General features: G+C 44.7%; 11 protein-coding genes across 11 annotated transcripts; all 11 read left to right on the plus strand.

The window, feature by feature from the left end:
• Positions 1-746: 746 nt before the first annotated feature.
• Positions 747-1,181, plus strand: LOC136386265 (histone H2A-Bbd type 1-like). The gene has a single exon (XM_066357760.1). The coding sequence runs from the start codon at positions 747-749 to the stop codon at positions 1,179-1,181; it is 435 nt and encodes a 144-aa protein (XP_066213857.1).
• A 6,194-nt stretch (positions 1,182-7,375) lies between these two features.
• Positions 7,376-7,807, plus strand: LOC136386267 (histone H2A-Bbd type 1-like). Its single transcript, XM_066357761.1, has one exon. The coding sequence runs from the start codon at positions 7,376-7,378 to the stop codon at positions 7,805-7,807; it is 432 nt and encodes a 143-aa protein (XP_066213858.1).
• Positions 7,808-10,802: 2,995 nt separating this feature from the next.
• Positions 10,803-11,150, plus strand: LOC136386268 (histone H2A-Bbd type 1-like). Its single transcript, XM_066357762.1, has one exon. It carries the CDS (start codon positions 10,803-10,805, stop codon positions 11,148-11,150), a length of 348 nt encoding a protein of 115 aa, XP_066213859.1.
• Positions 11,151-13,985: 2,835 nt separating this feature from the next.
• On the plus strand, positions 13,986-14,417 carry LOC136386269 (histone H2A-Bbd type 1-like). The gene has a single exon (XM_066357763.1). The coding sequence runs from the start codon at positions 13,986-13,988 to the stop codon at positions 14,415-14,417; it is 432 nt and encodes a 143-aa protein (XP_066213860.1).
• Positions 14,418-17,386: 2,969 nt separating this feature from the next.
• On the plus strand, positions 17,387-17,734 carry LOC136386270 (histone H2A-Bbd type 1-like). The gene has a single exon (XM_066357764.1). The coding sequence runs from the start codon at positions 17,387-17,389 to the stop codon at positions 17,732-17,734; it is 348 nt and encodes a 115-aa protein (XP_066213861.1).
• Positions 17,735-20,569: 2,835 nt separating this feature from the next.
• LOC136386271 (histone H2A-Bbd type 1-like) lies at positions 20,570-21,001 on the plus strand. Its single transcript, XM_066357765.1, has one exon. It carries the CDS (start codon positions 20,570-20,572, stop codon positions 20,999-21,001), a length of 432 nt encoding a protein of 143 aa, XP_066213862.1.
• Positions 21,002-23,971: 2,970 nt separating this feature from the next.
• Positions 23,972-24,319, plus strand: LOC136386272 (histone H2A-Bbd type 1-like). Its single transcript, XM_066357766.1, has one exon. The coding sequence runs from the start codon at positions 23,972-23,974 to the stop codon at positions 24,317-24,319; it is 348 nt and encodes a 115-aa protein (XP_066213863.1).
• Positions 24,320-27,155: 2,836 nt separating this feature from the next.
• Positions 27,156-27,587, plus strand: LOC136386274 (histone H2A-Bbd type 1-like). The gene has a single exon (XM_066357767.1). It carries the CDS (start codon positions 27,156-27,158, stop codon positions 27,585-27,587), a length of 432 nt encoding a protein of 143 aa, XP_066213864.1.
• A 2,970-nt stretch (positions 27,588-30,557) lies between these two features.
• On the plus strand, positions 30,558-30,905 carry LOC136386275 (histone H2A-Bbd type 1-like). The gene has a single exon (XM_066357768.1). It carries the CDS (start codon positions 30,558-30,560, stop codon positions 30,903-30,905), a length of 348 nt encoding a protein of 115 aa, XP_066213865.1.
• Positions 30,906-33,740: 2,835 nt separating this feature from the next.
• LOC136386276 (histone H2A-Bbd type 1-like) lies at positions 33,741-34,172 on the plus strand. Its single transcript, XM_066357769.1, has one exon. The coding sequence runs from the start codon at positions 33,741-33,743 to the stop codon at positions 34,170-34,172; it is 432 nt and encodes a 143-aa protein (XP_066213866.1).
• A 2,971-nt stretch (positions 34,173-37,143) lies between these two features.
• On the plus strand, positions 37,144-37,491 carry LOC136386277 (histone H2A-Bbd type 1-like). The gene has a single exon (XM_066357771.1). It carries the CDS (start codon positions 37,144-37,146, stop codon positions 37,489-37,491), a length of 348 nt encoding a protein of 115 aa, XP_066213868.1.
• Positions 37,492-69,578: the final 32,087 nt, after the last annotated feature.

The following is a 69,578-nucleotide window of genomic DNA, read 5'->3' on the forward strand; positions in this document are numbered from 1 at the left end:
GACATTGGTGCCCATAGGCCTTGACCGTCTGGGGAACTGCTCTGGCTCCTTGGTGATTTGTTCTAGAGAGCCTTCGGGCCCCCCTTATCGTAGCCAAGTTCAACTCTTCCTCTTCGACTCATGTGAGTCGGCCAGCGGGCCTCTCCCTAGCAACCGAAGGTGGCGTTCACCAGGTTCTGGTCTCTCCTAGTGTAGTTTCTTTGGGGCACATCAGCTTCTGTGGGCATACAATGGGTCAATACGATTAAATTCTTTCAAAAAGAAACAGGAATAGTGATCGCTCACGAATAGTGAGATGACTATGTAAATGGAGGCAAAATTGGTGTGATTACTGTGTTTACTGTGTGGGACGGGACAGTTGAGCTTCTACTGGAGGAGGCGCATGTCTGTCAGTGACCTGCACCTTACAGAGGGACATAAAAGGACACCAAGACAGGCGGAGGCTAGAATCAGCCAACCTGGAGGAGTTACTCATAGGCAGGGAAACATTTTCCATTGAAACATACATATTTTTCTTAGATGCTAAAGTCAGGTAGAAAGAGTGTTTTGAGAAAGTGAGTCAAGTTGCCATGGAGACCAGTGTCCTATCATGGACATTTCTAGGCCAGTCCTGGTCACCAGTGATGTCACAATGTCAGTTTGTCACAAAGGCAGCTCCCTGACCTGAGCTGGCCTTAAGCACAGAGATAGGTGGGCAGGAGTAAGGCCTGGCATCTAGAGAGGTCCAGACTGTCAGAACAACCTAGATGGGCCACTCCCAGAAAAATGCAGCAGACATCACGTCTGGGAAAAGAAGAGACCGGCACCATCCTAAGAAGCATGCCACCTCCCGCAGAGCCAGAGCCGAGCTGCAATTCCCTGTGAGTCGTGTGGACCGCCACCTGCGAGATGGTCACTATGCTGAACGCCCTGTCCTCGTTGACGCCCTGTTTTCCTCGCTGGCATCCTCGAGTACTTGGTGGCCTTACCTCCTGGAGCTGGCGAGCAAGGAGGCTGACAACCGTCACGGGGGGCGCATCACCTCACAGGACATGAAGAGAATGGTAGAAAACAACCTGCAGCCGCTCCACGGCCTTTTGAGCAGGACACCTGTACTTGAGATGACGGGATTCCTTCACCCAGGAAGAAGAAGTGATGCCCGGGTCCCAGAGCCTGCAGACCTCCACAACAGCCTCATCTAGACCCTCAGACTTCCCACAGGTGAGGGAGGCCTCCCGTTTTCAGCACTTGCCATTAAAGTGTTTTGAACACAGGAAGAGGCTTCGGACTCCTCTGTTTCTGTCGCTCTGAGTGGGAAGTGTGTGTGAGATAGACATCTAGGGGGAGATAGCTCATGGGGGGGTTGGAGCGTGGAAGGCGCGGTCAGTGCGGGATGCTGGAATCAGGGATTTAAGGCAGCGGTTTCTAATGGTGGTGGTGTGGGAAGGGGCGCTGGTGGCAGTATCTGTCCGTGACTGTAGAGCAGGGGTCGGCACCCTATGGCACGCCAGCCAGATGTGGCTCTTTTGGTGGCTGCATCTGGCTCGCAGACAAATCTTTAATTAAAAAAATAATAACGTTAAAAATATAAAACATCTCCTGTATTTACAACCCATTCATTTCCTACCACTCATGTTCATGGTTGCGGGTGGCTGGAGCCAATCACAGCTGTTCTCCGGGACAACACCAAATTTTTATTGGATAATGCGTAACGTGCACGGGTCGCTTTATGGCTCTCACGGAATTACATTTTAAAATATGAGGCGTTCATGGCTCTCTCAGCCAAAGAGGTTCCCGACCCCTGCTAGAGGTTAGACTGCCTCACTGGTTCTGAGCAACTCAAATCCTGTAAAGCTAGGAGTTTGGCTGGGTGGGGGGCGGGGTTGCTGCCTGGGGGGCCCCCTCCCTGAATGATAGTGGTAACTGGGGTGAGACTGAAGACCATGACTGAGGTACCGAAGGCTTTATTCATGGTTCAGAACATCGAAAATCGGAGGTGGTGGCAATGGGGTGTGGGCAGAGGGTGGCCTGGCCGTTGTCATGAACTTCACGGGACCGGGGGGTTTACACAAGGGACGAGGAGTGGTGGGGAAAACCTAAAGTAATGTACGTAGAAGGAATTCTAGGTGGGGTGGATTTCATTTATTTATCCCGCATCATTCCAAACAAAAGGACTTGAGACAGGGATTACTGACTAGTGTTGTAACGGGCTTTTAGAATATAATCCCTCGTCCTCTTTTGTTGGACACTTGTACATTAACCTGTGATGTATAAAAGCTACCATCTGGTGTAAGACGTGCAATCCAAGCAGTTCTTAATGATTATTAGACATTAAGTTATACACACAATTATGATACTTATTTGAAAATGAAACACCTATTTCTCTGTCTATAGCTAATAGAGTAGCAGCGTTATCAGTGGCTGAATACGTGTTTCAAGATACACAAGTATATTCTCTTTAAATTCTGTCCAAAGTGATGGACTCCAAAGCATATTTATGTCCTTACAAACACATTTATGTGCTGTGTCAAGTTAAAAAAAAATGTCCTCGCATTAAGTGTCGTAGAATACATGCCCTCTGGTATGAATGCCAACATTGGAGGTTTTCGCCACTATTCCCTTCCCCCGCCTCCGCCATTTGCACCCCTCCAGGCCTGTCAGAAAGGGCTGGACAGAGGCTGCCTAGCCGATTTCACAACGAGATCAGGGGACCTGGCTGGGCCATCCCTGCTCTGCCCTTCGGGCCAAGAGACCTTGGATATTCATCTGGTCCCTCGGAGCAGCGGCTCCCTCGTACGTAAAATGGAGTTAGAGTTTCCCTATGTTTGGGTTTTCCCGAAGATTAAGTCAATGCGTGTCAGGACCTGCTCTCTATAACACAGGGCCTGGCACAGAGACTGCCCTGTGGAACAGCTGCGTGGTGTCTCCTCTCGGTAGGCCCGCTTCTTAGCTGTGCTCCCCAAGGTCCCCACTGAGCCTGGTTCTCAGTGCCTGGGTGAGACTTGGGTCACACTGGCTGTGAAAACCATGGTCTGCTGAGCTTCGTGGACACTCGGAAGAGCGCCACGTGGAGGGAGAGGCAGAGGTACCCCTGGGGTCCCAAACATCCTCACCCCGATTTCCTCTCAGCTGCCCTCTGGCTGGTGAGTCAGCCGCTCCTGCCTCCTTCCGCCACCTCTGAGAGCTGCTGGGGACGGTTTAGCCTTTACCTGCTTCACAGGAGTGGCCTGAGCTTCAGCCCAATAGGCTTAAAGGCCATTGGGAATACCTGCTGCTACACAGCCACAGAACCTTTCTTCACACGCCATGCCAAGTCCACCAGATATTTACAGAACCAGCATTGTCAGATGTCCACTTGACAATTTTTTCAGGTTTCATACTCTTTAATTTAGTAATTCAGTGATAGTCATGGAGCGGGGTTCAAGGAGCTGCCAGAGGCAGCAATGGACTCTTTAGCAGCTCCTCTTTCTGCCAGCCTCCTCTGCCTCATCTGGTTGTCGATTTCTGGCAGGAAAAGGGGCCCTCAGAGCATGATATTGGTGCCCATAAGGCCTTGACCGTCTGGGGAACTGCTCTGGCTCCTTGGTGATTTGTTCTAGAGAGCCTTGGGGCCCTCCTTACTAGAGCCAAGTCAACTCTTCCTCTTCTACTCAGGTGAGTCGGCCAGCGGGCCTCTCCCGAGCAACCGAAGGTAGAGTTTCACCAGGTTCTGGTCGCTGCTAGTGTAGTTTATTTGGGGCACGTCAGCTTCTGTGTGTATAAAAAAGGCTAGATATGGTGAAGTTCTTTGAAAAAGAAACAGGAATAGTGATTAGGGAATAGTAAGATTAATATGTAAATGGGGGCAAATTTGGTGTGATTACTGTGTGTTTGTGTAAGATGGGAAGTTGTGTCCCACAGGCAGGGAAATATTTTTTGTTGAAACATAAATGTTTTGCTTGGATGCTCAAGTAAAGTAGAAAGAGTTCTTTAAGAGGGTCAAGTTACCAAGGAGACCAGTTTCCTATCATGGACTTTTCTAGGCCAGTCCTGGTCAAGGCCCAGGGACACTAGTGATGTCACAATGTCAGTTTGTCTCCAAGGCAGCTCCCTGACCACGTGGTGGCCTTGAGCACAGAGATAGGTGAGCAGGAGGAATAAGCCCTGGTATCTAGAGAAGTCACGACCGTCAGGACAATCTAGATGGGCCAATCCCAATCCCAGGAAAAATGCAGCAGACATCACTCCTAGGGAAAGAAGAGACCGGCACCAACGTCAGAAGCGTGCCCCTCCCGCACACCAAGAGCCGAGCTGCAAATCTCTGTGAGTCACGTGGACCGCCACCTGAGAAGTGGTCGCTATGCTAGGCGCCGGTCCTCCGTTACCCCTGTTTTCCTCGCTGGCATTCTTGAGTTCGTGGTGTCCTACATCCTGGAGCTGATGAGCAAGGAGGCTGACAACCATCACAGGGGGGCGCATCACCTCACAAGACTTGGTGAGAGTAGCAGAAAGAAACCCGTTGCTGCGCAGCAGCCTTTTCCAGCTTGACACCTAAACTTGAGATGACGGGATTCCTTCACCCAGTAAGAAACAGTGATGCCCGGGTCCCAGAGCCTGCAGATCTCTAAAAGACTCTAATCTAGTCCCCCAGACTTCCCACGGTGAGGGTGGCCTCCCGTTTTCAGCAATTGCTATTAAAGTGTTTGAATACGCGAATGAGCTTCTGACTCCTCTGTTTCTGTCGCTCTGAGTGGGAAGTGTGTGTGAGATAGACATCCAGGAGAAGATAGCTCATGGGGGCTTGGAGGGTGGAAGGTGCGGTAAGTGCGGGATGCCAGAATCAGGGATTTAAGGCATCGGTTCGGTTCCTAAGGTGATGATGTGGGAAAGGGCGCAGGTGGGAGTAAGCTGTCCGGGACTGTAGAGGTTAGACCACCTCCTTGGTTCTGAGCAAGTCAAGTCCTGTGAAGCCAGGAGGTTGGCTGGGTGGGGTTTTGGGTGCTTTCAGTGGGGGCTCCACCCTTAATGATAGTGGTAACTGAGGTGGGACAGAAACCATGACTGAGGTATCGAAGGGTTTATTCATGGTGCAGAACATCTAAAATTGGAGGTGGTGGCAATGAGTGTGGGCAGAGGATGGCATGGCCTTTGTCACGGACTTCATGGGACTGGGGCTTTACACAAGGGATGAGGAGTGGTGGGACAGACCTAAAGTAATGTATATGAAAGGCTTTATAGTCGGCTGGATTTCATTTATTTATCCCGCATCGTTCAGAACAAAAGGACTCGAGACAGGGATTATTGACTAGTGTTGTAATGGCCTTTTAGAATATAATCTCTTGTCTTCTTTTGTGGACACTGGTACATGAACCAGTACTGTATAAAAGCTAACATCTGGTGTAAGACCTGGCAAGTCAAGAAGTTGTCAATGATTAGTAAACATTACATTATAACACAATGCCAATGCTCATTTTCAAATGAAACACCTATATGTCTATCATATAGTTAATAAAGTCACAGAGTTATCATGGCTGAATACATGTTCTAAGATGTACAAGTGTATTCATCTATAAATTCTGTGTCCAAGTGCCAAACTCAAAAGCAAACATAAGTCCCATGAACACATTTATGTGCTGTATTAAGTTAAAGAAAAAAAAATGGTCGTCGCATTTAAGTGTGGCAGAAAACAAGCCCTCTCTTATGAACGTCAACATTGGAGATTTTCCCCACTATTCGCACCCACCTCCTTTGTTGCCTTCCACTCCTGTTTAAAATGGACTGGACAGAGTCTGCCTAGCCGCTTTCACAGCTGGATCAGGGGACCTGGCTGGGCCATCCCTGCTCTGCCCTTCGGGCCAAGAGACCTTGGCTATTCATCTGGTCCCTCGGAGCATCGGCTCCCTCCGTATGTAAAATGGAGTTAGAGTTCCCTATGTTGGATTTTCCCGAAGATTAAGTCAATTCGATGTCAGGACCTGCTCTCTATAACACAGGGCCTGGCACAGAGACTGCCCTGTGGAACAGCCTGCGTGGTGTCTCCTCTCGGTAGGCCCAGGCTTCTTATGCTGTGCTCCCCAGGGTACCCACTGAGCCTGGTTCTCAGTGACTGGGTGAGACTTGGGTCACACTGGCTGTGAAAACCATGGTCTGCTGAGCTTCGTGGAGACTCGGGAAGACGCCACGTGGAGGGAGAGGCAGAGGTACCCCTGGGGGTCCCAAACGACCTCACCCCGATTTCCCTCTCAGCTGCCCTCTGGCTGGTGAGTCAGCCGCTCCTGCCTCCTTCCACCACCTCTGAGAGCTGCTGGGGACGGTTTAGCCTTTACCTGCTTCACAGCAGTGGCCTGAGCTTCAGCCCAATAGGCTTAAAGGCCATTGGAAATACCTGCTGCTACACAGCCACAGAACCTTTCTTCACACGCCATGCCAAGTCCACCAGATATTTACAGAACCAGCATTGTCAGATGTCCACTTGACAATTTTTTCAGGTTTCAAACTCTTTAATTTAGTAATTCAGTGATAGTCATGGGAGCGGGGTTCAAGGAGCTGCCAGAGGCAGCTGGACTACTTTAGCAGCTCCTCTTTCTGCCAGCCTCCTCTGCCTTATCTGGCTGTCGTTTCTGGCAGGATAAGGGGCCCCTCAGAGCATGACATTGGTGCCCATAGGCCTTGACCGTTCTGGGGAACTGCTCTGGCATCCTTGGTGATTTGTTCTAGAGAGCCTTCGGGCCCCGCTGTATCGTAGCCAAGTTCAACTCTTCCTCTTCGACTCATGTGAGTCGGCAGCGGGCTCTCCCTAGCAACCGAAGGTGGAGTTCACCAGGTGTCTGGTCTCTCCTAGTGTAGTTTCTTGGCACATCAGCTCTGTGGCAACAATTGTGGTCAATACGAGTTAAATTCTTATCAAAAAGAAACAGGAAATAGTGAATCGCTCACGAATAGTGGATGACTATGTAAATGGAGGCAAAATTGGTGTGATTACTGTGTTTACTGTGTGGGACGGGACTGTTGAGCTTCACTGGATGGATGGCTGCATGTCTAGTCAGTGACCTGCACCTTACAGAGGGACATAAAAGGACACAAGACAGGCGGAGGCTAGGAATCAGTCCAACCTGGAGGAGTTCTCATGAGGCAGGGAAACCATTTTTCCATTCGAAACAATACATATTTTTCTTAGATGCTAAGTCAGGTAGAAAGAGTGTTTTGAGAAAGTGAGTCAAGTTGCCATGGAGACCAGTGTCCTATCATGGACATTTCTAGGCCAGTCCTGGTCAAGGCCCAGGGGACACCAGTGATGTCACAATGTCAGTTTGTCACAAAGGCAGCTCCCTGACCTGAGCTGGCCTTAAGCACAGAGATAGGTGGGCAGGAGTAAGGCCTGGCATCTAGAGAGGTCCAGACTGTCAGAACAACCTAGATGGGCCACTCCCAGAAAAATGCAGCAGACATCACGTCTGGGAAAAGAAGAGACCGGCACCATCCTAAGAAGCATGCCACCTCCCGCAGAGCCAGAGCCGAGCTGCAATTCCCTGTGAGTCGTGTGGACCGCCACCTGCGAGGTGGTCACTATGCTGAACGCCTGTCCTCGTTGACGCCTGTTTTCCTCGCTGGCATCCTCGAGTACTTGGTGGCCTACCTCCTGGAGCTGGCGAGCAAGGAGGCTGACAACCGTCACGGGGGGCGCATCACCTCACAGGACATGAAGAGAATGGTAGAAAACAACCTGCAGCAGCTCCACGGCCTTTTGAGCAGGACACCTGTACTTGAGATGACGGGATTCCTTCACCCAGGAAGAAGAAGTGATGCCCGGGTCCCAGAGCCTGCAGACCTCCACAACAGCCTCATCTAGTCCCTCAGACTTCCCACAGGTGAGGGAGGCCTCCCGTTTTCAGCACTTGCCATTAAAGTGTTTGAACACGGGAAGAGGCTTCGGACTCCCTGTTTCTGTCGCTCTGAGTGGGAAGTGTGTGTGAGATAGACATCTAGGGGGAGATAGCTCATGGGGGGTTGGAGAGTGGAAGGCGCGTCAGTGCGGGATGCTTGAATCAGGGATTTAAGGCAGCGGTTTCTAATGGTGGTGGTGTGGGAAGGGGCGCTGGTGGCAGTATCTGTCCGTGACTGTAGAGCAGGGGTCGGCACCCTATGGCACGCCAGCCAGATGTGGCTCTTTTGGTGGCTGCATCTGGCTCGCAGACAAATCTTTAATTAAAAAAATAATAACGTTAAAAATATAAAACATTCTCCTGTATTACAACCCATTCATTTCCTACCACTCATGTTCATGGTTGCGGGTGGCTGGAGCCAATCACAGCTGTTCTCCGGGACAACACCAAAATTTTTATTGGATAATGCGTAACGTGCACGGGTCGCTTTATGGCTCTCACGGAATTACATTTTAAAATATGAGGCGTTCATGGCTCTCTCAGCCAAAGAGGTTCCCGACCCCTGCTAGAGGTTAGACTGCCTCACTGGTTCTGAGCAACTCAAATCCTGTAAAGCTAGGTTTGGCTGGGTGGGGGGCGGGGTTGCTGCCTGGGGGGCCCCTCCCTGAATGATAGTGGTAACTGGGGTGAGACTGAAGACCATGACTGAGGTACCGAAGGCTTTATTCATGGTTCAGAACATCGAAAATCGGAGGTGGTGGCAATGGGTGTGGGCAGAGGGTGGCCTGGCCGTTGTCATGAACTTCACGGGACCGGGGGGGTTTACACAAGGGACGAGGATGTGGTGGGGGAAAACCTAAAGTAATGTACGTAGAAAGGAATTCTAGTGGGGGTGTGATTTCATTTATTTATCCCGCATCATTCCAAACAAAAGGACTATGAGACAGGGATTACTGAATAGTGTTGTAACGGGGCTTTTAGAATATAATCCCTCGTCCTCTTTTTGTGGACACTTGGTACATTAACCTGTGATGTATAAAGCTTACCATCTGGTGTAAGACGTGTCAATCCAAGCAAGGTTCTTAATGATTATTAGACATTAAGTTATACACACAATTATGATACTTATTTGAAAATGAAACACCTATTTCTCTGTCCTATAGGCTAATAGAGTAGCAGCGTTATCAGTGGCTGAATAGTGTTTCAAGATAGCACAATATATTCTCTTTAAATTCTGTCGCAAAGTGATGGACTCCAAAGCATATTTATGTCTTACAAACACATTATGTGCGGTTGTCAAGTTAAAATAAAATGTCCTCGCATTAAGTGTCGTTAGAATACATGCCCTCTGGTATGAATGCCAACATTGGTGGTTTTCGCCACTATTCCCTTCCCCCGCCTCCGGCCATTTGCACCCTCTCAGGCCTGTCAGAAAGGGCTGACACGAGGCTGCCTAGCCGATTTCACACGAGATCAGGGGACCTGGCTGGGCCATCCCTGCTCTGCCCTTCGGAGCCAAGAGACCTTGGATATTCATTCTGGTCCCTCGGAGCAGCGGCTCCCTTCGTACGTAAAATGGAAGTTAGAGTTTCCCTATGTTTGGGTTTTCGCCGAAGATTAAGTCAATGCGTGTCAGGACCTGCTCTCTATAACACAGGGCCTGGCACAGAGGACTGCCCTGTGGAACAGGCTGGCGTGGGGTCTCCTCTCGGTAGGCCCGCTTCTTAGGCTGTGCTCCCCAAGGTCCCACTGAGCCTGGTTCTCAGTGCCTGGGTGAGACTTGGGTCACACTGGCTGTGAAAACCATGGTCTGCTGAGCTTCGTGGACACTCGGAAGAGCGCCACGTGGAGGGAGAGGGCAGAGGTACCCCGGGGGTCCCAAACATCCTCACCCCGATTTCCTCTCAGCTGCCCTCTGGCTGGTGAGTCAGCCGCTCCTGCCTCCTTCCGCCACCTCTGAGAGCTGCTGGGGACGGTTTAGCCTTTACCTGCTTCACAGGATTGGCCTGAGCTTCAGCCAATAGGCTTAAAGGCCATTGGAATACCTGCTGCTACACAGCCACAGAACCTTTCTTCACACGCCATGCCAAGTCCACCAGATATTTACAGAACCAGCATTGTCAGATGTCCTCTTGACAATTTTTTCAGGTTTCATACTCTTTAATTTAGTAATTCAGTGATGTCATGGGAGCGGGGTTCAAGGAGCTGCCAGAGGCAGGCAATGGACTCTTTAGCAGCTCCTCTTTCTGCCAGCCTCCTCTGCCTCATCTGGTTGTCGATTTCTGGCAGGAAAAGGGGCCCTCAGAGCATGATATTGGTGCCCATAGGCCTTGACCGTCTGGGAACTGCTCTGGCTCCTTGGTGATTTGTTCTAGAGAGCCTTGGGGCCCTCCTTACTAGAGCCCAAGTCAACTCTTCTCTTCTACTCATGTGAGTCGGCCAGCGGGCCTCTCCCGAGCAAACCGATAGGTAGAGTCTTTCACCAGGTTCTGGTCGCTGCTAGTGTAGTTTATTTGGGGCACGTCAGCTTCTGTGTGTATAAAAAAGGCTAGATATGGTGAAGTTCTTTGAAAAAGAAACAGGAATAGTGATTAGGAATAGTAAGATTAATATGTAAATGGGGGCAAATTTGGTGTGATTACTGTGTGTTTGTGTAAGATGGGAAGTTGTGTCCCACAGGCAGGGAAATATTTTTTGTTGAAACATAAATGTTTTGCTTGGATGCTCAAGTAAAGTAGAAAGAGTTCTTTAAGAGGGTCAAGTTACCAAGGAGACCAGTTTCCTATCATGGACTTTTCTAGGCCAGTCCTGGTCAAGGCCCAGGGACACTAGTGATGTCACAATGTCAGTTTGTCTCCAAGGCAGCTCCCTGACCACGTGGTGGCCTTGAGCACAGAGATAGGTGAGCAGGAGGAATAAGCCCTGGTATCTAGAGAAGTCACGACCGTCAGGACAATCTAGATGGGCCAATCCCAATCCCAGGAAAATGCAGCAGACATCACTCCTAGGGAAAGAAGAGACCGGCACCAACGTCAGAAGCGTGCCCCCTCCCGCACACCAAGAGCCGAGCTGCAAATCTCTGTGAGTCACGTGGACCGCCACCTGCGAAGTGGTCGCTATGCTAGGCGCCGGTCCTCCGTTACCCCTGTTTTCCTCGCTGGCATTCTTGAGTTCGTGGTGTCCTACATCCTGGAGCTGATGAGCAAGGAGGCTGACAACCATCACAGGGGGCGCATCACCTCACAAGACTTGGTGAGAGTAGCAGAAAGAAACCCGTTGCTGCGCAGCCTCTTCCAGCTTGACACCTAAACTTGAGATGACGGGATTCCTTCACCCAGTAAGAAACAGTGATGCCCGGGTCCCAGAGCCTGCAGATCTCTAAAAGACTCTAATCTAGTCCCCCAGACTTCCCACGGGTGAGGGTGGCCTCCCGTTTTCAGCAATTGCTATTAAAGTGTTTGAATACGCGAATGAGCTTCTGACTCCTCTGTTTCTGTCGCTCTGAGTGGGAAGTGTGTGTGAGATAGACATCCAGGAGAAGATAGCTCATGGGGGCTTGGAGGGTGGGAGGTGCGGTAAGTGCGGGATGCCAGAATCAGGGATTTAAGGCATCGGTTCCTAAGGTGATGATGTGGGAAAGGGCGCAGGTGGGAGTAAGCTGTCCGGGACTGTAGAGGTTAGACCACCTCCTTGGTTCTGAGCAAGTCAAGTCCTGTGAAGCCAGGAGGTTGGCTGGGTGGGGGTTTTGGGTGCTTTCAGTGGGGCTCCACCCTTAATGATAGTGGTAACTGAGGTGGGACAGAAACCATGACTGAGGTATCGAAGGGTTTATTCATGGTGCAGAACATCTAAAATTGGAGGTGGTGGCAATGAGTGTGGGCAGAGGATGGCATGGCCTTTGTCACGGACTTCATGGGACTGGGGCTTTACACAAGGGATGAGGAGTGGTGGGACAGACCTAAAGTAATGTATATGAAAGGCTTTATAGTCGGCTGGATTTCATTTATTTATCCCGCATCATTCCGAACAAAAGGACTCGAGACAGGGATTATTGACTAGTGTTGTAATGGCCTTTTAGAATATAATCTCTTGTCTTCTTTTGTGGACACTGGTACATGAACCAGTACTGTATAAAAGCTAACATCTGGTGTAAGACCTGCAAGTCAAGAAGTTGTCAATGATTAGTAAACATTACATTATAAACACAATGCCAATGCTCATTTTCAAATGAAACACCTATTTGTCTATCATATAGTTAATAAAGTCACAGAGTTATCAATGGCTGAATACATGTTCTAAGATGTACAAGTGTATTCTCTATAAATTCTGTGCCAAGTGCCAAACTCAAAAGCAAACATAAGTCCCATGAACACATTTATGTGCTGTATTAAGTTAAAGAAAAAAAATGGTCGTCGCATTAAGTGTGGCAGAAAACAAGCCCTCTCTTATGAACGTCAACATTGGAGATTTTCCCCACTATTCGCCCCACCTCCTTTGTTGCCTCCACTCCTGTTTAAATGGACTGGACAGAGTCTGCCTAGCCGCTTTCACAGCTGGATCAGGGGACCTGGCTGGGCCATCCCTGCTCTGCCCTTCGGGCCAAGAGACCTTGGCTATTCATCTGGTCCCTCGGAGCAGCGGCTCCCTCGTAGGTAAAATGGAGTTAGAGTTTCCCTATGTTTGGATTTTCCCGAAGATTAAGTCAATGCGTGTCAGGACCTGCTCTCTATAACACAGGGCCTGGCACAGAGACTGCCCTGTGGAACAGCTGCGTGGTGTCTCCTCTCGGTAGGCCCGCTTCTTAGCTGTGCTCCCCAGGGTCCCACTGAGCCTGGTTCTCAGTGACTGGGTGAGACTTGGGTCACACTGGCTGTGAAAACCATGGTCTGCTGAGCTTCGTGGAGACTCGGAAGAGCGCCACGTGGAGGGAGAGGCAGAGGTACCCCTGGGGTCCCAAACGTCCTCACCCCGATTTCCTCTCAGCTGCCCTCTGGCTGGTGAGTCAGCCGCTCCTGCCTCCTTCCACCACCTCTGAGAGCTGCTGGGGACGGTTTAGCCTTTACCTGCTTCACAGCAGTGGCCTGAGCTTCAGCCCAATAGGCTTAAAGGCCATTGGAATACCTGCTGCTACACAGCCACAGAACCTTTCTTCAGACGCCATGCCAAGTCCACCAGATATTTACAGAACCAGCATTGTCAGATGTCCACTTGACAATTTTTTCAGGTTTCAAACTCTTTAATTTAGTAATTCAGTGATAGTCATGGGAGCGGGGTTCAAGGAGCTGCCAGAGGCAGCTGGACTCTTTAGCAGCTCCTCTTTCTGCCAGCCTCCTCTGCCTTATCTGGCTGTCGTTTTCTGGCAGGATAAGGGGCCCTCAGAGCATGACATTGGTGCCCATAGGACTTGACCGTCTGGGGAACTGCTCTGGCTCCTTGGTGATTTGTTCTAGAGAGCCTTCGGGCCCCCCTTATCGTAGCCAAGTTCAACTCTTCCTCTTCGACTCATGTGAGTCGGCCAGCGGGCCTCTCCCTAGCAACCGAAGGTGGAGTTCACCAGGTTCTGGTCTCTCCTAGTGTAGTTTCTTTGGGGCACATCAGCTTCTGTGGGCATACAATGGGTCAATACGATTAAATTCTTTCAAAAAGAAACAGGAATAGTGATCGCTCACGAATAGTGAGATGACTATGTAAATGGAGGCAAAATTGGTGTGATTACTGTGTTTACTGTGTGGGACGGGACAGTTGAGCTTCTACTGGAGGAGGCGCATGTCTGTCAGTGACCTGCACCTTACAGAGGGACATAAAAGGACACCAAGACAGGCGGAGGCTAGAATCAGCCAACCTGGAGGAGTTACTCATAGGCAGGGAAACATTTTCCATTGAAACATACATATTTTTCTTAGATGCTAAAGTCAGGTAGAAAGAGTGTTTTGAGAAAGTGAGTCAAGTTGCCATGGAGACCAGTGTCCTATCATGGACATTTCTAGGCCAGTCCTGGTCAAGGCCCAGGGGACACCAGTGATGTCACAATGTCAGTTTGTCACAAAGGCAGCTCCCTGACCTGAGCTGGCCTTAAGCACAGAGATAGGTGGGCAGGAGTAAGGCCTGGCATCTAGAGAGGTCCAGACTGTCAGAACAACCTAGATGGGCCACTCCCAGAAAAATGCAGCAGACATCACGTCTGGGAAAAGAAGAGACCGGCACCATCCTAAGAAGCATGCCACCTCCCGCAGAGCCAGAGCCGAGCTGCAATTCCCTGTGAGTCGTGTGGACCGCCACCTGCGAGGTGGTCACTATGCTGAACGCCTGTCCTCGTTGACGCCTGTTTTCCTCGCTGGCATCCTCGAGTACTTGGTGGCCTACCTCCTGGAGCTGGCGAGCAAGGAGGCTGACAACCGTCACGGGGGGCGCATCACCTCACAGGACATGAAGAGAATGGTAGAAAACAACCTGCAGCAGCTCCACGGCCTTTTGAGCAGGACACCTGTACTTGAGATGACGGGATTCCTTCACCCAGGAAGAAGAAGTGATGCCCGGGTCCCAGAGCCTGCAGACCTCCACAACAGCCTCATCTAGTCCCTCAGACTTTCCACAGGTGAGGGAGGCCTCCCGTTTTCAGCACTTGCCATTAAAGTGTTTGAACACGGGAAGAGGCTTCGGACTCCTCTGTTTCTGTCGCTCTGAGTGGGAAGTGTGTGTGAGATAGACATCTAGGGGGAGATAGCTCATGGGGGGTTGGAGAGTGGAAGGCGCAGTCAGTGCGGGATGCTTGAATCAGGGATTTAAGGCAGCGGTTTCTAATGGTGGTGGTGTGGGAAGGGGCGCTGGTGGCAGTATCTGTCCGTGACTGTAGAGCAGGGGTCGGCACCCTATGGCACGCCAGCCAGATGTGGCTCTTTTGGTGGCTGCATCTGGCTCGCAGACAAATCTTTAATTAAAAAAATAATAACGTTAAAAATATAAAACATTCTCCTGTATTACAACCCATTCATTTCCTACCACTCATGTTCATGGTTGCGGGTGGCTGGAGCCAATCACAGCTGTTCTCCGGGACAACACCAAATTTTTATTGGATAATGCGTAACGTGCACGGGTCGCTTTATGGCTCTCACGGAATTACATTTTAAAATATGAGGCGTTCATGGCTCTCTCAGCCAAAGAGGTTCCCGACCCCTGCTAGAGGTTAGACTGCCTCACTGGTTCTGAGCAACTCAAATCCTGTAAAGCTAGGAGTTTGGCTGGGTGGGGGGCGGGGTTGCTGCCTGGGGGGCCCCTCCCTGAATGATAGTGGTAACTGGGGTGAGACTGAAGACCATGACTGAGGTACCGAAGGCTTTATTCATGGTTCAGAACATCGAAAATCGGAGGTGGTGGCAATGGGTGTGGGCAGAGGGTGGCCTGGCCGTTGTCATGAACTTCACGGGACCGGGGGTTTACACAAGGGACGAGGAGTGGTGGGGAAAACCTAAAGTAATGTACGTAGAAGGAATTCTAGTGGGGTGGATTTCATTTATTTATCCCGCATCATTCCAAACAAAAGGACTTGAGACAGGGATTACTGACTAGTGTTGTAACGGGCTTTTAGAATATAATCCCTCGTCCTCTTTTGTGGACACTTGTACATTAACCTGTGATGTATAAAAGCTACCATCTGGTGTAAGACGTGCAATCCAAGCAGTTCTTAATGATTATTAGACATTAAGTTATACACACAATTATGATACTTATTTGAAAATGAAACACCTATTTCTCTGTCCTATAGCTAATAGAGTAGCAGCGTTATCAGTGGCTGAATACGTGTTTCAAGATACACAAGTATATTCTCTTTAAATTCTGTCCAAAGTGATGGACTCCAAAGCATATTTATGTCTTACAAACACATTTATGTGCTGTGTCAAGTTAAAAAAAAATGTCCTCGCATTAAGTGTCGTAGAATACATGCCCTCTGGTATGAATGCCAACATTGGAGGTTTTCGCCACTATTCCCTTCCCCCGCCTCCGCCATTTGCACCCTCCAGGCCTGTCAGAAAGGGCTGGACAGAGGCTGCCTAGCCGATTTCACAACGAGATCAGGGGACCTGGCTGGGCCATCCCTGCTCTGCCCTTCGGGCCAAGAGACCTTGGATATTCATCTGGTCCCTCGGAGCAGCGGCTCCCTCGTACGTAAAATGGAGTTAGAGTTTCCCTATGTTTGGGTTTTCCCGAAGATTAAGTCAATGCGTGTCAGGACCTGCTCTCTATAACACAGGGCCTGGCACAGAGACTGCCCTGTGGAACAGCTGCGTGGTGTCTCCTCTCGGTAGGCCCGCTTCTTAGCTGTGCTCCCCAAGGTCCCACTGAGCCTGGTTCTCAGTGCCTGGGTGAGACTTGGGTCACACTGGCTGTGAAAACCATGGTCTGCTGAGCTTCGTGGACACTCGGAAGAGCGCCACGTGGAGGGAGAGGCAGAGGTACCCCTGGGGTCCCAAACATCCTCACCCCGATTTCCTCTCAGCTGCCCTCTGGCTGGTGAGTCAGCCGCTCCTGCCTCCTTCCGCCACCTCTGAGAGCTGCTGGGGACGGTTTAGCCTTTACCTGCTTCACAGGAGTGGCCTGAGCTTCAGCCCAATAGGCTTAAAGGCCATTGGAATACCTGCTGCTACACAGCCACAGAACCTTTCTTCACACGCCATGCCAAGTCCACCAGATATTTACAGAACCAGCATTGTCAGATGTCCACTTGACAATTTTTTCAGGTTTCATACTCTTTAATTTAGTAATTCAGTGATAGTCATGGGAGCGGGGTTCAAGGAGCTGCCAGAGGCAGCAATGGACTCTTTAGCAGCTCCTCTTTCTGCCAGCCTCCTCTGCCTCATCTGGTTGTCGATTTCTGGCAGGAAAAGGGGCCCTCAGAGCATGATATTGGTGCCCATAGGCCTTGACCGTCTGGGGAACTGCTCTGGCTCCTTGGTGATTTGTTCTAGAGAGCCTTGGGGCCCTCCTTACTAGAGCCAAGTCAACTCTTCCTCTTCTACTCAGGTGAGTCGGCCAGCGGGCCTCTCCCGAGCAACCGAAGGTAGAGTTTCACCAGGTTCTGGTCGCTGCTAGTGTAGTTTATTTGGGGCACGTCAGCTTCTGTGTGTATAAAAAAGGCTAGATATGGTGAAGTTCTTTGAAAAAGAAACAGGAATAGTGATTAGGAATAGTAAGATTAATATGTAAATGGGGGCAAATTTGGTGTGATTACTGTGTGTTTGTGTAAGATGGGAAGTTGTGTCCCACAGGCAGGGAAATATTTTTTGTTGAAACATAAATGTTTTGCTTGGATGCTCAAGTAAAGTAGAAAGAGTTCTTTAAGAGGGTCAAGTTACCAAGGAGACCAGTTTCCTATCATGGACTTTTCTAGGCCAGTCCTGGTCAAGGCCCAGGGACACTAGTGATGTCACAATGTCAGTTTGTCTCCAAGGCAGCTCCCTGACCACGTGGTGGCCTTGAGCACAGAGATAGGTGAGCAGGAGGAATAAGCCCTGGTATCTAGAGAAGTCACGACCGTCAGGACAATCTAGATGGGCCAATCCCAATCCCAGGAAAATGCAGCAGACATCACTCCTAGGGAAAGAAGAGACCGGCACCAACGTCAGAAGCGTGCCCCCTCCCGCACACCAAGAGCCGAGCTGCAAATCTCTGTGAGTCACGTGGACCGCCACCTGAGAAGTGGTCGCTATGCTAGGCGCCGGTCCTCCGTTACCCCTGTTTTCCTCGCTGGCATTCTTGAGTTCGTGGTGTCCTACATCCTGGAGCTGATGAGCAAGGAGGCTGACAACCATCACAGGGGGCGCATCACCTCACAAGACTTGGTGAGAGTAGCAGAAAGAAACCCGTTGCTGCGCAGCCTCTTCCAGCTTGACACCTAAACTTGAGATGACGGGATTCCTTCACCCAGTAAGAAACAGTGATGCCCGGGTCCCAGAGCCTGCAGATCTCTAAAAGACTCTAATCTAGTCCCCCAGACTTCCCACGGGTGAGGGTGGCCTCCCGTTTTCAGCAATTGCTATTAAAGTGTTTGAATACGCGAATGAGCTTCTGACTCCTCTGTTTCTGTCGCTCTGAGTGGGAAGTGTGTGTGAGATAGACATCCAGGAGAAGACAGCTCATGGGGGCTAGGAGGGTGGAAGGTGCGGTAAGTGCGGGATGCCAGAATCAGGGATTTAAGGCATCGGTTCCTAAGGTGATGATGTGGGAAAGGGCGCAGGTGGGAGTAAGCTGTCCGGGACTGTAGAGGTTAGACCACCTCCTTGGTTCTGAGCAAGTCAAGTCCTGTGAAGCCAGGAGGTTGGCTGGGTGGGGGTTTTGGGTGCTTTCAGTGGGGCTCCACCCTTAATGATAGTGGTAACTGAGGTGGGACAGAAACCATGACTGAGGTATCGAAGGGTTTATTCATGGTGCAGAACATCTAAAATTGGAGGTGGTGGCAATGAGTGTGGGCAGAGGATGGCATGGCCTTTGTCACGGACTTCATGGGACTGGGGCTTTACACAAGGGATGAGGAGTGGTGGGACAGACCTAAAGTAATGTATATGAAAGGTTTTATAGTCGGCTGGATTTCATTTATTTATCCCGCATCATTCCGAACAAAAGGACTCGAGACAGGGATTATTGACTAGTGTTGTAATGGCCTTTTAGAATATAATCTCTTGTCTTCTTTTGTGGACACTGGTACATGAACCAGTACTGTATAAAAGCTAACATCTGGTGTAAGACCTGCAAGTCAAGAAGTTGTCAATGATTAGTAAACATTACATTATAAACACAATGCCAATGCTCATTTTCAAATGAAACACCTATTTGTCTATCATATAGTTAATAAAGTCACAGAGTTATCAATGGCTGAATGCGTGTTCTAAGATGTACAAGTGTATTCTCTATAAATTCTGTGCCAAGTGCCAAACTCAAAAGCAAACATAAGTCCCATGAACACATTTATGTGCTGTATTAAGTTAAAGAAAAAAAATGGTCGTCGCATTAAGTGTGGCAGAAAACAAGCCCTCTCTTATGAACGTCAACATTGGAGATTTTCCCCACTATTCGCCCCACCTCCTTTGTTGCCTCCACTCCTGTTTGAATGGACTGGACAGAGGCTGCCTAGCCGCTTTCACAACTGGATCAGGGGACCTGGCTGTGCCATCCCTGCTCTGCCCTTCGGGCCAAGAGACCTTGGATATTCATCTGGTCCCTCGGAGCAGCGGCTCCCTCGTAGGTAAAATGGAGTTAGAGTTTCCCTATGTTTGGGTTTTCCCGAAGATTAAGTCAATGCGTGTCAGGACATGCTCTCTATAACACAGGGCCTGGCACAGAGACTGCCCTGTGGAACAGCTGCGTGGTGTCTCCTCTCGGTAGGCCCGCTTTTTAGCTGTGCTCCCCAGGGTCCCACTGAGCCTGGTTCTCAGTGACTGGGAGAGACTTGGGTCACACTGGCTGTGAAAACCATGGTCTGCTGAGCTTTGTGGAGACTCAGAAGAGCACCACGTGGAGGGAGAGGCAGAGGTACCCCTGGGGTCCCAAACGTCCTCACCCCGATTTCCTCTCAGCTGCCCTCTGGCTGGTGAGTCAGCCGCTCCTGCCTCCTTCCACCGCCTCTGAGAGCTGCTGGGGACGGTTTAGCCTTTACCTGCTTCACAGGAGTGGCCTGAGCTTCAGCCCAATAGGCTTAAAGGCCATTGGAATACCTGCTGCTACACAGCCACAGAACCTTTCTTCACACGCCATGCCAAGTCCACCAGATATTTACAGAACCAGCATTGTCAGATGTCCACTTGACAATTTTTTCAGGTTTCAAACTCTTTAATTTAGTAATTCAGTGATAGTCATGGGAGCGGGGTTCAAGGAGCTGCCAGAGGCAGCTGGACTCTTTAGCAGCTCCTCTTTCTGCCAGCCTCCTCTGCCTTATCTGGCTGTCGTTTTCTGGCAGGATAAGGGGCCCTCAGAGCATGACATTGGTGCCCATAGGCCTTGACCGTCTGGGGAACTGCTCTGGCTCCTTGGTGATTTGTTCTAGAGAGCCTTCGGGCCCTCCTTATCGTAGCCAAGTTCAACTCTTCCTCTTCGACTCATGTGAGTCGGCCAGCGGGCCTCTCCCTAGCAACCGAAGGTGGAGTTCACCAGGTTCTGGTCTCTCCTAGTGTAGTTTCTTTGGGGCACATCAGCTTCTGTGGGCATACAATGGGTCAATACGATTAAATTCTTTCAAAAAGAAACAGGAATAGTGATCGCTCACGAATAGTGAGATGACTATGTAAATGGAGGCAAAATTGGTGTGATTACTGTGTTTACTGTGTGGGACGGGACAGTTGAGCTTCTACTGGAGGAGGCGCATGTCTGTCAGTGACCTGCACCTTACAGAGGGACATAAAAGGACACCCAGACAGGCGGAGGCTAGAATCAGCCAACCTGGAGGAGTTACTCATAGGCAGGGAAACATTTTCCATTGAAACATACATATTTTTCTTAGATGCTAAAGTCAGGTAGAAAGAGTGTTTTGAGAAAGTGAGTCAAGTTGCCATGGAGACCAGTGTCCTATCATGGACATTTCTAGGCCAGTCCTGGTCAAGGCCCAGGGGACACCAGTGATGTCACAATGTCAGTTTGTCACAAAGGCAGCTCCCTGACCTGAGCTGGCCTTAAGCACAGAGATAGGTGGGCAGGAGTAAGGCCTGGCATCTAGAGAGGTCCAGACTGTCAGAACAACCTAGATGGGCCACTCCCAGAAAAATGCAGCAGACATCACGTCTGGGAAAAGAAGAGACCGGCACCATCCTAAGAAGCATGCCACCTCCCGCAGAGCCAGAGCCGAGCTGCAATTCCCTGTGAGTCGTGTGGACCGCCACCTGCGAGGTGGTCACTATGCTGAACGCCTGTCCTCGTTGACGCCTGTTTTCCTCGCTGGCATCCTCGAGTACTTGGTGGCCTACCTCCTGGAGCTGGCGAGCAAGGAGGCTGACAACCGTCACGGGGGGCGCATCACCTCACAGGACATGAAGAGAATGGTAGAAAACAACCTGCAGCAGCTCCACGGCCTTTTGAGCAGGACACCTGTACTTGAGATGACGGGATTCCTTCACCCAGGAAGAAGAAGTGATGCCCGGGTCCCAGAGCCTGCAGACCTCCACAACAGCCTCATCTAGTCCCTCAGACTTCCCACAGGTGAGGGAGGCCTCCCGTTTTCAGCACTTGCCATTAAAGTGTTTGAACACGGGAAGAGGCTTCGGACTCCTCTGTTTCTGTCGCTCTGAGTGGGAAGTGTGTGTGAGATAGACATCTAGGGGGAGATAGCTCATGGGGGGTTGGAGAGTGGAAGGCGCGGTCAGTGCGGGATGCTTGAATCAGGGATTTAAGGCAGCGGTTTCTAATGGTGGTGGTGTGGGAAGGGGCGCTGGTGGCAGTATCTGTCCGTGACTGTAGAGCAGGGGTCGGCACCCTATGGCACGCCAGCCAGATGTGGCTCTTTTGGTGGCTGCATCTGGCTCGCAGACAAATCTTTAATTAAAAAAATAATAACGTTAAAAATATAAAACATTCTCCTGTATTACAACCCATTCATTTCCTACCACTCATGTTCATGGTTGCGGGTGGCTGGAGCCAATCACAGCTGTTCTCCGGGACAACACCAAATTTTTATTGGATAATGCGTAACGTGCACGGGTCGCTTTATGGCTCTCACGGAATTACATTTTAAAATATGAGGCGTTCATGGCTCTCTCAGCCAAAGAGGTTCCCGACCCCTGCTAGAGGTTAGACTGCCTCACTGGTTCTGAGCAACTCAAATCCTGTAAAGCTAGGAGTTTGGCTGGGTGGGGGGCGGGGTTGCTGCCTGGGGGGCCCCCTCCCTGAATGATAGTGGTAACTGGGGTGAGACTGAAGACCATGACTGAGGTACCGAAGGCTTTATTCATGGTTCAGAACATCGAAAATCGGAGGTGGTGGCAATGGGTGTGGGCAGAGGGTGGCCTGGCCGTTGTCATGAACTTCACGGGACCGGGGGTTTACACAAGGGACGAGGAGTGGTGGGGAAAACCTAAAGTAATGTACGTAGAAGGAATTCTAGTGGGGTGGATTTCATTTATTTATCCCGCATCATTCCAAACAAAAGGACTTGAGACAGGGATTACTGACTAGTGTTGTAACGGGCTTTTAGAATATAATCCCTCGTCCTCTTTTGTGGACACTTGTACATTAACCTGTGATGTATAAAAGCTACCATCTGGTGTAAGACGTGCAATCCAAGCAGTTCTTAATGATTATTAGACATTAAGTTATACACACAATTATGATACTTATTTGAAAATGAAACACCTATTTCTCTGTCCTATAGCTAATAGAGTAGCAGCGTTATCAGTGGCTGAATACGTGTTTCAAGATACACAAGTATATTCTCTTTAAATTCTGTCCAAAGTGATGGACTCCAAAGCATATTTATGTCTTACAAACACATTTATGTGCTGTGTCAAGTTAAAAAAAAATGTCCTCGCATTAAGTGTCGTAGAATACATGCCCTCTGGTATGAATGCCAACATTGGAGGTTTTCGCCACTATTCCCTTCCCCCGCCTCCGCCATTTGCACCCTCCAGGCCTGTCAGAAAGGGCTGGACAGAGGCTGCCTAGCCGATTTCACAACGAGATCAGGGGACCTGGCTGGGCCATCCCTGCTCTGCCCTTCGGGCCAAGAGACCTTGGATATTCATCTGGTCCCTCGGAGCAGCGGCTCCCTCGTACGTAAAATGGAGTTAGAGTTTCCCTATGTTTGGGTTTTCCCGAAGATTAAGTCAATGCGTGTCAGGACCTGCTCTCTATAACACAGGGCCTGGCACAGAGACTGCCCTGTGGAACAGCTGCGTGGTGTCTCCTCTCGGTAGGCCCGCTTCTTAGCTGTGCTCCCCAAGGTCCCACTGAGCCTGGTTCTCAGTGCCTGGGTGAGACTTGGGTCACACTGGCTGTGAAAACCATGGTCTGCTGAGCTTCGTGGACACTCGGAAGAGCGCCACGTGGAGGGAGAGGCAGAGGTACCCCTGGGGTCCCAAACATCCTCACCCCGATTTCCTCTCAGCTGCCCTCTGGCTGGTGAGTCAGCCGCTCCTGCCTCCTTCCGCCACCTCTGAGAGCTGCTGGGGACGGTTTAGCCTTTACCTGCTTCACAGGAGTGGCCTGAGCTTCAGCCCAATAGGCTTAAAGGCCATTGGAATACCTGCTGCTACACAGCCACAGAACCTTTCTTCACACGCCATGCCAAGTCCACCAGATATTTACAGAACCAGCATTGTCAGATGTCCACTTGACAATTTTTTCAGGTTTCATACTCTTTAATTTAGTAATTCAGTGATAGTCATGGGAGCGGGGTTCAAGGAGCTGCCAGAGGCAGCAATGGACTCTTTAGCAGCTCCTCTTTCTGCCAGCCTCCTCTGCCTCATCTGGTTGTCGATTTCTGGCAGGAAAAGGGGCCCTCAGAGCATGATATTGGTGCCCATAGGCCTTGACCGTCTGGGGAACTGCTCTGGCTCCTTGGTGATTTGTTCTAGAGAGCCTTGGGGCCCTCCTTACTAGAGCCAAGTCAACTCTTCCTCTTCTACTCAGGTGAGTCGGCCAGCGGGCCTCTCCCGAGCAACCGAAGGTAGAGTTTCACCAGGTTCTGGTCGCTGCTAGTGTAGTTTATTTGGGGCACGTCAGCTTCTGTGTGTATAAAAAAGGCTAGATATGGTGAAGTTCTTTGAAAAAGAAACAGGAATAGTGATTAGGAATAGTAAGATTAATATGTAAATGGGGGCAAATTTGGTGTGATTACTGTGTGTTTGTGTAAGATGGGAAGTTGTGTCCCACAGGCAGGGAAATATTTTTTGTTGAAACATAAATGTTTTGCTTGGATGCTCAAGTAAAGTAGAAAGAGTTCTTTAAGAGGGTCAAGTTACCAAGGAGACCAGTTTCCTATCATGGACTTTTCTAGGCCAGTCCTGGTCAAGGCCCAGGGACACTAGTGATGTCACAATGTCAGTTTGTCTCCAAGGCAGCTCCCTGACCACGTGGTGGCCTTGAGCACAGAGATAGGTGAGCAGGAGGAATAAGCCCTGGTATCTAGAGAAGTCACGACCGTCAGGACAATCTAGATGGGCCAATCCCAATCCCAGGAAAATGCAGCAGACATCACTCCTAGGGAAAGAAGAGACCGGCACCAACGTCAGAAGCGTGCCCCCTCCCGCACACCAAGAGCCGAGCTGCAAATCTCTGTGAGTCACGTGGACCGCCACCTGAGAAGTGGTCGCTATGCTAGGCGCCGGTCCTCCGTTACCCCTGTTTTCCTCGCTGGCATTCTTGAGTTCGTGGTGTCCTACATCCTGGAGCTGATGAGCAAGGAGGCTGACAACCATCACAGGGGGCGCATCACCTCACAAGACTTGGTGAGAGTAGCAGAAAGAAACCCGTTGCTGCGCAGCCTCTTCCAGCTTGACACCTAAACTTGAGATGACGGGATTCCTTCACCCAGTAAGAAACAGTGATGCCCGGGTCCCAGAGCCTGCAGATCTCTAAAAGACTCTAATCTAGTCCCCCAGACTTCCCACGGGTGAGGGTGGCCTCCCGTTTTCAGCAATTGCTATTAAAGTGTTTGAATACGCGAATGAGCTTCTGACTCCTCTGTTTCTGTCGCTCTGAGTGGGAAGTGTGTGTGAGATAGACATCCAGGAGAAGACAGCTCATGGGGGCTAGGAGGGTGGAAGGTGCGGTAAGTGCGGGATGCCAGAATCAGGGATTTAAGGCATCGGTTCCTAAGGTGATGATGTGGGAAAGGGCGCAGGTGGGAGTAAGCTGTCCGGGACTGTAGAGGTTAGACCACCTCCTTGGTTCTGAGCAAGTCAAGTCCTGTGAAGCCAGGAGGTTGGCTGGGTGGGGGTTTTGGGTGCTTTCAGTGGGGCTCCACCCTTAATGATAGTGGTAACTGAGGTGGGACAGAAACCATGACTGAGGTATCGAAGGGTTTATTCATGGTGCAGAACATCTAAAATTGGAGGTGGTGGCAATGAGTGTGGGCAGAGGATGGCATGGCCTTTGTCACGGACTTCATGGGACTGGGGCTTTACACAAGGGATGAGGAGTGGTGGGACAGACCTAAAGTAATGTATATGAAAGGTTTTATAGTCGGCTGGATTTCATTTATTTATCCCGCATCATTCCGAACAAAAGGACTCGAGACAGGGATTATTGACTAGTGTTGTAATGGCCTTTTAGAATATAATCTCTTGTCTTCTTTTGTGGACACTGGTACATGAACCAGTACTGTATAAAAGCTAACATCTGGTGTAAGACCTGCAAGTCAAGAAGTTGTCAATGATTAGTAAACATTACATTATAAACACAATGCCAATGCTCATTTTCAAATGAAACACCTATTTGTCTATCATATAGTTAATAAAGTCACAGAGTTATCAATGGCTGAATGCGTGTTCTAAGATGTACAAGTGTATTCTCTATAAATTCTGTGCCAAGTGCCAAACTCAAAAGCAAACATAAGTCCCATGAACACATTTATGTGCTGTATTAAGTTAAAGAAAAAAAATGGTCGTCGCATTAAGTGTGGCAGAAAACAAGCCCTCTCTTATGAACGTCAACATTGGAGATTTTCCCCACTATTCGCCCCACCTCCTTTGTTGCCTCCACTCCTGTTTGAATGGACTGGACAGAGGCTGCCTAGCCGCTTTCACAACTGGATCAGGGGACCTGGCTGTGCCATCCCTGCTCTGCCCTTCGGGCCAAGAGACCTTGGATATTCATCTGGTCCCTCGGAGCAGCGGCTCCCTCGTAGGTAAAATGGAGTTAGAGTTTCCCTATGTTTGGGTTTTCCCGAAGATTAAGTCAATGCGTGTCAGGACATGCTCTCTATAACACAGGGCCTGGCACAGAGACTGCCCTGTGGAACAGCTGCGTGGTGTCTCCTCTCGGTAGGCCCGCTTTTTAGCTGTGCTCCCCAGGGTCCCACTGAGCCTGGTTCTCAGTGACTGGGAGAGACTTGGGTCACACTGGCTGTGAAAACCATGGTCTGCTGAGCTTTGTGGAGACTCAGAAGAGCACCACGTGGAGGGAGAGGCAGAGGTACCCCTGGGGTCCCAAACGTCCTCACCCCGATTTCCTCTCAGCTGCCCTCTGGCTGGTGAGTCAGCCGCTCCTGCCTCCTTCCACCACCTCTGAGAGCTGCTGGGGACGGTTTAGCCTTTACCTGCTTCACAGGAGTGGCCTGAGCTTCAGCTCAATAGGCTTAAAGGCCATTGGAATACCTGCTGCTACACAGCCACAGAACCTTTCTTCACACGCCATGCCAAGTCCACCAGATATTTACAGAACCAGCATTGTCAGATGTCCACTTGACAATTTTTTCAGGTTTCAAACTCTTTAATTTAGTAATTCAGTGATAGTCATGGGAGCGGGGTTCAAGGAGCTGCCAGAGGCAGCTGGACTCTTTAGCAGCTCCTCTTTCTGCCAGCCTCCTCTGCCTTATCTGGCTGTCGTTTTCTGGCAGGATAAGGGGCCCTCAGAGCATGACATTGGTGCCCATAGGCCTTGACCGTCTGGGGAACTGCTCTGGCTCCTTGGTGATTTGTTCTAGAGAGCCTTCGGGCCCCCCCTTATCGTAGCCAAGTTCAACTCTTCCTCTTCGACTCATGTGAGTCGGCCAGCGGGCCTCTCCCTAGCAACCGAAGGTGGAGTTCACCAGGTTCTGGTCTCTCCTAGTGTAGTTTCTTTGGGGCACATCAGCTTCTGTGGGCATACAATGGGTCAATACGATTAAATTCTTTCAAAAAGAAACAGGAATAGTGATCGCTCACGAATAGTGAGATGACTATGTAAATGGAGGCAAAATTGGTGTGATTACTGTGTTTACTGTGTGGGACGGGACAGTTGAGCTTCTACTGGAGGAGGCGCATGTCTGTCAGTGACCTGCACCTTACAGAGGGACATAAAAGGACACCCAGACAGGCGGAGGCTAGAATCAGCCAACCTGGAGGAGTTACTCATAGGCAGGGAAACATTTTCCATTGAAACATACATATTTTTCTTAGATGCTAAAGTCAGGTAGAAAGAGTGTTTTGAGAAAGTGAGTCAAGTTGCCATGGAGACCAGTGTCCTATCATGGACATTTCTAGGCCAGTCCTGGTCAAGGCCCAGGGGACACCAGTGATGTCACAATGTCAGTTTGTCACAAAGGCAGCTCCCTGACCTGAGCTGGCCTTAAGCACAGAGATAGGTGGGCAGGAGTAAGGCCTGGCATCTAGAGAGGTCCAGACTGTCAGAACAACCTAGATGGGCCACTCCCAGAAAAATGCAGCAGACATCACGTCTGGGAAAAGAAGAGACCGGCACCATCCTAAGAAGCATGCCACCTCCCGCAGAGCCAGAGCCGAGCTGCAATTCCCTGTGAGTCGTGTGGACCGCCACCTGCGAGGTGGTCACTATGCTGAACGCCTGTCCTCGTTGACGCCTGTTTTCCTCGCTGGCATCCTCGAGTACTTGGTGGCCTACCTCCTGGAGCTGGCGAGCAAGGAGGCTGACAACCGTCACGGGGGGCGCATCACCTCACAGGACATGAAGAGAATGGTAGAAAACAACCTGCAGCAGCTCCACGGCCTTTTGAGCAGGACACCTGTACTTGAGATGACGGGATTCCTTCACCCAGGAAGAAGAAGTGATGCCCGGGTCCCAGAGCCTGCAGACCTCCACAACAGCCTCATCTAGTCCCTCAGACTTCCCACAGGTGAGGGAGGCCTCCCGTTTTCAGCACTTGCCATTAAAGTGTTTGAACACGGGAAGAGGCTTCGGACTCCTCTGTTTCTGTCGCTCTGAGTGGGAAGTGTGTGTGAGATAGACATCTAGGGGGAGATAGCTCATGGGGGGTTGGAGAGTGGAAGGCGCGGTCAGTGCGGGATGCTGGAATCAGGGATTTAAGGCAGCGGTTTCTAATGGTGGTGGTGTGGGAAGGGGCGCTGGTGGCAGTATCTGTCCGTGACTGTAGAGCAGGGGTCGGCACCCTATGGCACGCCAGCCAGATGTGGCTCTTTTGGTGGCTGCATCTGGCTCGCAGACAAATCTTTAATTAAAAAAATAATAACGTTAAAAATATAAAACATTCTCCTGTATTACAACCCATTCATTTCCTACCACTCATGTTCATGGTTGCGGGTGGCTGGAGCCAATCACAGCTGTTCTCCGGGACAACACCAAATTTTTATTGGATAATGCGTAACGTGCACGGGTCGCTTTATGGCTCTCACGGAATTACATTTTAAAATATGAGGCGTTCATGGCTCTCTCAGCCAAAGAGGTTCCCGACCCCTGCTAGAGGTTAGACTGCCTCACTGGTTCTGAGCAACTCAAATCCTGTAAAGCTAGGAGTTTGGCTGGGTGGGGGGCGGGGTTGCTGCCTGGGGGGCCCCCTCCCTGAATGATAGTGATAACTGGGGTGAGACTGAAGACCATGACTGAGGTACCGAAGGCTTTATTCATGGTTCAGAACATCGAAAATCGGAGGTGGTGGCAATGGGTGTGGGCAGAGGGTGGCCTGGCCGTTGTCATGAACTTCACGGGACCGGGGGTTTACACAAGGGACGAGGAGTGGTGGGGAAAACCTAAAGTAATGTACGTAGAAGGAATTCTAGTGGGGTGGATTTCATTTATTTATCCCGCATCATTCCAAACAAAAGGACTTGAGACAGGGATTACTGACTAGTGTTGTAACGGGCTTTTAGAATATAATCCCTCGTCCTCTTTTGTGGACACTTGTACATTAACCTGTGATGTATAAAAGCTACCATCTGGTGTAAGACGTGCAATCCAAGCAGTTCTTAATGATTATTAGACATTAAGTTATACACACAATTATGATACTTATTTGAAAATGAAACACCTATTTCTCTGTCCTATAGCTAATAGAGTAGCAGCGTTATCAGTGGCTGAATACGTGTTTCAAGATACACAAGTATATTCTCTTTAAATTCTGTCCAAAGTGATGGACTCCAAAGCATATTTATGTCTTACAAACACATTTATGTGCTGTGTCAAGTTAAAAAAAAATGTCCTCGCATTAAGTGTCGTAGAATACATGCCCTCTGGTATGAATGCCAACATTGGAGGTTTTCGCCACTATTCCCTTCCCCCGCCTCCGCCATTTGCACCCTCCAGGCCTGTCAGAAAGGGCTGGACAGAGGCTGCCTAGCCGATTTCACAACGAGATCAGGGGACCTGGCTGGGCCATCCCTGCTCTGCCCTTCGGGCCAAGAGACCTTGGATATTCATCTGGTCCCTCGGAGCAGCGGCTCCCTCGTACGTAAAATGGAGTTAGAGTTTCCCTATGTTTGGGTTTTCCCGAAGATTAAGTCAATGCGTGTCAGGACCTGCTCTCTATAACACAGGGCCTGGCACAGAGACTGCCCTGTGGAACAGCTGCGTGGTGTCTCCTCTCGGTAGGCCCGCTTCTTAGCTGTGCTCCCCAAGGTCCCACTGAGCCTGGTTCTCAGTGCCTGGGTGAGACTTGGGTCACACTGGCTGTGAAAACCATGGTCTGCTGAGCTTCGTGGACACTCGGAAGAGCGCCACGTGGAGGGAGAGGCAGAGGTACCCCTGGGGTCCCAAACATCCTCACCCCGATTTCCTCTCAGCTGCCCTCTGGCTGGTGAGTCAGCCGCTCCTGCCTCCTTCCGCCACCTCTGAGAGCTGCTGGGGACGGTTTAGCCTTTACCTGCTTCACAGGAGTGGCCTGAGCTTCAGCCCAATAGGCTTAAAGGCCATTGGAATACCTGCTGCTACACAGCCACAGAACCTTTCTTCACACGCCATGCCAAGTCCACCAGATATTTACAGAACCAGCATTGTCAGATGTCCTCTTGACAATTTTTTCAGGTTTCATACTCTTTAATTTAGTAATTCAGTGATAGTCATGGGAGCGGGGTTCAAGGAGCTGCCAGAGGCAGCAATGGACTCTTTAGCAGCTCCTCTTTCTGCCAGCCTCCTCTGCCTCATCTGGTTGTCGATTTCTGGCAGGAAAAGGGGCCCTCAGAGCATGATATTGGTGCCCATAGGCCTTGACCGTCTGGGGAACTGCTCTGGCTCCTTGGTGATTTGTTCTAGAGAGCCTTGGGGCCCTCCTTACTAGAGCCAAGTCAACTCTTCCTCTTCTACTCATGTGAGTCGGCCAGCGGGCCTCTCCCGAGCAACCGAAGGTAGAGTTTCACCAGGTTCTGGTCGCTGCTAGTGTAGTTTATTTGGGGCACGTCAGCTTCTGTGTGTATAAAAAAGGCTAGATATGGTGAAGTTCTTTGAAAAAGAAACAGGAATAGTGATTAGGAATAGTAAGATTAATATGTAAATGGGGGCAAATTTGGTGTGATTACTGTGTGTTTGTGTAAGATGGGAAGTTGTGTCCCACAGGCAGGGAAATATTTTTTGTTGAAACATAAATGTTTTGCTTGGATGCTCAAGTAAAGTAGAAAGAGTTCTTTAAGAGGGTCAAGTTACCAAGGAGACCAGTTTCCTATCATGGACTTTTCTAGGCCAGTCCTGGTCAAGGCCCAGGGACACTAGTGATGTCACAATGTCAGTTTGTCTCCAAGGCAGCTCCCTGACCACGTGGTGGCCTTGAGCACAGAGATAGGTGAGCAGGAGGAATAAGCCCTGGTATCTAGAGAAGTCACGACCGTCAGGACAATCTAGATGGGCCAATCCCAATCCCAGGAAAATGCAGCAGACATCACTCCTAGGGAAAGAAGAGACCGGCACCAACGTCAGAAGCGTGCCCCCTCCCGCACACCAAGAGCCGAGCTGCAAATCTCTGTGAGTCACGTGGACCGCCACCTGCGAAGTGGTCGCTATGCTAGGCGCCGGTCCTCCGTTACCCCTGTTTTCCTCGCTGGCATTCTTGAGTTCGTGGTGTCCTACATCCTGGAGCTGATGAGCAAGGAGGCTGACAACCATCACAGGGGGCGCATCACCTCACAAGACTTGGTGAGAGTAGCAGAAAGAAACCCGTTGCTGCGCAGCCTCTTCCAGCTTGACACCTAAACTTGAGATGACGGGATTCCTTCACCCAGTAAGAAACAGTGATGCCCGGGTCCCAGAGCCTGCAGATCTCTAAAAGACTCTAATCTAGTCCCCCAGACTTCCCACGGGTGAGGGTGGCCTCCCGTTTTCAGCAATTGCTATTAAAGTGTTTGAATACGCGAATGAGCTTCTGACTCCTCTGTTTCTGTCGCTCTGAGTGGGAAGTGTGTGTGAGATAGACATCCAGGAGAAGACAGCTCATGGGGGCTAGGAGGGTGGAAGGTGCGGTAAGTGCGGGATGCCAGAATCAGGGATTTAAGGCATCGGTTCCTAAGGTGATGATGTGGGAAAGGGCGCAGGTGGGAGTAAGCTGTCCGGGACTGTAGAGGTTAGACCACCTCCTTGGTTCTGAGCAAGTCAAGTCCTGTGAAGCCAGGAGGTTGGCTGGGTGGGGGTTTTGGGTGCTTTCAGTGGGGCTCCACCCTTAATGATAGTGGTAACTGAGGTGGGACAGAAACCATGACTGAGGTATCGAAGGGTTTATTCATGGTGCAGAACATCTAAAATTGGAGGTGGTGGCAATGAGTGTGGGCAGAGGATGGCATGGCCTTTGTCACGGACTTCATGGGACTGGGGCTTTACACAAGGGATGAGGAGTGGTGGGACAGACCTAAAGTAATGTATATGAAAGGTTTTATAGTCGGCTGGATTTCATTTATTTATCCCGCATCATTCCGAACAAAAGGACTCGAGACAGGGATTATTGACTAGTGTTGTAATGGCCTTTTAGAATATAATCTCTTGTCTTCTTTTGTGGACACTGGTACATGAACCAGTACTGTATAAAAGCTAACATCTGGTGTAAGACCTGCAAGTCAAGAAGTTGTCAATGATTAGTAAACATTACATTATAAACACAATGCCAATGCTCATTTTCAAATGAAACACCTATTTGTCTATCATATAGTTAATAAAGTCACAGAGTTATCAATGGCTGAATACGTGTTCTAAGATGTACAAGTGTATTCTCTATAAATTCTGTGCCAAGTGCCAAACTCAAAAGCAAACATAAGTCCCATGAACACATTTATGTGCTGTATTAAGTTAAAGAAAAAAAATGGTCGTCGCATTAAGTGTGGCAGAAAACAAGCCCTCTCTTATGAACGTCAACATTGGAGATTTTCCCCACTATTCGCCCCACCTCCTTTGTTGCCTCCACTCCTGTTTGAATGGACTGGACAGAGGCTGCCTAGCCGCTTTCACAACTGGATCAGGGGACCTGGCTGTGCCATCCCTGCTCTGCCCTTCGGGCCAAGAGACCTTGGATATTCATCTGGTCCCTCGGAGCAGCGGCTCCCTCGTAGGTAAAATGGAGTTAGAGTTTCCCTATGTTTGGGTTTTCCCGAAGATTAAGTCAATGCGTGTCAGGACATGCTCTCTATAACACAGGGCCTGGCACAGAGACTGCCCTGTGGAACAGCTGCGTGGTGTCTCCTCTCGGTAGGCCCGCTTTTTAGCTGTGCTCCCCAGGGTCCCACTGAGCCTGGTTCTCAGTGACTGGGAGAGACTTGGGTCACACTGGCTGTGAAAACCATGGTCTGCTGAGCTTTGTGGAGACTCAGAAGAGCACCACGTGGAGGGAGAGGCAGAGGTACCCCTGGGGTCCCAAACGTCCTCACCCCGATTTCCTCTCAGCTGCCCTCTGGCTGGTGAGTCAGCCGCTCCTGCCTCCTTCCACCGCCTCTGAGAGCTGCTGGGGACGGTTTAGCCTTTACCTGCTTCACAGGAGTGGCCTGAGCTTCAGCCCAATAGGCTTAAAGGCCATTGGAATACCTGCTGCTACACAGCCACAGAACCTTTCTTCACACGCCATGCCAAGTCCACCAGATATTTACAGAATCAGCATTGTCAGATGTCCACTTGACAATTTTTTCAGGTTTCAAACTCTTTAATTTAGTAATTCAGTGATAGTCATGGGAGCGGGGTTCAAGGAGCTGCCAGAGGCAGCTGGACTCTTTAGCAGCTCCTCTTTCTGCCAGCCTCCTCTGCCTTATCTGGCTGTCGTTTTCTGGCAGGATAAGGGGCCCTCAGAGCATGACATTGGTGCCCATAGGCCTTGACCGTCTGGGGAACTGCTCTGGCTCCTTGGTGATTTGTTCTAGAGAGCCTTCGGGCCCTCCTTATCGTAGCCAAGTTCAACTCTTCCTCTTCGACTCATGTGAGTCGGCCAGCGGGCCTCTCCCTAGCAACCGAAGGTGGAGTTCACCAGGTTCTGGTCTCTCCTAGTGTAGTTTCTTTGGGGCACATCAGCTTCTGTGGGCATACAATGGGTCAATACGATTAAATTCTTTCAAAAAGAAACAGGAATAGTGATCGCTCACGACTAGTGAGATGACTATGTAAATGGAGGCAAAATTGGTGTGATTACTGTGTTTACTGTGTGGGACGGGACAGTTGAGCTTCTACTGGAGGAGGCGCATGTCTGTCAGTGACCTGCACCTTACAGAGGGACATAAAAGGACACCCAGACAGGCGGAGGCTAGAATCAGCCAACCTGGAGGAGTTACTCATAGGCAGGGAAACATTTTCCATTGAAACATACATATTTTTCTTAGATGCTAAAGTCAGGTAGAAAGAGTGTTTTGAGAAAGTGAGTCAAGTTGCCATGGAGACCAGTGTCCTATCATGGACATTTCTAGGCCAGTCCTGGTCAAGGCCCAGGGGACACCAGTGTTGTCACAATGTCAGTTTGTCACAAAGGCAGCTCCCTGACCTGAGCTGGCCTTAAGCACAGAGATAGGTGGGCAGGAGTAAGGCCTGGCATCTAGAGAGGTCCAGACTGTCAGAACAACCTAGATGGGCCACTCCCAGAAAAATGCAGCAGACATCACGTCTGGGAAAAGAAGAGACCGGCACCATCCTAAGAAGCATGCCACCTCCCGCAGAGCCAGAGCCGAGCTGCAATTCCCTGTGAGTCGTGTGGACCGCCACCTGCGAGGTGGTCACTATGCTGAACGCCTGTCCTCGTTGACGCCTGTTTTCCTCGCTGGCATCCTCGAGTACTTGGTGGCCTACCTCCTGGAGCTGGCGAGCAAGGAGGCTGACAACCGTCACGGGGGGCGCATCACCTCACAGGACATGAAGAGAATGGTAGAAAACAACCTGCAGCAGCTCCACGGCCTTTTGAGCAGGACACCTGTACTTGAGATGACGGGATTCCTTCACCCAGGAAGAAGAAGTGATGCCCGGGTCCCAGAGCCTGCAGACCTCCACAACAGCCTCATCTAGTCCCTCAGACTTCCCACAGGTGAGGGAGGCCTCCCGTTTTCAGCACTTGCCATTAAAGTGTTTGAACACGGGAAGAGGCTTCGGACTCCTCTGTTTCTGTCGCTCTGAGTGGGAAGTGTGTGTGAGATAGACATCTAGGGGGAGATAGCTCATGGGGGGTTGGAGAGTGGAAGGCGCGGTCAGTGCGGGATGCTGGAATCAGGGATTTAAGGCAGCGGTTTCTAATGGTGGTGGTGTGGGAAGGGGCGCTGGTGGCAGTATCTGTCCGTGACTGTAGAGCAGGGGTCGGCACCCTATGGCACGCCAGCCAGATGTGGCTCTTTTGGTGGCTGCATCTGGCTCGCAGACAAATCTTTAATTAAAAAAATAATAACGTTAAAAATATAAAACATTCTCCTGTATTACAACCCATTCATTTCCTACCACTCATGTTCATGGTTGCGGGTGGCTGGAGCCAATCACAGCTGTTCTCCGGGACAACACCAAATTTTTATTGGATAATGCGTAACGTGCACGGGTCGCTTTATGGCTCTCACGGAATTACATTTTAAAATATGAGGCGTTCATGGCTCTCTCAGCCAAAGAGGTTCCCGACCCCTGCTAGAGGTTAGACTGCCTCACTGGTTCTGAGCAACTCAAATCCTGTAAAGCTAGGAGTTTGGCTGGGTGGGGGGCGGGGTTGCTGCCTGGGGGGCCCCCTCCCTGAATGATAGTGATAACTGGGGTGAGACTGAAGACCATGACTGAGGTACCGAAGGCTTTATTCATGGTTCAGAACATCGAAAATCGGAGGTGGTGGCAATGGGTGTGGGCAGAGGGTGGCCTGGCCGTTGTCATGAACTTCACGGGACCGGGGGTTTACACAAGGGACGAGGAGTGGTGGGGAAAACCTAAAGTAATGTACGTAGAAGGAATTCTAGTGGGGTGGATTTCATTTATTTATCCCGCATCATTCCAAACAAAAGGACTTGAGACAGGGATTACTGACTAGTGTTGTAACGGGCTTTTAGAATATAATCCCTCGTCCTCTTTTGTGGACACTTGTACATTAACCTGTGATGTATAAAAGCTACCATCTGGTGTAAGACGTGCAATCCAAGCAGTTCTTAATGATTATTAGACATTAAGTTATACACACAATTATGATACTTATTTGAAAATGAAACACCTATTTCTCTGTCCTATAGCTAATAGAGTAGCAGCGTTATCAGTGGCTGAATACGTGTTTCAAGATACACAAGTATATTCTCTTTAAATTCTGTCCAAAGTGATGGACTCCAAAGCATATTTATGTCTTACAAACACATTTATGTGCTGTGTCAAGTTAAAAAAAAAATGTCCTCGCATTAAGTGTCGTAGAATACATGCCCTCTGGTATGAATGCCAACATTGGAGGTTTTCGCCACTATTCCCTTCCCCCGCCTCCGCCATTTGCACCCTCCAGGCCTGTCAGAAAGGGCTGGACAGAGGCTGCCTAGCCGATTTCACAACGAGATCAGGGGACCTGGCTGGGCCATCCCTGCTCTGCCCTTCGGGCCAAGAGACCTTGGATATTCATCTGGTCCCTCGGAGCAGCGGCTCCCTCGTACGTAAAATGGAGTTAGAGTTTCCCTATGTTTGGGTTTTCCCGAAGATTAAGTCAATGCGTGTCAGGACCTGCTCTATATAACACAGGGCCTGGCACAGAGACTGCCCTGTGGAACAGCTGCGTGGTGTCTCCTCTCGGTAGGCCCGCTTCTTAGCTGTGCTCCCCAGGGTCCCTCTGAGCCTGGTTCTCAGTGACTGGGTGAGACTCGGGTCACACTGGCTGTGAAAACCATGGTCTGCTGAGCTTCGTGGACACTCGGAAGAGCGCCACGTGGAGGGAGAGGCAGAGGTACCCCTGGGGTCCCAAACATCCTCACCCCGATTTCCTCTCAGCTGCCCTCTGGCTGGTGAGTCAGCCGCTCCTGCCTCCTTCCGCCACCTCTGAGAGCTGCTGGGGACGGTTTAGCCTTTACCTGCTTCACAGGAGTGGCCTGAGCTTCAGCCCAATAGGCTTAAAGGCCATTGGAATACCTGCTGCTACACAGCCACAGAAACTTTCTTCACACGCAACACCAAGTCCACCAGATATTTACAGAACCAGCATTGTCAGATGTCCACTTCACAATTTTTTCAGGTTTCATACTCTTTAATTTAGTAATTCAGTGATAGTCATGGGAGCGGGGTTCAAGGAGCTGCCAGAGGCAGCAATGGACTCTTTAGCAGCTCCTCTTTCTGCCAGCCTCCTCTGCCTCATCTGGTTGTCGATTTCTGGCAGGAAAGGGGGCCCTCAGAGCATGATATTGGTGCCCATAGGCCTTGACCGTCTGGGGAACTGCTCTGGCTCCTTGGTGATTTGTTCTAGAGAGCCTTGGGGCCCTCCTTACTAGAGCCAAGTCAACTCTTCCTCTTCTACTCATGTGAGTCGGCCAGCGGGCCTCTCCCGAGCAACCGAAGGTAGAGTTTCACCAGGTTCTGGTCGCTGCTAGTGTAGTTTATTTGGGGCACGTCAGCTTCTGTGTGTATAAAAAAGGCTAGATATGGTGAAGTTCTTTGAAAAAGAAACAGGAATAGTGATTAGGAATAGTAAGATTAATATGTAAATGGGGGCAAATTTGGTGTGATTACTGTGTGTTTGTGTAAGATGGGAAGTTGTGTCCCACAGGCAGGGAAATATTTTTTGTTGAAACATAAATGTTTTGCTTGGATGCTCAAGTAAAGTAGAAAGAGTTCTTTAAGAGGGTCAAGTTACCAAGGAGACCAGTTTCCTATCATGGACTTTTCTAGGCCAGTCCTGGTCAAGGCCCAGGGACACTAGTGATGTCACAATGTCAGTTTGTCTCCAAGGCAGCTCCCTGACCACGTGGTGGCCTTGAGCACAGAGATAGGTGAGCAGGAGGAATAAGCCCTGGTATCTAGAGAAGTCACGACCGTCAGGACAATCTAGATGGGCCAATCCCAATCCCAGGAAAATGCAGCAGACATCACTCCTAGGGAAAGAAGAGACCGGCACCAACGTCAGAAGCGTGCCCCCTCCCGCACACCAAGAGCCGAGCTGCAAATCTCTGTGAGTCACGTGGACCGCCACCTGCGAAGTGGTCGCTATGCTAGGCGCCGGTCCTCCGTTACCCCTGTTTTCCTCGCTGGCATTCTTGAGTTCGTGGTGTCCTACATCCTGGAGCTGATGAGCAAGGAGGCTGACAACCATCACAGGGGGCGCATCACCTCACAAGACTTGGTGAGAGTAGCAGAAAGAAACCCGTTGCTGCGCAGCCTCTTCCAGCTTGACACCTAAACTTGAGATGACGGGATTCCTTCACCCAGTAAGAAACAGTGATGCCCGGGTCCCAGAGCCTGCAGATCTCTAAAAGACTCTAATCTAGTCCCCCAGACTTCCCACGGGTGAGGGTGGCCTCCCGTTTTCAGCAATTGCTATTAAAGTGTTTGAATACGCGAATGAGCTTCTGACTCCTCTGTTTCTGTCGCTCTGAGTGGGAAGTGTGTGTGAGATAGACATCCAGGAGAAGATAGCTCATGGGGGCTTGGAGGGTGGAAGGTGCGGTAAGTGCGGGATGCCAGAATCAGGGATTTAAGGCATCGGTTCCTAAGGTGATGATGTGGGAAAGGGCGCAGGTGGGAGTAAGCTGTCCGGGACTGTAGAGGTTAGACCACCTCCTTGGTTCTGAGCAAGTCAAGTCCTGTGAAGCCAGGAGGTTGGCTGGGTTGGGGGGTTTGGATGCTTTCAGTGGGGCTCCACCCTTAATGATAGTGGTAACTGAGGTGGGACAGAAACCATGACTGAGGTATCGAAGGGTTTATTCATGGTGCAGAACATCTAAATTTGGAGGTGGTGGCAATGAGTGTGGGCAGAGGATGGCATGGCCGTTGTCATGAACTTCATGGGACTGGCGCTTCACACAAGGGATGAGGAGTGGTGGGGAAAACCTAAAGTAATGTACATAGGGGGCTTTATAGTCAGGTGGATTTCATTTATTTATCCCTCATCATTCCAAACAAAATGACTCTAGACAGGGATTATTAACTATTGATGTAATGACTATTTAGAATATATTCTCTTATCCTCTCTTGTAGATAGTAGTACATTAACCTTTTATGTCTCAAAGCTACTATCTATTGTAAGACATGCAGTTTAATAATTTTTAATGATTACTGAATGCTGCATTGTAAACACAGTTAAAATACTTATTTGTTAATGAAACTTCTTTTTGTCTATTACATAGATAATAGAGTAACAGTTATCAGTGGCTCAATACAGGTTTTAAGGTATACAAGTATATGGCCTGACCTATGGTGGTGCAGTGGATAAATTGTTGACCTGCAAATGCTGAGGTCACCGGTTCGAAACCCTGAGCTTGCCTGGTCAAGGCACATATTGGAGTTGATGCTTCCAGTTCCTTCCCCCTTCTCTCTCTCTGTCTCTCTCTGTCTCTCTCTCTCTCTACCCTCTCCCCTCCCCTCCGCAGTCATGGCTCAAATGGTTACAACAATTTGGCCCCAGGTGCAGAGGATAGCTCCATGGCCTCACCTCAGGCACTGAAATAGCTTGGTTGCCGAGTAATGGAGCAGCAGCCCCAGATGGGCAGAGCATTGCCCGATAGGGGCCTTGCTGGGTGGATCTCAGTCAGGGCACATGCAAGAGTCTGTCTCTGTCTCCCTGCCTCCCACCTCTCACTTAATAAAAAAATACTCACATGTATACTATAAAAGTAGAGCCATAGTGCATCACTACTCAGTGAAATTTCCTGTCCACCTTTATGATTTTTTTCAGTAGATAAATGGTTTTCTTTCTTTTTTTTTTACAGAGACAGAGAGAGAGTCAGAGAGAGAGATATATAGGGACAGACAGACAAGAACGAAGAGAGATGAGAAGCATCAATCATCCATCAGTTTTTTATTGCAACACCTTAATTGTTTGTTGATTGCTTTCTCATATGTGCCTTGACCACGGGCCTTCAGCAGACCAAGTAACCCCTGGCTTGATTGAGCCAGCGACCTTGGGTCCAAGCAGGTGAGCTTTTGCTCAAACCAGATGAGCCCGCACTCAAGCTGGTGACCTCAGGGTCTCGAACCTGAGTCCTTCCACATCCCCATCCGATGCTCTATCCACTGCGCCACCGCCTGGTCAGGCAATAAATGGTTTTCTTAAAGGTGTGACTCTTCCAAGTACAGTTTAAGTCTTAGTAAGAGCCTGAGCACTCATCAGCAGTTACTGTCATTGGCACTCATTCCATCACTGCTAATGTATCATTGCAACAGATTTGTACAGGTCATTAAAGAAGGCAGTTTTCCAGTCTTCACATTTCAAACCAACCATGTTTCTTTTTATGCCTTAAGTTGTCTCTGATGGAGATGACCACTCACAAAGCTGCTGGGAGGTTTAGAGTTAATATATTGAAAATGCTTAAGCCAAAGCCTGTTGCCCAATCTGTGCTCTGTATTCTCAGAGACTGGGTTCTTCTCTACCCTTCCCTGAAGGCAAACTTCATTGTATTCCTTCAATAACTGTGAAGCCAGGAATATCAGGAGAGCTTCACAGAGGTCATGGTTTTGGCCTTTATAGTGAAAGCCAAATTTCCTAGGCCTCATCCCCTCAAAGTCACTTACTATCTGTATGGTGCTGGGACAGTTAATTCTCCTGCCTGAGTTTTTCATGTCTGGAATTTACAAATAGATTGCCTCTGCATGCCAGAGTTCTCATTCTCAAGTTCCTGGGTTCTGCAGTCTCAGACATATATCACTGCATACCCATCAAAATGGCTGAAATCCAAAATACTGATAACAGTCCATGGTTCTACCCCACAGTTCACTACCTTAACCCCATCCAGGCAGATGAGCAGTGGCTCTTGCAGGCAGCCCAGGAAGAAGACCCTGTTGAAGCCATGACCACTGGGATCATGGACTATGTGAGTGGTTCAGCACCCAGATATCAGTCACACAGTCTCAAATGTGCGTATAAGCATGATAGTAGGGCTGGTCTCTCACATGCAGGCTTACAGGGCATCCAAGTGTCAGAAGAACCCCTGGAGCCATGTGGCTGCCACAGGGACGCAGTAGCAGTACACACACCTCATTTAAGGCCTTTCCCCATAGTTAAAAAAAAACGAATATAATTAATTCTTTTGAATACTCGTAGGTTTACAAATAAATTGAGCGGAATACCCGCCTCATACATTTCCCAGTTTTCCTTATTATTAATATCACACGTTAGTGTAGTACAATTGTTTTAAATGATGAGCCAATATAGATACATTATTATATAGCTAAATCCATACTCTACATTAAGATTCACTCTGTTTGTTGTAAATTTTATGCATTTTGACAAATGTAAAATGACATGTATCCAGCATTATAGTATCATACAAAATAGTTTTGCTGCCCTAAAAATTTTCACTGTTCTACCTATTCATCCCTTCCTTGCCCCACCCCCAGCTCAACTTTTCACTGTGTTCATAATTTTGTCTTTTCTGCAATATCATATAATTGGAATCATGCAGTATGTAACCTTTTCAGATTTTTTTTCACTTGGCAATATGCATTTAAGTTTCCCCCATGACTTTTCATGTCTTGATAGCTCGCTTTCTTTTATGCTGAATGATATACCATTGTAAGAAATATACTACAGTTTGTTTAAACATTCAGTTATTGAAGGACATCTTGATTACTTCCAAGTTTTGGCAGTTATGAATAGAGCTTCCATAAACATTCATGAGTAGGTTTTGGTATGGATACACATTTTCTGATTATTTGGATAAATACAAAGGGACACAATTGCTGAATCACATGATATGGTAAGAGTATGTTTATTTTTGTAAGAAACTGTAAAACTGTCTTTCAGAGTGCTTAAACTATTTTGCATTCCCACAGCAATGAATGAGCATTTCTGTTGCTCTACATCCTTTCCAGGATTTGGTGTCATCGGTATTCTGGATTTCAGCCATTTTGATGGGAGTATGTAGTGATATATCATTATTATTTTAGTTGGCATTCCCTTAATGGCTAATGATGCTAAGAATTATGTCCTGTGTTGACTTGCCATCTGTGTATTTTCTTTGGTGAGATGTTATTTCAGACCTCTTGCTTATTTTTTTATTATTTTGTTGTTTTCTTATTGCAGAGTTTTAGGAATTCTTTCTATATTTTGGATGTCAGTCTTTATCAGTTATGTGTTCTGCAAATATTTTCTCCCAGTATGTGGCTTATATTTTCATTCTTTTACCTGTGGCTTTTTAAAAACAGCTATATTGATGTATGAAGAACTGCACATATATAATTAGATTAATTTAAATATATGCAAACAGCCTGACCTGTGGTGGCGCAGTGGATAAAGCATCGACCTAGAATGCTGAGGTCGCCGGTTCAAAACGCTGGGCTTGCCTGGTCAAGGCACATATGGGAGTTGATGCTTCCTGCTCCACCCCCTGTTCTCTCCCTATCTCTCCTGCTCTCTCTCTCTCTAATAAAAATGAATAAATAAAATTAGGCCCTGGCCGGTTGGCTCAACGGTAGAGCATCGGCCTGGCGTGCGGGGGACCCGGGATCGATTCCCGGCCAGGGCACACAGGAGAAGCGCCCATTTGCTTCTCCACCCCCCCACTCCTTCCTCTCTGTCTCTCTCTTCCCCTCCCGCAGCCAGGGCTCCATTGGAGTGGGGATGGCCCGGGCGCTGGGGATGGCTCCTTGGCCTCTGCCCCAGGCGCTAGAGTGGCTTTGGTCGCGGCAGGGTGACGCCCCGGAAGGGCAGAGCATCGCCCCCTGGTGGTCAGAGCGTTGCCCCTGGTGGGCGTGCCGGGTGGATCCCGGTCGGGCGCATGCGGGAGTCTGTCTGACTGTCTCTCCCCGTTTCCAGCTTCGGAAAAAAAAATGAATAAATAAAATCTAAAAAAGTAAATAAATAAATGTGTGCGAACAACCCTGCTACCATCACCACAATTGATGTAAAAAACATATCCAACACCTCACATAGTTTTCTTGTGTCACTTTTTGTAAAACTTATACCTAAGCATTTATTTGTATTTGGTGCTAATACAAATGGCAATGTGTTTTTAATTTCAAATTCAATTATTTCTTGTTGGTGTTTAGGAAAGCAATTGACTTGTATATTAACTCTGTATACTGAAACCTTACTATAATCACTTATAGTTCCAGGAGTTTTTGTTGTATTGATTCTTTGGGATTTTATACATAGAAAATTATGTCATCTGCAGACAAAGACAGATGTAAATCTTCCTTCAATATCTTTATACTTCAATGATGTTGTTTTCTAGCATTATGTCTTATTCTAGCATTACTTATGATGTCTAGTACAATGATGAATAGGAGTGGTAAAAGCAGATATCCTTGCCTTGTTCTTGACCTTGCAGTGGGAAAACATCTCATTTCTCAACATGAAGAGTCGTGTTAGTGGTAGGTTTTTATAGATGATGTATTTAAAACTGAGGCAGTTCTTTTCTATTAGTTTCCTGAGAGCTTTTGTCATAAATGACTAGTAGATTTTGTTAAATGCTTTTTATACCTCTATTCATGTGATTATATATATATTTTTTATTTTTTAGCCTGTTGATGTAATAGATTATATTAATTGATTACCAGATATTGAACCTACCTTGTATACCCACTTGGTCATGGTGTAGTGCTCTTTTTATACATTGTTGGATTTGATTTGCTAATATTTTGTTAAGGAATTTTACATCTACATTCATGAGTGATATTGGTCATTAGTTTTTTCTTTCCTATAATATCTTTGTCTGCTTTTGGTATTAGGGATAATCCTGGCCTCAGAATGAGTTAAGAAGTATTTCCTCTGTTTCTATTTTCTTAAAGGAATTTTAGAGAATTAGTATTTTTTTTTTTGCCTTAAATGTTTGTTAGAATTCACCAGTGAAAGCATATGGGTTTGATGTTTTCTGTTTGGGAAAGTTATTTATCCAATTTCTTTGATATATAGGACTTCAGAATAAAACCTTCTCTTTGTGAGAGTTTTGGTGGATCATGTTTTTCAAGAAATTTGTCCACCTCACCTAGACTATCAAATTTATGGGCAGAGAGATAGTCATAATGTTTTTAATTATCCTTTTAATGTCCATAGAATCAGTAATGATGCCCACTCTTTCATTTCTCATGTTAGGAATTTCTGTCGTCTTTTTTTTTATTAGTCAATCTAGCTAGCAGTTTAATTTTATTGATTTTTTAAAGAACATGCTTTTTATTTAATTGATTTTCTCTACTAATTTACTATTTTAATTTTCATTGTTTTCACCCTAATTTTATTTTTTCTGCTAAATTTGCATATGATTTGCACTTGTTTGAAGTTTTAAGATGGAAGTTTACTATTAATTTTATATCTTTTTTCTAATATGCATTCAATACTATAATTTCCCCTCCACATACTGCTTTTATTGCATCCCATAAAATTTAATAGTTTGAATTTTTATTTTCTTTAGTTGAAAATATTTTTATTTCTCTTGAGTCTTTTTTTTTTACCCATTTGTAATTTAGAAGTGTTTTGTTTAATCTCCAAACATTTTGGGTATGTCTTAGTCCATTTAGGTAGCTATAACAGAATGCCAGGACTGGGTGGCTTATAAACGGCAGAAACTTATTTTTCACAGTTCTGGAGGCTAGAAAGTCCAAAAACAAGGTGCTGACAGATTTATTGTCTGGTGAGGGCTTGCTAACACATTCATAGATTATGATCTTCTCATTGAGTCCTCATGTTGCTGAAGGCCCAAGGAAAATCTCTGTGTCTTTTTTCTATGAGTACTAATCCTATGCATGAAAGGTTCACCTTTATGACCTAATCATCTCTCAAAGACCTCACCTCCTAATACCATCACACTGGATTTCAGCATACAAATTTGGAAAAGTGCAAACATTACATCTACAATAGTGGGTTTCCAGCTATCTTTCTGTTATTTATTTTTAACCTAATTGCACTGTGGTCTGACAATATACTTTGTATGCTTTCTAGTCTTTTGAATTTGTTTAAGTATGTTTTATTCACTAAAATGTGATCTGTGTTGGTGAAATGTTCCATATGAAATTGAAAAGAATGTGTAATCTGCTGGATAAAGTATTCTATAAATGTCTATTAGTTCCATTAAATTGATGGTGTTGTTCAGTTCAACTGTGTCATTATTATTCTACTTGTTCATTTCTGATGAAAGGGTATTGAAGATTCCAATTATAATCATAGATTCATCTGCTGCTTGCAGTTCTTTTTTTTTAACCTCACATTTTTTGATGCTCTGTTATTAGGCACATACACAATAACAATATGTATTCTTGGGGAATTGACTCCTTTACAAATATGTAATGCCTCTCTTTATTCCTTATAATATTTCTTACTTTGCAAAGCCTAGGAGAGTAAATTTCTTTCTCTTTTTCTTACTTTTGGCACAAGGGTTTTAGGGAAAACTCTGAAAAATTACCAGTTGACCACTAAGCTAAGGGAACAGGGACTTCAGTAAGCACAAATAAATGAAATTAAAATCTGTACAAAAATAGTTTAGAAAAGTCACTAAGCAAGCAAATGACTATAATCTATAATAAGCAATAATAAGTCTGTGGAGGAAGGAGAAACTTATTTTAAAAGTTGCCACATTATACTATTCAAAATGTCTAATTTTTAGGCATTTAAGGAATCAAGAAATGGCTCATTCACAGTAAGAAATGAAAGTAACAACAACTTTACTATCTCTGAGAAAGCCTATAGGTTGAAATTAGTGGGAAAAGACTTTAAATTATATGTCTTGAACATGTTCTAAGTGCTAAAAATGTCATGAAAAAAGGAGTAAAGGAGACCAGAATAACAATGTTATACCAAATTGAGAATATCAATAAAGAGCTAGAAATCATGAAAAGGAACCAAATGAAATTCTGATATTGAAAAATAAAATAAGTGAAATAAAAAATTCACTAGAGAGGTTCAACTATAGATTTGATGAAGCATAAGAAAGAATCAACAGGCTTTCAAATAAGTGAATTGGAATTATTGAGAAAGAAATTGAAGGAAAATGAACAAAACCTAAGAGACCTGTGGGACACCACCAAGTGAACACACATATACATAACTTTAGTCCCAGCAGAGAGAAGACACAGTAAGAAACAGAAATAATACTTGGTGAAATTATGACAAACTTTCCCAAATTTGATTAAAGGCAGATACTACATATCTGAGGAGTTCAACAAATTCCAAGTAGGATACACTCAAAGAAATACGCATCGAGGTGCATTATAATCAAATTGTTCAATATGGCATCCCACTGGCCTCTGACATCCATGATTTCTGATGAGAGATAGGCTTTTAATCTTATTGAAAATACCTTGTAAGGGATGCATAATTAGCATAATTAGTTAAAAACTGTATAAGAAAGATTCTAGTCAATGTCAACACATTGGATAGGGGAAAATAAAACATCACCACTGCTCCCCCTGCCCCCTCCACAAACTATTTTGGGCAGTTTGCCCAGTCACTCTTTTAGGACCTGACTTCCAATGTAGACTTACGCCACAAAATGATGTAACACTGGGTGAGAAATACTCAGCCTTTCTTCCCTACCTTTGTTGCATTTTCACATACCTAGTCAATAGGGAAGGGAGATAAATGAATGGTAATTGGTGCTATAATAAAGAATAATTTTAGTAAAGGAGCTATTAGCAAAGAGATGTGTTTCAGCTATATATATAAAGGAAAAAATATATATATATATTTTCCATTTAGAACTCACCTATTTCACTGCTCATGTGGTAGACATAGTTTTGACCCTCGCACCCTGTTAAACTGTTGCCTTCATATATCCCAATAGCAACACAGCAAGTATAGAGCCTACTGACAGGCAAAGAGACACAAAGTAGTTTATCCCTACCATCTTTTTTTTTTTTTTTTTGTATTTTTCTGAAGCTGGAAATGGGGAGAGACAGTCAGACAGACTCCCGCATGCGCCCGACCCGGATCCACCCGGCACGCCCGCCAGGGGGCGACGCTCTGCCCCTCCGGGGTGTCGCTCTGTTGCAACCAGAGCCACTCTAGCGCCTGGGGCAGAGGCCAAGGAGCCATCCCCAGCGCCCGGGGCCATCTTTGCTCCAATGGAGCCTCGGCTGCGGGAGGGGAAGAGAGAGACAGAGAGGAAGGAGAGGGGGAGGGGTGGAGAAGCAGATGGGCGCTTCTCCTGTGTGCCCTGGCCGAGAATCAAACCCGGGACTTCTGCACGCCAGGCCGACGCTCTACCACTGAGCCAACCAGCCAGGACTCCCTACCATCTTTATTGCTCCTGTTAGCATAGGCCTCATACTAATATTCCTGGCAGAGTATTGAATAATTGTACTCTACATTGCCAGAGTGGAGTCTCCTGACCAACTGTGTAAATATTTTGTTCAAATGAGGGTTAAAGAAAAAGCAAAAACTTTGCCATAAATTTCAACAAATAAATAATGTATTAGACATGATATTGTAAAGTCTATGTTATATACTTGTATCTCCCCTGTCTGCCCTAATATAATTTCTATTTTGTACATCCCATAACTCTATTTTCTGGACAAAACAAATCGGTAGAAGGTAATAGACTAGTAATATGTGTACTTTTTAAAGCCTTAACTGTGCTATGCAGACAATAAGGCCATAGAAATCTTCCTTAAATTTAAGACAAGCTTCCAAAATGTTTGTGCTCTCATTTCTTAGTAATGTTTGTAATAGAGTAGAGTACATTCGTAGGACCAATGATGCTCTCTCAGAACTTATTAGTCAAAGAAGAATGTGTTTCACTCATAGCCCTAAGGAAACCTGATTGTGTTCTGTGACAATTAAAGTGGTGTACACTATTTTCCTGTCATCTTGAATACCTATTGCAAAGTTCCTTAATCTTATCTGGTCAATTGCTGATAAAAAATGTGTTACTCAAGCATTTTGGCTGGAAACTGGAAATTTTAGACCAAGAAGAAACATACTAATATATATATATATATATATTTGTGTGTGTGTGTGTGTGTGTGTGTGTGTGTGTGTGTATAGATAGGCAAGGAGAGACAGAGAGACAGGAACTTTGAGCTGCTCCTATTGTGCCCTGACTGAGGATCAAACAAGCAAACTCAACACTTTGGGACAATGCTTCAACCAACTAAGCTATCCAGCCAGCGCTTAATTTTTTTTATTATTTATTTATTGACTTTCAGAGAGACAGAGAGAAGGGAGAGAGAAGGGAGAGGGAAGGGAAGCATTCATTTGTTGCCCCGTTTAGTTGTGCATTCACTGATTGCTTCCCTTGTGTGCTCTGATTGGGGATGAAACCCATAGCCTTGTCATTTGGAGATGACACTCTAACCAGCCAGGGCCTGAAATATTGATTTCTTTGTTTAGAAATTTTCAATGCCAGTTTCTGAAATAAAATTAAACTCAAAGAAAGTTAAAGTATACTTACTATTCATGATTCAACTTGGGGTGTTTTGAGCAAGTGAACATATAATTTGGCATTATTTTATGATTCCAATAGGATTAAACTTGCTGTGCTGCAGCTATCAAAGACCACAGAGAACCCTTTATTTCCTCCTTTTATAATTGGTGTCATTTAACACCCAAGATGTAAAACGGGGGTATTTAAGCTATTATTTTACACAGAGGTGAGTTTTCTGCTCTGTTTTCTTCCTGCCTTCATGACTTGATTGTTTTGCTACAGTTTACTCTTAATTATTTTACAAATATCAGGATGTATTTTGCTTATTAGCAACTGGTACCAATTTGCACTGTGTACCCTGCAGGCCAGCAGTGCAATGCAAATTTGTACATGGGAGTAATTCATTCTACTGTTGTGTTGCTTGTGTCCTGCTTGGCCATGTTTAGAGTCCTTTACTGCCAGGACTTGTTTACCCTGTATACTAATTCTTCTAGCCTCCCTGATGCCTTATCAGCACCAGAGGCAGGAAAATTTTGTATTTCAGTTGAAGAACCTTCCCAACATGACCCTCTAAATCCTCAAGTTAATAAAGAAGGACATGGGACAGATATTGTTGACCAGTAAAATGACCTGGGAGAAAAAGCACTTACCTTTATTCAAAGAACATAATTAAGCAATGTTTACAGGTATGTAGCTCTGTAGGACAAGAATAAAGGTTAATTGTCAATTGTTTTCTATTGAAACAATGACATTGGAATTAGGTGGTGTCAGCTTACTAGACTATTCACTGATATATGTAATAAAGAAATGTCAAATATAGGTAATTTAAATTGCTTTTTGTTAATTAAATTGAATATTTTGCCCAGTCAGCTTTCTTGAGAGATAGTACAGAACTCTGATTTAGTCTTGAATTTATTCTCCTGGCTATTTATGTTGATTGAATTGGGCATTAGGTTTCCTTAATACGGTCTCTTGCCTAATCCTAGATTACTCTTTAACCATTTCTTATCTCAGATCTAAATGAAACACTTTTATATTTCAAGTGTGAATACATCTATGTTAGTATTTTGGATTGGATTTAAAATGGCTCCACTCTCTGCCCTCTCAGAAGTACCACAAAGCAATTACAAAAGATAAATTGTCTCTGAATACAAAGATTCACAGTTCCTGCAAACAGAATGCAGTCTGTGCAATTCCTCGTGAATGTAGTTAGGAAGCCCAAACTGCTTGATGTTAAAGCTAATTTTGAGGCCTTGTTGATGCAGCTAAATAGTCCCCATTTCTAAAGCACAACCTAATAGTACCATCCCTACCCATATTTTAAATCATTTAAGCATTGAATGCTTCAGTGTAGGTTAAATTCTATTTTACTTTAGTAGATGTCAGCAGCAAAGACACATATGACACTTTCCCTGGACCCCTGCAATTACAGCAGAGAATCTGGTTGTTGTTTCCATATTTAAATAGAAAATTTATCCAAACCAGGATAGAATAATTCATTGAGTCATCAGTGGAAGTTTTTCTTCTTGAATTTATGCCCAATTCTGGACAAAGGAAGTTATTCAGGCAAACCACACACTCATTCAGAATGTTCCCTAGATTTCATAGTTTCATTGTTCGCTGTCAGTCCAGAGGTGTGGCTTAACTTAAACCTTATCAGATTTAAGAATATGATGTTTTAACAATTATGACTCAAACTAAGATTCATTGACATAAAATGGTCCCTCAAAAGTATTTAAAAATGGGCCCTGGCCAGTTGGCTCAGCGGTAGAGCGTCGGCCTGGCATGCGGGGGACCCGGGTTTGATTCCCGGCCAGGGCACATAGGAGAAGCGCCCATTTGCTTCTCCACCCCCACCCCCTCCTTCCTCTCTGTCTCTTTCTTCCCCTCCCGCAGCCAAGGCTCCATTGGAGCAAGGATGGCCCGGGCGCTGGGGATGGCTCCTTGGCCTCTGCCCCAGGCACTAGAGTGGCTCTGGTCGCAAAAAGAGCGATGCCCCGGAGGGGCAGAGCATCACCCCCTGGTGGGCAGAGCGTCGCCCCTGGTGGGCGTGCCGGGTGGATCCCGGTCGGGCGCATGCGGGAGTCTGTCTGACTGTCTCTCCCCGTTTCCAGCTTCAGAAAAATACAATAAAATAAAATAAAATAAAAAATAAAAAAGTATATAAAAATGGATTTATAGTCTCAAAAATTTCATGGTCATAGCTCTTTAGGGACTTCAATTCAGTTTGTAGCACTAAGTTCCTCTCTTGTGCACAGCAAGCAAGATGCCTTCATTGTCGCTTCCCCACTAGTTGACAAGTTCTCTTTGTCAATGAAACACAAACAGGAATTCCCAATTTGGGGTATGGTAAACAAGGAAATGATTCAATCAAACAGCTCAATTGTGAGAACAGCATAGTGATGAAACTGCTCAATAGTGTTATAGCTCAGTTATGAAGCAGCACAGCTGTTGAACAGCACTGCCTGGAAGTGGCCCTGGGGCGAGGCCCCTCTCCTGATTTTACAGCTGTGCTCTGTTTTGTTCAGCTCCACCTGCACCAGTCTGGTTCAGTCCACTCTTCTATGCTTCTACACCCATCTGCTTTGCTCTGGCAAAAGATCTTCAGTGTTTCAGGGTTTCAGCTCCAGCATGGGTTAATGCAGTCCTCAGTCTCTGTAGAAAGTGAAAGTGCCCCCTCCCAGAGCCAGAGGACAACTGACTTATTTATACAGATGGAAGTCACCACTCCTGGTCCCTAAATTTAGGCTTATCTTCACACAAATGAGGACTCAAGTCCTCCTAATTTGTCCAAAAGGAACAGTCCAGGTTGGTTTGAATGGAGCTGTGCCAGTTGGTCAGTAGAGATGCTGATGGGGATATAGTTGTGCAGCTCCAATTGGATTGGGAATGCCTTAGTCCTATTGGTTGAAATAGGATTCCAGGAATTCCTTTATAAGGGTTGGCTCAGAGGGCAGAAACATTGTGCATGCAGGCAGTTCAGTGAAAGCGTCTTCTACCTGAAGTGCAGTTTGCATGAGAGGTTTCTGTGTAGAAATGGTTGCTAGCCTCTGTTTTTTTTTTTCAATTTTCCCCAGTTAACCACTAGGGCCCCTTCTTAGTAGGCATCTTCTTTCTCAGGGTCCACACCTTTAACCATAATGCCTGTTCTTGTGACATTTCCTATGATTTCTGATTAAAGCTGCCTGACACTTTTGTGTTCCCTCTTAGGTTTGACTGTTGAGTATCTTTAGGACTGTGCAGCATTTGCTCTCAGCCTGGTTGGTGGTCCACTTGTAATGCAAAAGCAAGGTCCCTGGCTGTCTGTACACCATGAAACAAAGGGGGAGAACTTGACTTGAGGAAGCCCAGTGGAAGGAGATGACTATCTTTCAGGAAAAGAAAAGCTGAAGCCTGCCTCCCAGAAGCTCTGTGACGGTAAACGCTGGCTCTGAGTTTCCTGAAGCCAATGTACAGCATATAATCAAGTGTGATCTCTCCTGATTGCCTCAGAAGTAATTAAGAGGTACCTCCCCACCAAGACCTCTACCTAATTAGAAGTATCAGGTGAGGTATTTGCATATCTTCAAGTCATATTATGTCATGCAGACATCTGAGCTGATGGAAACTAACATTTACCATATAATTTAAATATATCATGTTGAAAGCAGGAGTCTGAGAAACTCACAGCGGTGGATTTGAGAACCTGTTGTAATTGATGCGACACAGTGGCTCTGCCTCCTGGAGCACATCAGAGCATGAAGCAGGAGGAAATATGTAGAGGTCAGAATATCACAGTGAGAGGCAGAGCTGCAGACACTGATTGGTGCAGGTCCCCTGACTGTGAGCTGGCTTTTCTCCTGTCTTCCAACGGGTTTATAAATCAGAATTTAGGGGAAAGTTTTTGTCTCTCGCTCTATTGCTTTCTGACTCTGCTGTACCTTTGTGCCATTTCTATTTATTAGAAAATTACCACCAAGTGCTATGATTTTTGGACAACAGAAGGTCCAGAGTAGGAAGCAGTTTTGCAGTTGATTCTTAGGAAAATGGCATCATTTCATGTTACTGTATTTGCCTCCCAATAATTATAAAGGTTAGTCATTTAAATTACAGTAATAACCGCTGCTTACTAAAAGGCAAGCATTGTTCTATGTCCTTCACAGGAATTAATGCATCTAATCCTTTTAGAAATCCTCTGTATTAGACGCTCTTATTATTTCCACATTAATGGTTAAAAATCTGGACCTAACAGTGCTAGAATAATTTGTCCAAGATTACTCAGTTCGAAAATTAAATTCAGAATTTGAAATTAACCAATCTAACTGTAGAGTCAGAATTCTAAACAATGCACTTCTGTTGCTACTTGCCATTTCTCCAATAGGCTGTTCATACACATGCACGCACACAAACACAAATGCAATTTAAATTAACACCATTATATGTGTTTCTTTGGTGGTGTTGACTTTAAAGTGTCACTAGTTGATAAGCGTGTGCATTGTGATTGCTTTTAAATCAAACAGCACACACACATACACGCACACACGCACACACACGAGTTTCATATATATTCTGTACCTTTATTGGCCATATTTAAACTGTTTTAAGTGTTCCCATTTAGAGCTCTTCTTGCACCTTTTTCTCTATCCCATCCCTTTTCCAATGTCAACTTCCTCATTAGATTCTAACCATTTTTACCTGACAGCAGTATGTAGAACACACGTGTGAAAGATATGCTTCCCTGGAGGTAGGTATCAGCCTATCCAGATTAAGGAAGAGCAGTCAGCTGGGAAAGCACTTACCATTTGCTGTTTCCTCTGTGTCTTCAGACGCACATCTCAGTAGTCACCCATCAGCCTCTATTACATTTGCACACACAAATGTTTTTGCAGAATTGTTTCCTTTCACCTAGGTTATCAATTTTGTGGGCATAGAGTTGTTTCTAGTATTCCTTATTATGCTTTAACTGGTATCACCAGTGATAACTCTTCATTCATTTCTGATACTAATAATTTGTGTCTGCTATAGATTTTTTAATTTTTATTTTTGCTTTATTGTGTTGACATATTTTGAAGTGTCCTACCTCTACATACCACATCATGCCCTCCATGCTCCATGCAAAGTCTCTTTCCTCCCCAATTTCCCCATCTTTGTCCCTCTTCCTCCTACCTCCACAACCTTTTCCTTCAGGCTACCGCTACTTTGTTGTCTGTATATGTGTGTTATATATACACATGATTTTGGCTATTCCCTTCAAATTCCTTGATCCCATCCCCTCTTTCCACTTCCCCCTGACAGCTGTTCATCTGTTTTCTGTGACTCTGCCTCTGTTTCTATTTTGCTCCTCAGTTTATTGCGTTCATTAGATTCCACATATAAGTGAGATCACATGGTGTTTGTCTTTTTCTGCCTGGGTTTTTTCACTTAGCATAATAATCTCCAGGTCCATCCATGCTGGCACAAAGGTAAGATTTCCTTCTTCTTTATGGCTGTGCAGTATTCCATTGATAAATGTACCACAGCTTTTTTATCCACTCGTCCACTGATGGACACTTAGGCTGTTTCCAGATCTTGGCTATTGCAAACAATGCTGCAGTGAAAACCGGGATTCTTAGAACATATTCCTAGAAGTGAAATAGCCGGGTCATAAGGCAGTTCCATTTATAATTTTTAAAAGAAACTCCATACTGTTTTCCACAGTGGCTGCACAAGTCTGCATTCCCACCAGCAGTTCAGGGGGGTTCCCTTTTCTCCACACCCTCGCCAGCACTTGTTGTTTGTTGATTTATTAATGAGCACCATTCTGACAAGTGTGAGGTGTTATCTCATTGTGGTTTTAATTTGCATTTCTCTGATCATTAGTGACATTGAACATTTTTTCATATGCCTATTGGCCATGTGTATGTCCTCTTTGAAGAAGTGTCTATTAAGGTCCTTTGCCCATTTTCTAATTGTATTGTTTACCTTCCTGGTGTTGAATTTTGTAATTTCTTTGTAAATTTTGGTTATTATTATGCCCTTACCAGACTTATCAGCAAATATGTTCTCCCATAGAGTAGGTTGACCTTTCATTTTGTTAATGGTGTCTTTTGCTAGAAAAAACCTTTTTAATTTAATATAATACAATTTCTTTATTTTGTCCTTTATTTCATTTGCCCATGGAGATATATAAGCAAAATGATTGCTTCGAGCGATTTCTTAGAGTCTATTGACAATGTTTTCTTCTAGGATTTTTATGGTTTCCTAGCTTATATTTAAGTCTTTTATCCACTTTGAGTTTGTTTTTGTAAATGGTATAAATTGGTACTCTAGTTTCATTTATTTGCGTGTACCTGTTCAATTTTCCCAACACAACTTATTAAAGTTACTATCTTTACTCCATTGTATGCACTTGCCTCCTTTCTGAAATATTAATTGACTGTAAAGGCATAGTTTTATTTCTGGGTTCTCTCTTCTGTTCCATTGATCTGTGTGCCTGTTCTTATACCAGTACCAGGCTGTTTCAATTACAATGGCCTTGTAGTATAGCTTGATATCAGGAGTGTGATACCTCACATTTTATTTCTCATTTTTAAGATTGCTAAGGCTATTCAGGTAGTTTTTTGGTTCTATATAAATTTTTGGAATATTTGTTTAAATATGTGAAGTATGGCATTAGTATTTTAATTGAAATTGCATTAAATCTCTAGATTGCTTTGGGTTGTGTAAACTTATTAATGGTGTTAATTCTTCTTGTCCATGAACACAGTATATGCTTCCACATGTTTCTATATTCCTCAGTTTCTTTTTTTAATGTCTTGTGATTTAAATGTAAAAGTCTTTTACCTCCTTGGTTAAATTTATTTCTAGGTAATTTATTTTGTTTTTCAATAAAAAATAGGATTGTTTTCTTAATTTCTCTTTCTGATAATTCAATATTAGTATATAAAAATGCGACTGATTACTGAATATTAATTTTATATCCTACCACTTTGCCAAATACTTTATCAACTCTAGTAGTGTGTGTGTGTGTCTGTGTGTGTCTGTGTGTGTGGAGACTTTAGGGCATGGGTCCCCAAACTTTTTACACAGGGGGCCAGTTCACTGTCCCTCAGACCATTGGAGGGATGGACTATAAAAAAAAAACTATGAACAGATCCCGATGCACACTGCACATATCTTATTTTAAAGTAAAAAAACAAAACGGGAACAAATACAATATTTAAAATAAAGAACAAGTAAATTTAAATCAATAAACTGACCAGTATTTCATTGGGAACTATGGGCCTGCTTTTGGCTAATGAGATGGTCAATGTGCTCCTCTCACTGACCACCAATGAAAGAGAGGCTGGATAAATGGCCTCAGGGAGCCACATGTGGCTTGCAGGCCATAGTTTGGGGACCTCTGCTTTAGAGTTTTCTATGTACATTATCATGTCATCAGCAAATAATGACAATTTTACTACCTCCTTTCCAATTTGGATCTTTTTATTTCTTCTTTTTCTCTGATTGCTGTGGTTAGAACTTCTAGTACTATGTTGAATAAAAATGGTCAGAGGGGACATCTTTGTCTTGTTTCTGATCTTAAGGGGATTGCCTTTTTTGTTTGTTTGTTTGTTTTTATTTTTTATATTATTATTATTATTAAATTTAATGCAGTGACATTGATAAATCAGGGTTAGTATGTTGAGAGAAAACATCTCCAGATTATTTTGACATTTGATTATGCTGCATACCCCTCACCCAAAGTCAAATTGTCTTCTGTCACCTTCTATCTGGTTTTCTTTGTGCCCCCCTCCCCCCACCCCCTCTCTCTCCTTCCTCACCCTATCCCCCACCACACACACCCCATTACCATCACATTCTTGTCCATGTCTCCAAGTCTCCTTTTTATGTCCCATCTATGTATGGATTCATATAGTTCTTAGTTTTTTCTGATTTACTTATTTCAGTCCGTATAATGTTATCAAGGTCCATCCATGTTATTGTAAATGATTCGATGTCATCATTTCGTATGGCTGAGGAGTATTCCATAGTATATATATACCAAAGCTTTTTAATCCACTCGTCCTCTGACGGACACTTGGGTTGTTTCCAGATCTTTGCTATTGTGAATAATGCTGCCACAAACATGGGGGTGCATTTTTCCTTTTGGAGCCCTTCTATGGTGTTCTTGGGGTATATTCCTAAAAGTGGGATAGCTGGGTCAAAAGGCAGTTTGATTTTCAATTTTTTGAGGAATCTCTGTACTGTTTTCCACAGAGGCTGCACCAGCCTGCATTCCCACCAGCAGTGCAGGAGGGTTTCCTTTTCTCCACATCCTCGCCAGCACTTATTCTGTGTTGTTTTGTTGATGAGCACCATTTTGACTGGTGTGACCTGATATCTCATTGTGGTTTTAATTTGCATTTCTCTAATGATTAGTGATGTTGAGCATTTTTTCATATGCCTATTGGCCATCTGTATGTCTGCTTTGGAGAAGTGTCTATTCATTTCTTTTTCCCATTTTTTGATTGGATTGTTTGTCTTCCTGGTGTTGAGATTTACAAGTTCTTTATAAATTTTGGTTATTAGCCCCTTATCAGATGTATTGTCAAATATGTTCTCCCATTGTGTAGTTTGTCTTTTTATTCTGTTCTTATTGTCTTTATTTGTGCAAAAGCTTTTTAGTTTGATATAGTCCTATTTGTTTATCCTGTCTTTTATTTCACTTCCCCGTGGAGATAAATCAGCAAATATTTTGCTCTGAGAGATGTCAGAGAGCTTACTGCCTATGTTTTCTTCTAAGATGCTTATGGTTTCACGCCTTACATTTAAGTCTTTTATCCATTTTGAGTTTATTTTTGTGAATGGTTCAAGTTGGTGGTCTAGTTTCATTTTTTTGCAGGTAGCTGTCCAATTTTCAGAACACTAAATAGTAAAGAGGCTGTCTTTACTCCATTGTATGCTCTTAACTCCTTTGTCAAATATCAGTTGTCCATAGAGCTGTGGGTTTATTTCTGGGTTCTCTGTTCTGTTCCATGGATCTATATGCCTGTTCTTATGCCAGTACCAGGCTGTTTTAGTACAATGGCCTTGTAGTATAACTTGATATCAGGAAGTGTGATACCTCCCACTTTATTCTTCTATTTTAAGATTGCTGAGGCTATTCATGTTCTTTTTTGGTTCCATATAAATTTTTGGAAAATGTGATCTATATCTTTGAAGTATGTCATTGGTATTTTAATTAGTATTGCATTGAATTTATAGATTGCTTTGGGTAATATAGACATTTTAATGATGTTTATTCTTCCTAACCATGAGCACAGTATATGCTTCCACTTGTTTTTATCTTCCTTGATTTCTTTTATCAATATTTTATAATTTTCCAAGTACAAGTCTTTAGTCACCTTGGTTAAATTTACTCCTAGGTACTTTATTTTGTTTTGGTTGTAATAGTGAAGGGGATTGTTTCCTTAATTTCTATTTCTGACTGTTCATTGTTGGGTATAAAAAAGCCTCTGATTTCTGAGTATTAATTTTATATCCTGCCACTTTGCTGAATTCATTTATCAGGTCCAGTAGTTTTTTGACTGAGACTTTAGGGTTTTCTATATACAATATCATATCATCTGCAAATAATGATAGCTTTACTTCTTCTTTTCCAACTTGAGTGCCTTTTATTTCTTCTTCTTGTCTGATTGCTGTGACTAGAACTTCCAGGACTATGTTGAATAAGAGTGGTGAAAGATGGCACCCCTGCCTTGTGCCTGATCTTAAGGGGATTGCTTTTAATTTTTGCCCATTGAGTATGATGTTGGCTGTGGGTTTGTCATAGATGGCTTTTATCATGTTGAGGTATGTTTCCTGTATTCCCAGTTTGTTGAGAGTTTTGATCATGAACCGGTGCTGGATTTTATCAAATGCTTTTCCTGAATCTATTGAAATTATCATGTGGTTTTTCTCCTTCATTTTGTTTATGTGATGAATCACATTGATTGATTTGCGAATATTGTACCAGCCTTGCCTCCCAAGAATAAATCCCACTTGATCATGGTGTATGATTTTTTCCATATATTGTTGGATCCAGTTTGCTAATATTTTGTTGAGGATTTTAGCATCTATATTCATTAGGCATATTGGCCTATAATTTTCTTTCTTTGTGTTGTCTTTGCCTGGTTTTGGAATCAGAATTATGCTCGCCTCATAAAAGGAGCTTGGAAGTCTTCCTTCCTCTTGAATTTTTTGAAATAGCTTGAGGAGGATAGGAGTTAGTTCTTCTTTGAATATTTGGTAGAATTCACTTGTGAAGCCATCAGGCCCCGGACTTTTCTTTGTTGGGAGTTTTTTGATAACTGTTTTGATCACATTTGGTGTAATCAATCTGTTTAGGTTTTCTCATTCTTCCAGATTGATTTTTGGAAGATTGTATGTTTCAAGGAATTTGTCCATTTCATCTAGGTTGTCTAGTTTTTTTGGCATACAGTTCTTCATAGTATTTTCTCACAATATTTTTTATTTCTGTTGTGTCAGATATTTCTTCACTCTCATTTTTAAATTTATTTATTTGAGTCCTCTCTCTTTTTTTCTTGGTGAGTCGAGTTAAAGGTTCATCAATCTTGTTTACTTTTTCAAAGAACCAGCTCCTAGTTTCATTGGTCTTCTGTATTATTTCTTTAGCCTCTATGTCATTTATTTCTGCTCTGATCTTTATTATTTCTTTCCTTCTACTACATTTAGGCTTCACTTGCTCTTCTTTTTCTAGTTCTTTTAGATGCAGGGTTAAGTTGTTTATTTGAGCATTTCTAGTTTCTTAAAATGTGCCTGTAGTGCTATGAACTTCCCTCTCAGTACTGCTTTTGCTGTGTCCCATGAATTTTGAGTTGTTATATGCTCATTGTCATTTGTTTCTAGGAATTTTTTTATTTCTTCTTTGATCTCATTCTTAATCTATTCATTATTTAACAACCTGCTATTTAGTTTTCATGTCTTTGAGATTTTTTGAGCTTTTCTGTTGTGGTTTATTTCTAGTTTTATGCCACTGTGATCAGAGAAAGTTTTTGATATGATTTCAATCTTTTTAAATTTGTTGAAACCACTTTTGTGACTTAACATGTGGTCTATTCTAGAGAATGTACCATGAGCACTTGAAAAGAATGTACATTCTGCTGCTTTAGGGTGAAAGGTTCTGAAGATATCTATTAAATCGAGTTGATCTAGTGTGTCCTTTAAGTCTGTTGTTTCTTTTTAAATTTTCTTTCTTGAGGATCTATCTAGTGATGTTAGTGGGGTATTGAAATCCCCTCCTATTATAGTATTGCTGTTGCTGTTGCCCTTTATATCTGTCAAAGTCTGCTTTATATATTTAGGTGCTCCTATATTAGGTGCATAGATATTTATAATAGTTATATCTTCCTGATGGATTACTCCCTTTATCATTATGTAGTGGCCTTCTTTATCTCTTACTATATCCTTTGTTTTAAAGTCCATTTTGTCTGATATAAGTATTGCTACCCCACCTTTTTTTCATTTCCATTTGCATGAAATGTTTTTTTCCATCCTTTTACCTTCAATCCATGTGCATTTTTTGTTTTAAGGTGTGTCTCTTGTAGACAGCATATGTACAGGTTTTGTTTTCTTATGAATGCAGCTACCCTGTGTCTTTTGATTGGATCATTTAATCCATTTACATTTAAGGTTATTATTGATATGTATTTTTTTATTGCCATTTTATTCTTTAAAGCTGTATTCCTCTTTTGCTATATTCTTTTCCCACTTTGATCTGTTTACAACAGGCCCCCTTAATATTTCTTGTAACATTGGTTTGGTTGTAATGAATTCCTTGAGGTTTTTTTTTGTCTGGGAAGCTTTTTATTTCTCCTTCAATTTTAATTGATCTCCTTGTTGGATAAAGTATTCTTGGTTGTAGGTTCTTGTTCTGCATTATTTTGAATATTTCTTGCCATTTTCTTCTGGTCTCAAGTGTTTCTGTTGAGAAGTCGGATGTCATCCTTATGGTGGCTCCTTTGTAGATGATAGCTTTTTTTTCTCTTGCAGCTTTTAATATTTTCTCTTTATCACTTAACTTTGGTATTTTAATTATGATATGTCTTGGTGTAGGTTTCTTTGGGTTTCTCTTTAATAAAGTTCTCTGTGCTTCTTAAACTTGTGAGCATTTCTCCTGCATTAATTTAGGAAAGTTTTCAGCTATGATATGATTGAACAAAGTCTCTATCCCTTGTTCTTTCTCTTCTTCTTCAGGAACCCGTATGATGCAGATGTTATTTCTCTTCATGTTGTCACAGTGCTCTCTTAGAGTTTCCTCAGACTTTTTGAGTCTCTTTTCTTTTTTCTTCTCTGCTTTCTTGCCTTCATTAAAGTTGTCCTCCAACTTGCTGATTTGGTCCTCAGCTGTATCCATCCTGTTTTTAATTCCTTCCATTGTGGTCTTCATTTCTGATATTGTATTTGTCATCTCTGACTGATTCTTTTTTAATATTTCAATATCCTTTTTTATACTTGCTCTTTATTTAGGTGTTCATAATGACTATCCATTGTTGTTCTAAGATCCCTAAGCATCCTTGCAATCATTATTTTGAACTCCACACCTGGAAGGTTGGTTATTTCCATATCACTCAGTTCATCTCCTGAGGGTTTCTGTTGTGGTTCCATTTGGATTGCACTTCTTTGTCTTCTCATTGTGTCTGTGTTTTGGGTGTTTTGTTTGTGAAGCTGGTTGAGTCTATGCTTGGTGTTGTCTGCCTCCAGTTTTCAATTGTGTTATTTCTAGGTCTTCTTGGGTTGGCATCAGTTATTATTTGTAATCTTCTTTTGGATTTGGGCTGCTTTGAAGTCTTGATTTGTTTGTTTTTTTAATGGGTGATAGTCTTTTTTACTGATCTCAGCATGGGGCTTCCTTGAAACTGTATCCAGGAATGAGGTGGGTGTAACCTGAGACTCTGAAGGCCTCTTCTACCAGATAATCTCTCTGGGGGCAGGGTGTTTTCTCAGCTTCAGTAGGGGGAGGTGTATCTTAGATCTCCATGGAGATCTGAGTTAATGCCCCTCTTCCCCACTTCTTGTTTTCAGCTGTGTCTTCTTGTGTTGATTGGAACTGGAGAGATGTCTGGAGATCCGTGATCTGGAAGCAATTTATTCTTTTGATTTGTGGAAGGATCTGTCCTTCCCCCACCTATGGCTGCCTCCAGAACTGGATGAGTCAGCTTTTTAGATCATCCCTTGTATTCCTCTGCCCCTCACCATCTGTCTCTCTCTCTCCCTTTTCCTCTTGGAATACAAGCCGGTCCTTTCAACACACCTCGCTCCCTGGTTGCCAGGCAAGTGGCTGTGAGCAGTATTTTCTGCTCTTTTCCCTGGAGTGAAAGCCCCTCTGGGCTCTCAGCCTCACACACCCACCCCCGTTCCTGTTAGGGGAGATTCAGGTACTCCTACCAGGTTTGTTGTGGCTTCCTCTTTGCTCCTTGGTTTTTGAGAGCTGTTCTTGTAGTCCAGAGTTGGTTTTTCATGCTGATTGTTTCTAAATTGATTTGTATTCCAGTTTGGTAGTGAGAGCTGGGAGTCTGTGTGTCTGCCTACTCTGCTGCCATCTTCCCAAAATCCAAGGGGATTGCCTTTTATTTTTACCCATTGAGTATGATGTTAGCTATCAGTTTATCATATATGGCCTTGATTATGGTGAGGTGTGTTCCCTGTATTCCCACTTTGCTGAAAGTTTTTATAATAAATGGTTGCTGGATTTTATTGAATGCATTTCTGCATCTATTGATATAATCATGTGATTTTTATCCTTCATTTTGTTTATATGATGAATCATATTTATTGATTTAAGAATATTGTACAATCGTTTCCTCAGAATAAATCCAATTGATCATGGTGTATGATATTTTTAAGGTATTGTTGGATCTGGTTCTCTAATATTTTGTTTAGAATTTTAGCATTTGTTTTCATCAGGGACATTGGCCTCTGGTTTTCTTTCTTTGTAATGTCTTTATCAGGTTTTGAAATTAGATAATGCTTGCCTCATAAGATGACCTTAAATGTCTTCCCTCCTCTTGATTTTTTTTAAATAAGTTGAGAAGGATAGGTGCTAGTTCTTCTTTGAATGTTTGGTAAAATTTGCCTGTGAAGCCGTCTGGTTCAGGAATTTTGTTTGCTGGGGGTGTTTTGATAATTTTTTAATTTGGTGTCCTTGGTCTGCTCAAGTTTTCTGATTTTTTCAGACTCACTTTTAGAAGATTTTATGTTTCTAAGAATTTATCCATTTTGCTCCAGTTGTACAATTTTTTTGGCATATTGTTCTTCATAGTATTTTCTTATAATCCTTTATGTTACTGTGATAACAGTTGTTACTTCTGCTCTTTCATTTATAATTTCATTTATTTGGATCCTCTCTCTTTTTTCTTGATGATTCTGGCTAAGGATTTGTCAATCTTGTTTACGTTTTCTAAGATCCAGCTCTTGCTTTCATTGATCTTTAGTATTGTTTTTTAGCCTCTATGTCATTTATTTCAATTTTGATCTTTATTATTTTCTTCCTTCTACTTTTCATGGCTATGTTTGATGTTCTTTCTCTAGTTCTTTTTTTTTTTTTATTCATTTTTTTTTAGTAGAGAGAGAGAGAGAGAGAACAGGGGGAGGAGCTGGAAGCTTCACCTCCCATATGTGCCTTGACCAGGCAAGCCCAGGGTTTTGAACCAGCGACCTCAGTATTCCAGGTTGATGCTTTATCCACAGCGCCACCACAGGTCAGGCCTTTCTCTAGTTCTTTTAGGTACAGGTTTAAATTTGACCTTTTTCTTGCTTCTTGAGATATGCCTATAATGCTATGAACTTCCCTCTCAAGATTGCCTTTGCTGGGACCCAATGGTTTTGGGTTTTTGAATGTTCATTTTCATTTGTTTCAAGATAATGTTTGATATTTTTTCCTTGATCATTATTAACCCATTTTCTACTTAATAACATGCTATTTATCCTCCAAGTGTTTGAATATTTTTCAGTTTTCCTATTGTAGTTGATTTCTAGTTTCATGCCATTGCAGTCAAAGATGCTCAATATTATTTTTTTAATGTTTATTTTATAGACTTTAGAGGGAGGAAGGGGAGGAACAGGAGAGAAAGAGGAACATCTGTTCCTGTATGTGTCCTGACCGAGCATCAAAACAGCAACCCCTGTGCTTCAGAACAATGCTCTATCTAACTGAGCTCTCCAGCCAGGGTAATGGATATGATTTCAATCTTCTTTCATTTATTGAAACTTGTTTTGTGTTCTAACGTGTGGTTTATCTTAGAGAATGTACATGTTCACTTGGAAAGAATGTATATTCTTCTGGTGTGGGGTGAAATGTTCTGATTATAACAGTTAAAGCCAGTTAATTGAGTGTTTCATTTTAGGCCAATGATTTTTGTTGATTTTCTGTCTGGAGGATCTTTCCATTGATGTCAGTAGGTTGTTAAATTCCCCTACCATTATGTACTGCTGTTGATTTCTCCCTTTATGACTATCAAAATCTGATTTATATATTTTGGTGCTCTTATATTGGGTTTGTAAATATTAACAATGGTTATATCCTCTAGTTGGATTATTATCTTCATCATTATGTAGTGACCTTCTTTCTTACTATAGCCTTTGTTTTTTTGTTTGTTTGTTTGTTTGTTTACAGAGACAGAGAGAAAGTTAGAGAGAGGGATACATAGGGACAGACATACAGGAACGAAGAGAGATAAGAAGCATCAATCATCACTTTTTCGTTGCGACACCTTAGTTGTTCATTGATTGCTTTCTCATATGTGCCTTGATTGTGGGCCTTCAGCAGTTCGAGTAACCCCTTGCTCAAGCCAGGGACCTTGGGTCCAAACTTGTGAGCTTTGCTCAAACCAGATGAGCCCACACTCAAGCTGGCAACCTCAGGGTCTCGAACCTGGGTCCTCCACATCCCAGCTGGACACTGCGCCACTGCCTGGTCAGGCTCTATAGCCTTTCTTTTAAAGACTATTTTGTTAGCTATAAGTATTGGTATCCAGCTTTTTGTTTTCCATTTCCATTTGCATGGAATATTTATTACCATCTCTTCATTTTCAGTCTATGTGTATATTTTGTTCTGAGGTAGGTGTCTTGTAGACAGCATATATAGAGGTCATGTTTTCTTATCAATTCAGCTACCCTATATCTTTGTTTTTCATTTTTTGACAGAGACAAAGAGAGAATCAGAGACAGGAACAGACAGGAAGAGAGAGAGATGAAGCATCAATTCTTTGTTGTGGCATCTTAGTTGTTCACTGATTGCTTTCTCATATGTGCCTTGACTGGGAGGCTATAGCAGAGTGAGTGACCCCTTGTTCAAGGCAGCAACATTGGGCTCAAGCCAGCAACCTTAGGCTTCAATCCAGTGACCTTTGGGCTCAAGCTAGTGACCAAGGGGTCATGTCTATGATCCCACACTCAGGCCAGCAATCCCTTGCTCAAGCTGGTAGCCCATGCTCAAGCCGGTGACCTCAGGGTTTTGAACTTGGGTCCTCTGTGTCCCAGTCTGATGCTTTATCCACTGTGCCACCACCTGGTCAGGCTACCCTATATCTTGATTACAGTATTTAGTGTATTTACATTTAAGGTTATTATTGATATGTATTTATGTATTGCCATTTTATTATTTAAAGTTATAATCCTCTTTCTCCTGATTTCTTTTTTTTCCACTCATATTATTGCAAGCCCTTTAACATTTTTTTTTTCATTTTTCTGAAGCTGGAAACAGGGAGAGACAGTCAGACAGACTCCCGCATGCGCCTGACCGGGATCCACCTGGCACGCCCACCAGGGGGCGACGCTCTGCCCATCCTGGGCGTCGCCATGTTGCGACCAGAGCCACTCTAGCGCCTGGGGCAGAGGCCAAGGAGCCATCCCCAGCGCCCGGGCCATCTTTGCTCCAATGGAGCCTTGGCTGCAGGAGGGGAAGAGAGAGACAGAAAGGAAAGCGCGGCGGAGGGGTGGAGAAGCAAATGGGCGCTTCTCCTGTGTGCCCTGGCCGGGAATCAAACCCGGGTCCTCCGCACGCTAGGCCGACGCTCTACCGCTGAGCCAACTGGCCAGGGCCCCTTTAACATTTTTTACAATACTGGTTTGGTGGTAATAAAGTCCGTGAACCTTTTTATAGCTGGGAAGCTCTTTATTTATACATCAATTTTAAATGTTAGCTTTGTTAGATAGAGTAATCTTGATTGTAGGTTCTTGTTTTGCATCAATTTGAATATTTCTTGCCAATCCCTTCTGATCTGAAGTGTTTCTGTTGAGAAGTCATATGTCAACCTTATAGGGGCTTCTTTGTAGGTAATTAATTGCTTTTCTCGCTTCTTTTAGGAATCTTTCTTTGTCTCTTATCTTCAGCATTTTAATTATGATGTGTCTTGCTGTAGGCCTTTTTAGACTTATCTTAATGGGACATTCTGTGCTTCTGGAACTTGTGTGACTTTTTCTTTCATCAGGTTTGGGGAGTTTTCAGCTATATCTTCAAACATGTTCTCTATCTCTTGTTCGTTCTCTTTTCCTTCAGGAATCTCTGTGATACAGTTGTTTTCTTCATGTTGTTGTAGAGATCTCTTACAGTTTCATCAGCCTTCTTGAGCTTCTTTTATTTTTGTTGCTCTGCTTTTGTGCCTATGCTTATCCTGCCCTCTAAATTACTGATTTGATCCTCTACTCATTAACATGCTGTTGAGTGCTTCTAGTGCATTCTCATTTCAAATATTGTTTTTGCCATTTCTAACTGGTTTCTTTTTATGATTTTAATGTCCTCTTTAATGCTTACTATTTCTTTGTTTAAGTTTTAACTGAGATCAACCATTCTTACTCTAAGATCCTTAAGCATCCTAATAACCATTATTTTACCTCTGTGTATGGTAGTTTGGCTACTTCTATTTAATTTGATTTTTTTTCTGGGGATTTCTCTTGTTGATACATTTGGTACATATTTATTTGTCTGGCCATTCTTTCTGTGTATTAGGTGGCTCTCCTCATTTGTTTGGATGTCTTTATGAGGATGTTGGGCTCAGTGGTACTAACCTCAAGGCCACCTGAGGTCTTTGCTCTAGAAACATTTCTTGAGAGTTATATTTTTCCTAATGTTGTATATGAGTATTGGATGTGTCAGCCCTTTTTTGGGTGGACTTAACATTTCACACCGACTGGCTCCTAGGATCAGCCTTAATGACATGTATTAGATGCTCTACAGTGTCTGTCCTATGGGGCATAGATATTCTCAGCAGGGTCTGGTGCCTGTTGAACTCCTCCTTAGGATGTATCACTTGTGTGGCTAGTTGAGAGTAGTGTTGGTGCAGATAATAAACCATTATTAGTTGTGTTGGTTCTGGGTCCTCTTGGGCAGGGTTCGAATATGAGTTGATGTCAGACATTATTTATAACCCACCATAAGCTACGTGACGGTAGCTCTCTCTCTGGTCACTGTTTGTGTCTGGTTTGTCTCTGACTGGGTGTGTGAGGAAGGGGCCAACTTGTGTATAAGGACCTACTTCCTCCTGCTTGGAGCTGATAGCAGCTTCATAAATGGGCCCAAGTTTTTTAATATTTGCCTCCACTTTTTAGCTACTCCACCTCATCTTACAGCTGTCTCATCTCTTTCCTACAATATCTTCTATAGAAATAATATAAAGTGGGCTCAGACTGAACTCACCACAGCAACGCCTATACAGGTTGCAAGCTTGGTGGGTTAGGGCAACTGAGGTTGGGAGGACAACATTAGCAGGACCTCCTACTTGAGAGGTCTCTTTGTCAAGAGTTCAGTATGGGAAAAGTGGTCCTTAATCCAGAGCCTAATTCCTCAGCCTCTGGTGGATATGCCAATTCTCTTTATCTCCTGGGAGGTTAGCAGTAGGTTCATTTTGGGTGGGGCTGACAGTCTCCTATGAAGAAGTACTTTTAGCTGAGGAGCCCTTGGTCTTAGGGTGGAAGCTTGAAAGTGGCTTCCATGGGAGCTGATTATGACTTTCCCTCATATAGTGTCTAAGCCCCTAGTCTTGTCCCAACAATAGACTCCAAGGAACTCACCCTTTAAATGTATACATTCTAAGCCTCTCTCCCTTCCCCCTGTGATATTTAGCCTAGCATGGCAGGGTATCCAAGAATTGGACTGGCTGACTGTGAGACTCTACCTCATCCAATGTGTGTGAGCTGCTGTGCAGGATTTTACCCTAGAAAGTAAAATTTGCCTCAGCTGGTTTTGGTGCCTGCTGAGCTCTCTCTTTGGATATGCTCATTGGGTCTTTCTCTGATGTTGTCTGTAGGTGGCTACTGGGTGTTTTGGTTCTGGGCCTCTTGGGAGGGAACCTGGTGCAGACTGGTGTAAGACACTGCCTGTGGCTAGCCCTCTGCAACCTTTTTGGAGCTATAAACAATTAAGTGTTTGTGGCTGCCTCTGCTGGACTTAGATACACTTGGAATGACCAAACTGCAGACCTAAGCTGGCTTTTACCAGCACTGGGCCTGGGGGAAAGTCAGCAAAAGACCCTAGATTCCCTGAGAGTTGCCTCCTGATGCTTCTATCTGCTGGTTGCTTGAATGCAATCAAGCATCAGGAGGTGATGGGTGTGGTTCCCACTCCAAGGACCCAGGTGTTGGTGTGTCCCAACCTCAGTATGTTTGGTCATTAGGAGTCCTGTGGGTATGGACTCTGAATTTCAGAGATTTGGTATGCCTACAGTTTGGACAGTTTCTACTAAATCTCCCATGGGGTGAAAGTACCAGCCATATTCTCAGGAAAGTGGAGGAAAGCTCTGACCTCAACACCAGACAATTCAGTCACTATCACCCCCTGAGTCTTTTTAGCCCCCTGCTTCCTCAGCAAGACTGCTTATTTCTCAACAAGGCCCAATATCCATAGGGTAGAGCAAAAGAGATTCCCAAGACTGGAGCAGTTGCTTTCTTCCAGGCTGATGCAGCACGGGTGGACTGCTCCATCAAAGAAAGATGGAGACTGTTGTACTGGAGAATGATTCAACAAAGAGGTTTTGGTTCTCTCCCCCAGGGTGCTGACTTCACACTCTTCTCACATAACTCCATTCCTATCAGCCCTTTCTTTGTCTGAGCCCTGGGTAAGTGGCTGTGAGTGAGATTTTTATAAATTCATTCTTTAAGATAAAACCTGCATCTCTGAGATTTTCTGTCTCTTTCTCTCAGACAGAAACATCACTTTTTTTCACCACCAAATACTCTTCTAGGCTCTGATGCTCTAGGCTGGGTTGTCCATCCTGGGGATTAAGACCCACAACTCTAATGGAAAACCTCCCCACTTTCCCTGTAGACCCTCATCCATCAGTCATTCCTGGAAATGATGGCAGTTCTTCTTATGTCTCCACCTTTCCTATCAGTCTTAATGTGGCTTTTTCTGTGAATCCTTCATTCCAGACCCTTCTTTATTTAGTCCTGAGTTGGTTTTTCTGGATGATTGTTCTTAAGTTTAGTTATAACTCTACTTTGGTGCTTAGAAGAGGCAAGTACAGTGTCTGTCCGCCTATTTCATCACCATCTTGGATACTTGTGTTTTCTATTTTTTAACTGCCTACAGACTTATTAATTTTATTAATACAGTAATCTCTCACCTATTATGGTGATTAGGTTCCAGAACCCCCCAAGATAAGTGAAAATCCATAAAGTAATGATCTTATATTTATTTTATTATTTATATATTTTATTATTTCTATAATTTAAGTTTTTATAAACCCTCCCTACACTTTATAAGCCTCTCCAACACTGTTATTAACCTTTCCCACACTTATAAACACTTCCTATGCTCTTAAACACTTTCTATGTATTTTATTTTGATTTAATATTCTTTTAATATGTTTTAATTAAAATTTTTTATATTTTTATATTGTTTTCAATTTTTTAGGCTAGAAAATGCTTATTTCACTGCAAAAATAATTAAATAATAAATATCTAAAAATACCGGTATGCTGCAAAATCCTGCAATATAGAAAGATAATCTGCAATACAAAATTAGATATATGTATAATTTTAAAATCCTCAATACAGTGAGATTGCAAAAAGTGAACCACAATATGGCAAAGGATAACTATAATATTAAGGTACTAGCTTTGTGTTTCATTGATTTTCTCTATTGATTTTTGTTTTCAATTTCATTGATTTATGCTTTAATTTTTAATTATTACTATACTTTTTGCATAATTGAGATACAATTTCCTCTTCTTTTTCTAGTTTCCTAAGGTGGAAGCTTAGATTACTGATATTTCATTTATTTTTTTCTAATGTATGTATTTAATGCCATAAAATTTTCCATAAGCACTGTTATTGCTGAATTCTACACATTTGGAAATGTTATTCTTTCATTGTTAGTCTAGAATATTTTCTAATTTCCCTTGCAATTTCTTCTTTGACCTATGTGTTATTTAGAAGTGTGTTGTTTATGTCTATATATTTGGGAGTTATAGCTCTTTTTCTATTATTGATTCTACTTTAATTTCATTGGGGTTTAAGAGCAGACATTGTATAATTTATATTCTTTTAAATTTGTTAAAGAGTGCTTTATAGCCCAGAATATAATCTATCCTAATGAATATCCCCTGTGAGCTTGGGAAAAATATTAGATGATATACTCTATAAATGTTAATCCTATCAAGTTGATTGATCATGTTGTTGAATATAACAGTCCTTACTGTTTTTCCGCCTGCTGGATCTAACCATTTCTGATGGAGGAGTATTGAAGTTTCTAATTATAATCATAAATTCATGTATTTCTTCTTGAAGTTCTACCATATGTGTGTGTATGTGTGTGTGTGTGTGGTGTGTGTGTGTGTGTGTATATATATATATATATATATATATATATATATATATATATATATGTTTTTTTTGTTTTTTTTTTTGTTTTTTGCTTTGTGTATTTTGATGGTCTGCTTTTAGGGCTTACACATTAAAGATCCCTATGTCTTCTTAAAGAATAGACCCCTTTATCATTATCAAAGTCCCTCTTTATTTGTGATAACTTACACAAGTTTCT

The sequence above is a fragment of the Saccopteryx leptura genome, chromosome X, assembly GCF_036850995.1.
Source record: "Saccopteryx leptura isolate mSacLep1 chromosome X, mSacLep1_pri_phased_curated, whole genome shotgun sequence".
NCBI classification, from domain to species: Eukaryota; Metazoa; Chordata; class Mammalia; order Chiroptera; family Emballonuridae; genus Saccopteryx; species Saccopteryx leptura.

Bases quoted from the DNA above. Each gene is read 5' to 3' on its own strand.
- LOC136386277 (XM_066357771.1), top strand. From the start codon at position 37,144: ATGGGCCAATCCCAATCCCAGGAAAATGCAGCAGACATCACTCCTAGG.
- LOC136386276 (XM_066357769.1), top strand. From the start codon at position 33,741: ATGGGCCACTCCCAGAAAAATGCAGCAGACATCACGTCTGGGAAAAGA.
- LOC136386269 (XM_066357763.1), top strand. From the start codon at position 13,986: ATGGGCCACTCCCAGAAAAATGCAGCAGACATCACGTCTGGGAAAAGA.
- LOC136386275 (XM_066357768.1), top strand. From the start codon at position 30,558: ATGGGCCAATCCCAATCCCAGGAAAATGCAGCAGACATCACTCCTAGG.
- LOC136386274 (XM_066357767.1), top strand. From the start codon at position 27,156: ATGGGCCACTCCCAGAAAAATGCAGCAGACATCACGTCTGGGAAAAGA.
- LOC136386268 (XM_066357762.1), top strand. From the start codon at position 10,803: ATGGGCCAATCCCAATCCCAGGAAAATGCAGCAGACATCACTCCTAGG.
- LOC136386271 (XM_066357765.1), top strand. From the start codon at position 20,570: ATGGGCCACTCCCAGAAAAATGCAGCAGACATCACGTCTGGGAAAAGA.
- LOC136386272 (XM_066357766.1), top strand. From the start codon at position 23,972: ATGGGCCAATCCCAATCCCAGGAAAATGCAGCAGACATCACTCCTAGG.
- LOC136386265 (XM_066357760.1), top strand. From the start codon at position 747: ATGGGCCACTCCCAGAAAAATGCAGCAGACATCACGTCTGGGAAAAGA.
- LOC136386267 (XM_066357761.1), top strand. From the start codon at position 7,376: ATGGGCCACTCCCAGAAAAATGCAGCAGACATCACGTCTGGGAAAAGA.
- LOC136386270 (XM_066357764.1), top strand. From the start codon at position 17,387: ATGGGCCAATCCCAATCCCAGGAAAATGCAGCAGACATCACTCCTAGG.